Source organism: Paroedura picta, chromosome 3, assembly GCF_049243985.1.
Source record: "Paroedura picta isolate Pp20150507F chromosome 3, Ppicta_v3.0, whole genome shotgun sequence".
Classification (NCBI taxonomy): Eukaryota; Metazoa; Chordata; class Lepidosauria; order Squamata; family Gekkonidae; genus Paroedura; species Paroedura picta.
This window is the reverse complement of record NC_135371.1, coordinates 113,315,908-113,387,996: the sequence shown is the minus strand read 5'-3', so window position 1 is coordinate 113,387,996 and position 72,089 is coordinate 113,315,908. Positions and strand designations below refer to the sequence as shown.

The 72,089-nt window shown below is 42.3% G+C and overlaps 1 long non-coding RNA gene across 1 annotated transcript; it reads left to right on the top strand.

Annotated features, from left to right (window-relative positions):
- The first annotated feature begins 39,847 nt into the window (after positions 1-39,847).
- Positions 39,848-53,911, top strand: LOC143831288 (uncharacterized). The gene is made up of 3 exons (XR_013228792.1): positions 39,848-39,894; positions 42,320-42,345; positions 53,540-53,911. It is a non-coding gene; the product is annotated as an uncharacterized LOC143831288 (long non-coding RNA).
- Positions 53,912-72,089: the final 18,178 nt, after the last annotated feature.

Sequence of the window (72,089 nt, the reverse complement as noted above, 5' to 3'; positions counted from 1 at the left end):
GATGATATTTACAGCAGTTTTGTGGGAGAATTAAAATTCTTAAAAAATAAACCTTTTGAAGAAATTTTTAATTAGAGAATTGTAAATACCTAACACATCAGAGACATAATTAGAACTGATTCACAAAGCATATGGTAAGCAATACAGAAACTTTCCCCTCCCTTGGGAACTCAAACCAGGCACAGTTCAAAGGAGTCAAAACAAAGAGATAACCAATTGTGCTTCAAGGGATGAGAAGGTGTAGGAAACTACATAGCACTATGGAAGCGGGGGTGAGAAATATCTGGGGAGGATGGTAAGCATAAAATATAATGGCAGGAAATCAACCTTGGGGTGTCAAACTAAGGCATCTGGGTTACATCATGGCACAAAGGCCAGGCACGCTAAGCACTCTAACATACAACAGATTATAATCTTGGCAGAAATAAACAGGGTTTCTGACAGGCTTTCACGTTGGCCTTTTTCGAGACTTACAGGAGCTGTGAGGTTTTGGCTCCTTCCAGATCTCTTGCAGGGAGATGTGACTGAGTGCTTATCATGTTGCACAAATCTAAAACGGACCAGCTAGGGCAGGGCACGACTATATAGCTAGCAGGAATGACCATGGGGCCATGCCTGGTAAAGAGCCTGTAGCTGTGTGTCCTGATATAGTGGATAACTTATTCTTGCATACAGATGGGAGGTGTCTGTCTCAATTTCAGTTCCTGGCAGTTTTGAGATCTAGCCTCTGGCAACTGGGGATCAGAGAGGACTGTTATGGGGTGCACTTCTTTCATATTGGGGCTGCCACACAAGTATATCAATGGGGGGCTTCCCCACAGCAATTAATGGAGGTGGGGAGGTGGCATTCAAAAGCGTATAAAGCATACATGTGGCCTGGTGTGATTACTAATATTTAACTCATTTCAGGAGCATCCACCACCCTGGCTTTGTGGTTTGTGGGTCACAGCTTCATCTGTTGGGCAGGACAATATGCTACATGGAGCAGCTGGGGACCAGATTTGAAGCTTGGGGATCGAGTTGCATTGGCCTGTATGGGATGGGATGGCATTCGCTGGACAGCACTTCTGGACATGATTAACAGGATGGTGCATCTGATGGAGGCCCCAGCAGCATTAGTTATCCATGTTGGAGGCAATGACCTCCCCCAGATGAAGCAGGTCTAATTGAAACATTCTAAGATGGCTGATCTGATAACTTTACAGCAGTGGATTCCTGATACTTCCATTATGTGGTCCAGCATGGTGGAACTGGGGAGTGCTAGCTCAACAGTGAAAATGAATCCGTCATTTGGGGGCTATTACCCATTCTGACATATATGAACGTAGAGGCATATTACAGGCCAGATGAGGTCCATTTATCAGAAAGGGGTTAAGATGTATGGCTCAATGGGATATGGGCCACTTTAGAAAAATGGCTGGGGTTGGTGAGGAGTGTCAGTGGAAATGGTGCTGGATGGTTCCATTCTGGTGGCAGAAAGGGGCAAGAGGGGGAGCCTGCTTTGATGGAGGAAATCAGGTCAGAGCTACCTGACATTATCACTTAGGTGCCTCCTCAGAGGTGGAAGGACTTGAAGTGGGCTGACCCCAGCTGGGGAAAGAAAAGAGGTTTGCAGGGCCATATGGCCTGGAGTGGGCCAATGGAGGTATATGCCTCCAGCAGCACCCCAGGTGGTATGTCTCCCTGGTGATGGACCCAATGGCAAGAGACGTAGGGGACAGCTGGAGGATAAAGCAGACTCTCCCAGGTGCCATCAGGGTTACAGTGTTACGTAGTTGGCTGACCACATTGTGCAGGCTCTCACCTCCCTGCCCTTCTAACACTCTCTTGGTTAAAGTGTTAATAAAAACTGTTGCATGTTGTTAAAGCCAAAGTCATGAGTCCGCATCTGTCTGTAGCCCATAATACTCAACCTGCAAGTCAACAAAAAAGGGTGGCTTACTTGCCTTAAATGTCATGAAGCCTGCTATGTAAAATAGAGGAATTCCCCTTGCTTAGACCTATGTGCATTTAAATTCTTTGCCAAGAAATACTCATAAATCATAACTTGGACAGCGGATGTATTTTGGCTGGCAGCTTATCATTAATGTGTCAAAGGCCTTACTCATAAATAACCAGTTGACCAGCCTCTTTTTCTACTGGAAAAGAAACCTTTGTTGCTTATTCTAGATATATCCAATCTGTTTCAGTGAGAACTCCGTCCACCCAACCTTCCTGCTAATAGGACTGTCATTTTGCATCTACTTTTTTTTTTAGTGTCATGCTTGTTGTTTTCTGCTGTTTTCCTTCACTCTGATAAAGGAAACTAATTCACTTTTTACTAATTATGTTGCCATGTTTATGGTTTTGTGCTGTATTATCTTGAAATATCAATTCCTTGCCATTTTTTAAAAAGAAAAACCTCCAACTTCATTCCACTCATTACTTCTCCTGTGGTGGCAGTTTATATAATGAAACAAAGGAAATGTCTGCTTCCAAACCCCCACCAAGTGTTAATTAAAGAATGAGATTGGGAGGTAAGAGATTGCTGCTAAAGTTCAATTGATTCCATTTTGGATGGTCCACAGACACCAAATGCTTATAATCCTTCATAAGCAAATGCACATTCATGCAATAAACTTGGCAGTTAGAGCACACTGAGGATAATTAAGAAATGAAAATATATTAGTGGCTAACATTTTACATAATCACCATTCAAGAGCAGCCTTTTCTTGCAGCCCACAGGAAATTCTAATTTCCAAAACAAAATGTTAATTTAACACCATTATATATGAATGTTACTCCTCAAGATATGTTTGTTCTGTCTGAGGTTCAAGAAGCAGCAGTTTTCATATAATCAATTGCTATCTATATGTTTTGTTCATTCTAATGTAAATGTATGACCTATAATGGTGGTCCCCAACCACCGGGCTATGGCCCGGTGTCAGGCCGCGAAGGCCCTGGCACCGGGCTGCAGCTCCCTCCCCCCCCCCCCGCAGTAAGAAACTTCCCAAGCTTGCGGCCTGGCAAGCTTCCTACTGTGGGAGGGGGGAGAAGGAAGCAGGGCCACGCACATGCAATGCGCATGTGTGGCTGGGCCGCGCATGTGCACATGTGCACATGCGTGTTTTTGGCCGCACATTGAGTGTTTTTGGCCGTGCATGCATGGCATGCGCGGCTGGGCAATCACCCTCCCTGCTGCCGCCAGTCCGCAGCCTGTAAAAGGTTGCGGACCACTGGCCTATAAGATACAATTTTGAGGAGATCACTATGTCTATTTCAGCATGAATAGGGACAGTGTTTTCATATTTTTATTCTAATTGACCAATTTTATTCCAGTTGACCAATGTGAAGAGCACACAATTGACCAATGTGAAGTCTGCCTGGCCTCAACCAAGGGAGGGGCTTTTTCAGTCCTGGCCCCAACATGGTGGAATGAGCTCCTTGAAGAGTTTAGGGCCCTACCGCAGCTTTCAACATTCCACATGGCTTACGAAGCAGAACTCTTCTGCCAGGTTTATGGTTTAGGCCAGGATATAGAAGATCAGATGGGCCCCCTAGAAGAGACTGCCACCACACCAGATCATCACCATTGGTAGACTGCCAGCAGTCATGGGTTTCTATGGTATACCAAGAGACAGCCTCAGAGATTGAGTGAATGACAGATAGTTATGCTGCCAGTTATGCTGAGAATTTTTGTATATTTTTTTATTGTGTAACCTGCTGTGAGACGGTTTGCTGGGAGTGGCAAGAAATAAATCAAATATTAAATAAATAATAAATAAATCAGTACAGATGCATCCTAGTAGTACTATAATGATAGCATTTTTTTCTGCAAAATGAATAGTCTTCTGGATGAGTAGAAAATAAATTATACCATATTGAATAGAGCAGGAAATTTGTTTTCTAAATTTTAAGATTTTGGGAATGATTCTAAGAGTGGCTGTTTATATTTTCAGATACAAAATTGCTGATTCTGGTTTCCTATTTGCAATATGCACACTTGACTGTTTTTCAGTTCAGGTCCTGGTCACACTGCTTAGTTCTCATCATTGAATGGCATATTCCACTGAAACATAACGAACAATAGAAGGACTTAATTGACAGCTTTAAGGAAGCATTATACCATGTTATCACCTTCCTTCACAACAATATCCATGGGAAATCTGTGGGGACAGAAGACCATCAGTTGATATAAAAGAAACAATCAAACCACTATTTTCCCTTGTTTATTGTGATGGCTGTACAGATTGGCAAAGGGATGTCTTTGTCAATCTATACTTTTAACTTCCAATATTCCCCTAGCAAAACTCTTCTTTTTACCTTGAAATGTCTCCATGGCCTTGGACCTAGCAAATACACCTAGCAAAACTCTTCTTTTTACCTTGAAATGTCTCCATGGCCTTGGACCTCCACTTTGCTGTTCTCTCATCATATAATGTCCTTGTTCAAGATATTCAGTACATCTGCTCTACCATTCTTAAGTCCTACATTTACACTAAAATAAAATGACCCTGAATTTAAGACAATCCTGCTGAGAGGGTAATAGGCAAAAAGGCTTTTTATTACTTTATATAACCGTAACTTATGTGTGAATTTAAAACAGCCCCCTCTTTTTCTTGATGGCACACATGGGGGATAAAACTAATCTGGTATCTTTTGCACTGAAACTACCAATTTTCCTTTCCTGCCTATGCAGTACCTCTGTTTTTGAATGTCTTCTTAGGATCCATCTTTTGAAAAGACCCTGGCTTAATTCCTTAACTTTTGAGTCTTCATGTGCAGTTAAAAATAAAGCCTAAATATATGTCATTGCTTGCTCAAATTCATCCCTGTTGCTCTTCCTCATTCTTTCTTCTCTGCTGTCTATCTCCCCCAAATATGTGATAATAGGTTCGTGGGAGAGGGGTAGGTCTTTTGCTTATATGTTTTTGCTAAATCCCACAGAGGAAACAATGACCACCACCATGATGATTCTTTTAAAGTGCATCTCTTCAGTTTTCCCAAGACCTGAAGTGTGGAAACTGAAAACAAAATACCCATTTCCACTTTTTTATCAGTTCTATGCATTATGTGAACGGTAATGACTGGGGAAGGCACTGGCAAGGCCATCCTGTATTGAGTCTGCCATGAAAATGCTGGAGGGCGTCACCCCAAGGGTCAGACATGACTCAGTGCTTGCACAGGGGATACCTTTACCTTTATGCATTATGTGAAGCAGTTCCAGGACTACATCTCCTTCAAGCTCATTGTTTCCTCAATGACTTCCATGTTGTTAAGGCAGCCATTTTTGCTCTAGGAGAATATTCCTCTATCATTAACACCAGTCTGGTCTCACAGAAATTAGTAACTTAGGATGGTTGAAACTCCAGAGTACTGCCTGTTACACAATCACATAAAATGTATTCTGCATTTCCATTTGAGGTTGCCAGCACTTGCAGGTGTTTACATGAATATTTAGTTCAAGGTAACAAAATGTGATTCAATGTGCTTAAAAATGCCAGGCACATTTTTATTTGGATTGGCTTCTTTGGGTTTAAATAATTAATTCTCTCTCTCTCTCTCTCTCTCTCTCTCTCTCTCTCTCTCTCTCTCTCTCTCTCTCTCTCTTGGTAGTATTCATGAGCAGCACTGAAACACAATTCACAATGCAGTGTTTATCCTATAACCTCTGTCTAGAAAAACAGTAGAAGATAGCTCCAAAGCATGCAGTGCAATGCACAGATTTGTGAGATAGGAAAAGTTGGCAGATTTTTGTTTTATTATTTTGGTTTCTTTGCCAGCTGATTTTCAGAAATGTTCCCAGTTGATAAAGAACATATTAAATCCTAAAGGGCCCTCTTCCAGGACTGGGATGGTGGTGGTGTTATGTGAGTATTTTCTACAGTGGCATCATGGATGTCACGTGTGTTGATATGCCCACTTAGAGTTCCCAGACATTTATTCAACAGATAAAGTGTACACGTCACATATATACATGACTATCCAATAATGGTTTCCATAAATATATGTACTTGGGTGTTTAAGGATGTTTGCACAGGTTTATTCATATTTAAGTGTTTATATGTAGAACGGATGGTAGTTGCTTGCAGCAGTTGTAATGTATAGAGCTGTTTATGAGGCATGAACACTTTACTTGGATCCTTACTTGATGCCAGTTCATTCCTTACTAGTTTAGTTTGAAGAAGGCGGTTGATGGTGATAGAACTTTTTTTTAATGTTATGAATACATATGCCCTTGAGTTCCAAGTGCCAGGTTCAAAGTCTGGGATAATGTTCATAAACTTAAAATGTAAACCCAATTTATTTAAATATCACAGAATGCAACTGTGAAAAACATCCCCAAAGGTATCAATACTGGTTCACTAACTATGGTCTTAGAGAATAGTCCTACTCACAATCTACTTTCTAGAAGGCACAGATAGCATGGTGTGTTCTGCCTAAGTCCCAATGTGAAGAAGACCTTGCAACTTCAGGAACTATTCCTATGAAAATGCCGGATGAATCTTCAAGCTTGTTCATTGCTCTACAAGCAGTTCCCCTTTCCTCCTGGGAAGACAAAGTGAGGTGGCTCTGTACTAAGGTTATGATTTCAGTGCAGTCATCTGTTAGCAATTCCTGCTTTTCAGCTTTTCCCAGTCACTGCAGCCCTCCCAGGAAGGATTGTTCAATTCTTCCCCGCTAGAAATTTCAGCTCCATCTTCGCTGTCCCTTTTTAGATCCAAAGCTTATAAAACAAGCGTTGCCCTTTAGAGAGGACTACCTTCAGCAGCAGCACATCTCAATCTACCCTTTTTGTACTTTCAGCTAACTCAGTCCTGCTTTATACTCCCTCTCATTGTCATGGTGGCTCTTTCAAAAGCATGCTAAACATGCAAATCAACACAAGTCTATGTACACATCAGCTAGTCTGGTGTGGCCTAAGATCTATCTAAGTATCAGTGGTCTATTAATCAGACCTAGGTCTCAATCCCATTTTTGCCAGTACAAGCTTATAGATATCATTAGGAAGTGATAGAGGAAGTGTGCGAGAGAGAGAGAGAGAGAGAGAGAGAGAGAGAGATCTGTTTTGAGTTGTTTTTTTTTCAATACAGAGAATGATGATGCAGGCAGGTGTTCTGACAGCACTTTTCTTTCTGTAGGAGAAACTGGAGCACCCAATTCTCTGATCAAGTATCAGTTTGAAACATACCTCCAGCTTTGGGGTTACCAATGGGCTCAAACTTTGTTCTTGCATCTGTTCATTAACACTTGTATTTTTGTGCCATTCACAAATCTTGACAACCACCTTAATCTAATCTCAGCTACAATTGTCCATTAACTATGCATCTTATTTATGTATTTATTTATTATTATATGTATATACCGCCCTCCCCGAGAGCTCAGGGTGGTTTACAGAAAGCAGGGAGGATACAATTAACAATTATCTTGATGCTAGCTAGTACTTCCTGGCAATTAGCACCCCCACCCACCCACATACCCTCTCTCTACCTATATTTAAGGGTTGAGAAAATCCTATTTCACCGCATCTGACAATGCACACAAAAACGTATACCCTTAAATAAAACCTTGTTGATCTTAAAGGTGCCACTGGACTAAAACTTCATTCTTGGAAATGATGATAACTCCCAGTTCATCTTGAGATCATCTGTTTGTACTGCTACATGTCAAGCTGTTTTTTGATAAGGCATGGGTCTCCACACACCTGACATTTTCACCCTTGTTCAGGAGTTGTCTATGACTTGCAAGATTAGGTCAAAATGGTGTTGACAGACTGCAATATGATCAGATGGTATTTGCTGTATCTGTACCACCTGTAAATAGGGAAAGCAACATTTTGTGAATGATGCCACTAAACAAAGACAGAGCAGGCTGTTCTATTCAAGTCAGGTTTCCAAAGCAAATAAATTCTTCTTCTCTGTTTCTACTTAAATGAACAGAATGCAGGCAAGGTTGAATAATTTGTTAAGAGTTTCAAAAATGGCAGCTTGGAGGGAAAAGTAATCCCTGAGAGGTTTGAGTCCCTGTTCCACTCACCAAAATAGCATTCCCATTATGAACTGTAATGATTCCACAGCCAGCTATTGCAAACATGCAAAATTAGATAGAAAAATTGTGCAACAAAAATATAATTAAGAATTATTCACCCATACAATATAAGTGAATAAGTAACTATGGAAATTGCAAAATTAATGATCTAAAGCTCGCTGAACCCTCCTGTTGAGAAATCTCCTTTTGTAGAAGTGTTCTAAAAGTGTGTGGGGGGGGGGAAGGGGAGAAAATAAAACAAACAGAAGCTAACCAACAAAAGAACAGCAAAATTAATAAAATCAAATGCACTCTGGCACCTGAAATCTGTGAACACTGGTATTTCGGGGTGGGGGTGGGGGAGTGATAAAAATGGTTTCAAACATTTTCTGTCTTTGAGATGTTTCTTTTTGGATGATGTTCATAACCCTTTTTCTGAAAGGTCATGCAAATATTCTGTGTTGGTGGGGTGCGGTGGAGGGAAGGAAATGCATTACTGTTGCTATGGCAACTAGACTAACCTTGCCCTTATCCAGTCATCTCTTTCCTGGTTCCAGGCCGATGACACAGTTCTCCCCTGCCCTGCCTTACTCAGATTCAATGTTGGAGCCGGATTTCTGCTTCTCAGTAAAAATAAATAGAATCCCCAGAAGCTGCCACTGTCCCTTGGGGTGCCCAATAATTCCAGATAATATTTAGATGTTAGATAGTCATAAAATAATGGTCCATAATAAGTGTACTTAGCATTTCATGCATGTGAAGCATTCCAATGGCTCAAAGGCAAGACTGTTCTTGATTTTCTGGGGTTTTCAACACTCTAGGAATAACTAAGCTATTGCAGTGCAATGTATGAAACTGTAAAAATGTACTGGCACCATTTCCCTCCAGATAATTATTTTTAAAAAATCATTATCATCACTATCAACATCTTCTATTGAAGAAAAATTGCAAGGGCCCTGGGGTCTGTATTTTATTTATATTTATTAACTGCCACTCCCAGCTCATGGAGGTTTACAATAAGATTTAAAACTGCACATAAAATACATAACAATACCATAAAGCCATACTGGTGGCAAAAAACAAAACAAAAACAAAAACAATTCTGTGGACCTCCCCCCTTCCCACCCATCCACACCCTATAGTAACAGCCACCACCACACCCACACCAGGGGGGGCATCTTCTGGCGATGTCCAGCCTGTGGGGGCTTGTACCGGGAGAAATCTAATCTTCCTAGCCTGGTCTCAACCAAATGCCTGGCGGAAGAGCTCTGTCTTACAGGCCCTGTGGAACTGTGATGGATTTTAAAATCTATTTGCTCAGAATTGCCTTGAATCCTTAACAAGTGACATTATATTAAAAAAGTATCAACTCTTACTAAGGAGAAATGTACATAACTCAGACTAGAGCCACAGCCACTGAGATGCTGTCACTCCACGCCCTGTCTTTTCCTCTGTCTTTCCCCCTATTTCATTTGACAAAACTGTATTGTGCCTTCCCACAACCCAATCAAAATAGGAAATTATGGGAATTACTAGTAAAAAAGCCCATTATATACCAAATACAATAGGCGCTAGCAGGCGGGGGCAGAGCGAGGGACTGGCGAGGGTAGGGTGAGGAAAGGTGGCTTACCCGTGAGAGGGCTGTAGCGATGGCGGGCGGCTGCTTGGTGGTGTCTTCTGGCCGGTGGCCATGTTTTTTTCCTGGCAGTGTCTTCGTCGAGGCTTGCGGCGGCTGTCAGAAGTGACGGCTCCGCGACTGCCGGGGGTTCCCTCGGGCGGCGGCCTGACGTGGTGAGAGGCGCAAAGCGCCTCTCACCACGTTAGGCCGCCGAGCAGGGAGCCCCCGGCAGCCGTGCTCCGCGCGACTGCCGGGGACTCCCTCGGGCGGTGGCCTGATGCGACGAGAGGCGCGAAGCACCTCTCGCTGCGTCAGGCCAGGAGCAACTGCGTGTTGCTGGGGCTGGGAATCAGAGGGACCAATCCCTCTGTTTGTTCCCTCCGATTGTCTGTCATGAGGAAGGGTCCAATCCGGACCCTTCCTCATCCTGGACACATCCTGCCCCAGAATGCCTTACTCTTTTATTTAGTCCGTGGTGCCCGCGGCGCCATGGGCAGTGTACAGATGAGCTGAGCTATATGATAATGCCATGCCACATTTTGGATATTGTGGAGAAAAGACAAGAAGAGGCAATGAATGGATGATGTTCCCTGGGTCTTGTACATGCTCCTTGGGCCATGCTGAGGCCGGGGACTTGGTGGGGGGGGGGAAGGGTGAGGGGAGCTTTGGAGCAGCCATAGCTGAGGCCATAGAGTCGGGGGTTGAGGGGTGCTGGGGGGGAAGCTTCACCAGAAGCCCAGCCTGGCGGCATCATGGCCACAAGAGCCCTGCCTGGGGCAGGGGGGGCAGGAGTGGCGCCCTGAGCCCAGGCGACAACTGGCCAGGCCGGCAAACTGGTGACTCACAATGTTAGTGCATGCTCGGGCCGGGGAAGTCATCCGTTCTCCCAGCCGCCAGCCCCAAGCACACCCGGCACATTTCCACCCCCACCCTGCTTTTCTCCCCCCTTCCCCCACAGTACACTCACTTCCCGCCCCTGGCCCATTTGGGGGTTGCTTTCCTGATGGGAGGGGCAGAGCCTGTACCAGCACACCAGCCGGCACCTGCTCACGGCAGGCACCGGCTGGTATAGCTGCCAGCATTAGCACTCCACCCCTCTTTGCCATGGCGCTGGCCACTCCAGTCGCTCTCACCCCCCACAAACACCAGTAAGCTGCTATTCCCCAGCACTGTCCAGCAACAGTCTGTGGGTCTCTCTCACCCCACACAAACACCTTTGTTGATGGCACTGACATTTCTAAATAAGACACCCCCTGAAAATAAGCCATAGTGTGTCTTCTTGAGGAAAAATAAATATAAGACAGTGTCTTATTTTCGGGGAAACATGGTACAAGATTTCCTTGGAGCAGTGTGTGGGGGGGGGGGACGACAGTTAATGGAATGGGACAAAATAAGAACAAACCAACACCCAAATGGCAAAATCAATAGATTTCTGGGAAACTGACAAGTGACAACACATTAATAGCAGAATAAAATATCTGGACAGATCTGAAAAATCAGTGAACCAACTGCCTTACAAATCTAGAACACTTGAGAAACATCGCTCTCCCTTCAGCAATATATAGATGGGAGTTGTGAGTTCTGGGGAAAGGTTGCTTGACTCTGAATACAGAAAAGAGGAAGAAGCTATTTCAGACAAACCAGACTTGGATGTGTGGTGTATGAGCAAGGAATCAGGAATCTGTTGGCCTACTTTATGTAAACTGAGTACCACAGTGACAGCGTTTTTTCTGTAAATAAATTAAAAGATCCAAGAAGACGGGACCCAAACCCTTCATTTGATTTCATTTATCAACACATTTTCTACTTTGGAAGTTTAAAGTACTGTCAAGTCCATTCTGCATCAAGAATGAATCAGTAAACCACTGGTACCTGCCAGAAATCACGCAGAGTCAGTTAATTATCCTGAGTTGAAACAGAGATGGTGAAGTAGATCAGAGGCACTGAAGAACAGTTGGGGGTTCCTGAACTAGTAATAAATAGGACTTCTGTCATTCCACTCTGCACTTCACTCGCCTATTTATTTCTATTTGGAAAGTTGGATATGTTGCAGTTTACAAAAAAAGGTAAAACCCATTTGTGAAAATCATAAACTCTAAACCTAAACAAACAAAAAAGTCTAGATATAACCATAAAGCTGAGGAAGGGGAAAAATGCACAAGCAACAACAGAAGGATCAACGTTTTTGTACCCACTTTGAAGTAATAATAGACTAATCTCACAACTTAGTAGATGGTGTTTGAGCTGTCAGATAACATGGGTTGCATTAAAAAAAAATTAGGTTGGCTGGCCACATAGACCATTTATGCACTGAGAACTTCACTGCCCCAGGTCTCATGCAGAAGCACAAATCGCGGGTGGATGAGGCACACAATGGGGCCAAATGCTCCCCCATGTAGGTGCAGGAAGAGATGGGGCAATCTGCCACGACTAAAACTCCAGCCTGCAGCCTGACATGAAACCTCTAGTGCATACACAGTCATACACGAGTGGGGAGAAGATAAACATTCCTTAAGGTAAAGGTAAAGGTATCCCCTGTGCAAGCACCGGGTCATGTCTGACCCTTGGGGTGATGCCCTGTAGCGTTTACATGGCAGACTCAATACGGGGTGGTTTGCCAGTGCCGTCCCTAGTCATTACCGTTTACCCCCCAGCAAGGTGGGTACTCATTTTACTGACCTCGGAAGGATGGAAGGCTGAGTCAACCTTGAGTATAAAGCTATTGAGTGGGTTCTAGAAGTACATTACAGAATTAATGGGCTTCTCAAGAGACTTCCAACCTATTCTTCTTTGGATCAGTACTGGAAATAAGGAATTCAAGACTTTGTTCATTTTATTTTGATAGCTATAGCCCTACTTCAGGTTAACTGAAAAATGAATCTAAAGTATCAGAAACATCATAATAATATTGACAGTTTCAGTCAAAGAGAGGAGTTGCAGGACATAAGGAAACGAAAAATGTTTATGTTGATGAATAGAGGCTAAGAATTAAAATTGATCAAAAACTCTAAGGTTAAGACATCCTTAGTATTTACAGAAATAAATACAGTGAAGAAAATCCTTCTAGACTTACTGTGTTGAGACTGAAAAGTGTCCTTTTGCAGTGGCTTCAGTCCTGCTTGGAAAGACTGATCTCTTGACCCCTGGTATCATGGAAGGTTCCACCTTGCCCACATGCTTTTTTATGCATAACAAAACACTGCTGGGATAAGTTATCTGAAGATCTGTGATGGAATGTTACCAAAAAGAAGATTATAATCAACACTTATCTTGCATTTCCAGTAGATCCCCTGAGAAGCTCTGAAAGTGGTGAATTGGTAGCTGGAGGTCAGTTTTAGGATTGATGAAGACTAAAGCTGAATCTGAACAACAGGAAAGTGCTACTGGTGGGTGGACGGCTCAGACCAGGAACTGATGCCCCCTGTTCCAGAGAGGGTAGCACACCCAGTCATAGAGCAGATTGATAGCATGGAGGTGTTCCTGGACATAGATGTGAGATAAGCAAGTGGCAACTCTAAACAAGTGGCAACTCTAAACAAGTGGCAACTGTGGCTATTACAATCCCAAATGGGATTTCTAACTCTTTCCCCTTCCTTCATCACTTGTTTCAAGACAGTGAGCATCCAAGTGAGTTAAGTTGCCCAGGAGAGTACATGAGTTAAAAGGAAATTCACATTACTATTTCCCCCAAAAAACTCTTTCCTAGACTTTGGGGGTCCTGCCGTCAACCCAGTAGCTATGAATTCTTCCCCCAAATCCTGAAATCTGGGATCACAAAGAAGGGACATATGTGTAGCTTGACTAATCAGCCAGGCAGGTGAATAAGGATGCAATATATTCTTATACTCCGTTAAGAAAAAAAGGAATTAAGGAATTAATTAAGGTAAGATACATTCTATTCATATGTAGCAACACAGAAGAGTAAGGAATATATATTTTGCGATACAATTTCTAGGAAATAAAACAGAAAATAAAAATTTACTTCTTTTCTCACCCACTTCTTTGGAGAGAATGGGGTGGAATGACAGAAGGCATGATGGAGGATGCTCTCTGTTTCTCCTTTGATCTCTGTGCATCTTCTCCAAAAATGCTATTTTAACTCTTTCCCAGTTGCGTATATTGCTATGAGGCTACTCCCATCTCTGGGGGTATCTCTAAAAAGCCTTCTAATGTACAATTCCATAATTCCAGTTTTGCCCCACTGCTCTTTATATTCAACAATTTAACAATAAATACAAATAAACGTTTCTTATCTCTTCTTATATTTTTTCTTATATTTTTATGTGTATAAGCACAACCAGAACGGCCTCTAGATTACACCGTTTTCAATTTTGTTTTCCTCAGTGGTTGTCCTTCTTTAAATTATATTATATATATGTGGCCTTTGGCTCTCTGGTTTGGGGAGGTCTGTTCAAAAGACTCATCTTTTGAACAGACCTCCCCAAACCAGAGAGCCAAAGGCCACATATATATAATATAATTTAAAGAAGGACAACCACTGAGGAAAACAAAATTGAAAACGGTGTAATCTAGAGGCCGTTCTGGTTGTGCTTATACACATAAAAATATAAGAAAAAATATAAGAAGAGATAAGAAACGTTTATTTGTATTTATTGTTAAATTGTTGAATATAGCCCGGGATAGGTTCTTCTTCTTCTGTTACAATAATTTTGAACCGTCCCTTTCTTTTCGTGGTCCACTGCTCTTTATAACAGGCATCTGGAGATCTTAAAATCTACCAGTCTCCCTCTTTCCCTGCTTTCCCATACATTAGTCACAACAAAAGTATAGCTTTCTTTCTTGAGTACATCAAACAGAGTATATATGTTCATCGATCGCTGTGTGTTTACTTCAGAGGCAGCTCCCACTCAACCATAACAGTGGGAAGGAGTTCCTTTCACCAGCTGAACTCTATCCTGGGCAAAATAAATAAAGAAAATCTTGCCATTGTGCTTCATGCCCTAATAAAATACAGATTACATCAGAAGAAAAAAGTGGATTCTTATATGCTGCTTTTCTCTACCTGAAGGAGTCGCAAAGTGGCTTACATTCACCTTCCCTTTCCTCTCCCCACTACAAACACCCTGTGAGGAAGGTGAGGCTGAGAGAGCCCTGATATTACTGCTCAGTCAGAACAGCCATATCAGTGCTGTGGCAAGCCCAAGGTCACCCAGCTGGCTGCATGTAGGGGAGCACAGAATAAAACCTCGCTTGCCAGATTAGAAGCCCGTGCTCCAAACCACTACACCAAGCTGCAATGAACTCTATGACCAATTATGCATAGGCTGGGGAAGGCAGGCTAGCGCCTGCATGCCAACAAGGCTAATATCTGCTTACACATGACAATGGCACTGTCTAGGCCCCCTCCTAGCCCTGGCCTGTGTTAGGGCCTCTGATGGTGTGCAACAAAGGAACAGGGATTCTTCTGTGTTCCTTGTCTTTCTGCAGGGCCCAGCCTTGGCACAGCCAGGGAAGGCCCGTGCACATGGGAAGAGCTAATCCTTTGAGGCCTGGTTCCTCTCCCCCCACCCACAGTGTCCCCACAGGGACACAAAATGTCCTGCTCATCTTCACAGTGCTACAGAGACAAATGGAGCATTTGTATACCCCCCACTATAGTGGGATAGTGGCATGACACTATTCGACCGTCATGCGGTGGGACCCACATGCTTCCTGCCCCCCTGCTACCACTGCTGTGAGGCATGGTGGACCCTTCCTGCCCTGGAGTTATGCATGCATATGTACAACTTCAGAGTGCACCATGTCTGCCATGGGATTTTGTCTCCCATGCATACATGTGAAGTGATGGGGCATGCTACTCCATCCCTAGAAATTGGTGGCAGCTCAGCGCACCCAGCCATGTGCATAATCGGTCTCAGTGGGGCCGCAGCTGAATGTTGATCTCAGCATGTTGACCAGAATGTTGACTTCATACCACTTTAGTCTTGTTCCACCTACGTTTGCTTTAAGTTTGTTTTGAGCCCTATTTGAGGTGCTGGTATTGGTTTTTAAAGTTCTATCTGGTTTGGGACGAGCATAATTTAAGAACCACCATTTTCCATATGACCCTGCCAAGTATTACCATCTTTTTTGTTTGATGTTCCTTCCCTTACCCTATTTCCTTTGTATGCATATATGAGCATTAGCTTGTTTATATAATTGTCTACCACAGTGAAGGTCCAAAATTGGGTGGGAAGGTAACATAAAATGATTTAACTATACAAATAAAATAGCCATATTTCTCCATTTCCCAGAAGCACTCAAAGTGGCTTTAAAATAGTGTCAAGGGCATAAATAATTTAAATATGTGATTCAAAAGTATCAGTCATCTAGATACTATGTATTCTGTAGCTATCCACAAAACTAGGACCATGACTTAAAACTAGAACATGTAATGACCGAAGACTGTACAATCTTACCAGCTACAGAAGCTGGTAAGCAAAGGATAACTGATTAACAAGTCCATACAGAACAAGATGGTCCTTCAGGTAGTGGCAGCTCAGCGCACCCAGCCTTCAGGTAGTAGTTTCCTACTGATATAGGGATGCAGATGCTAAAAGAGGATAATAACATTGGAGAATATATTTGTTCAGTGCATGACATTTATTCATTTAAAATATTTTCACCCCATGATTGGACAAGAATGCTTGCAAACTAAAACACATCAATCCATTTAATAAAAGAGATGGTTGCATTCATTTATTAATGCATTTGTATACGTCTACTGTCATAAAAGTTAAGATTGTAAAACTGATATTCAGAAGCAATGTCTCAGGATCAAGAATTTCCTTGAAACACTGAGAACTGAACTTCGACTATCGTTTGGAACACACTCATGACAGTTTCCCTGAAAACAGTTTTCAAGATCAATAGCATGCCTATAGTTATACTATTGAAACATTCCACCTTTAGCTTTGTCAAGCACATAAAGGGAATGGCTGTTTGTGTTACAGCCCCAGACCCTAAGGAGGAAGGAAAAGGATAAGGCAAAGGATCCCCTTTTGCAATTTCCCTTATAAAAAGTCACTCACAACCTTTTGGATTAAAAATAGCCATAACTTTAATTTGCTACAGCTGTGATAAGGCTTAGTGCAGCAAGGGACAATTGTATCTATGTACTATGTACTGCCCATCTGCTGGACAATCTGCCACCATCGGATGGCAGGATGTTGGATTCGACAAGGATGATTGCCACTAAGTGACCTCTCCTGCCATCTGAGCATGAGGGTCACCCATTGGTAGCCCCTGATATGGGCATGCCCCTTGAAAGCCTTCACCCCAAGATCCCTTAAGCGGATCCCCATATCTGGGGGAAATGGACACACAGGACAGTTTGCCCAAAATGGATTCAGCCCCATGAAGTTACTTTTCTTCACTGTGACAGAAAATTAAACAAGTGCAAAAAACCCATTAACAAGGAATCCCCTCAGGACAAACCAATTGTGCACATACGCACCCCATGCTGAGTTCCCTCCCTAGCAACCATCTAACCCTCACATGCATTTTTACCCTACAAATGCTATACACTCAGGCATGCTCACTAATTTTATTAGTTGATTTCCAAATGAACATTTTTGTCATCTGGTCTATTCAGTTTTTGCGCATTATAGCCCATTTGCAGTTGTTAGAAGTCGACTCTCAAGTGTTGAGAGATCAGATGGGAGTCGCCTTTTGATTTCCTGCTGTGTATCCAGAGGTGACTTCTAGTTGATCAGCTGCATATCCAGTTTTTCTTATCTTCCATTGTGGGAACTCTGCTGCCTCCCAGACTTGTTGAACTGCAACAAATGCTGAGTTGGAGAAAATGGGATATCCAGCTGGTTTCCTTTCTCTTCTCAGTCCCAACTGTTTGGGTTGTAGAAAAAAAGAGGGGAAAAAACACCTTTTTGTGTAATGCAGAAATGTAAAGCATTGCAAATCTTGGAAGGGAAACATAATTCACTATGTGGCTACTTTGCTGGGAGTGTGGGAGGATCAGAAAGGTCCCAGCTGTACTCTCAATCACCCGTGAGACAGCTTCTGACCAACAGGCAGCTGCAAATTTGTTTGGCTGCAGTTCTAGTGATCCCTGATTGGCTCAGTATGATTATGAGAACTGAATACAGTAAGTTGACTACCAAACAGGCTTGCTGAGAAATTCATGGCATCCCTAAATCAAATACGTTTGCAGTTTAGAGAATTTCTCATGCATCCTTGCATGCCTGCTTCTCTCTATACAATGGTTTTCTGCCAAAGCCCATAGTTAAGATTAAACTTGCATTGAAGTTATAAGATTTACAATGCATGCATATTGAGAGAGGAGGACAAAACCTCCACATTTGTCTACCTCTTTCATGTGTAAAATATTCCATGGACACCAAAGTTATATTAGCAAAACCAGTACAATTTTCTAATCCACATAAGAATCCTGAATGGATGAGAAACAGTGAACTGTCATTTCTTTCTTCAAGGCTGTTGGAGAATTTGGACATCTGTATAATTTTACACATTCTTAAAAGGAAAAATATAGAATGGAAGGAAGAAGAAAGGAACTGGGAGCAGACAGAGGTGGATCTAATCATATTTATATATTTGTGTGATTCTCTGTGCAATACTCAATAAGGTGAAAGATTTCTGATGGTTTCTTAACTCCAATGAAACTCAAATATTTTCATCTGATAGTTATTAGGCAGATATGGAATCAGGTCCATTTATTTATTTATTTATGCTCTTCTTATAGTCTTGAGCACGGACAATCAAGGATATACATATAATCAGTGATACAGGTATAACCGTAATACAATAACTGATCTTGGATTTCAGAAAACACAAATATCAGTAGACATACCAAAACCAATACAACAATAGCACAATCCCCAGTTTCTATATACAAAAAGAAGAAAAAGAGTTGGTTCTTATATGCTGCTTTTCTCTACCAGAAGTCTCTAGCTTACAATCGCCTTCCCTTTCCTCTTCCCACAACAGACCCCTGTGAGGTAGGTGAGGCTGAGATAGCCCTGATATTGTTGCTTGGTCAGAACAGCTTTTTCAGTGCTGTGGTGAGCCTAAGGTCACCCAGCTGGCGGCAAGTGGGGGAGCACGGAATCAAACCTGACTTGCTGGATGTGCTCCTAACCACTACACCAAAAACAGATACAGCTTTTCCTCAATGTAACCAAATATGGGTATCATGATAGAGAAATTTTGCCACAGCCATGGTAATTTTACAGTCCCTTCCCTCCTGAAGGATTTGCAATTTTCAATAGGGTGGGAAACAAACCATATCCTTTAAAAAGGGAAAGAGGAACATTACTCTGCATTTATAGAATTTTGGACAGTCCAATAAACAATGGAGTAAGGAGTCCTTGCATTCTGTATCACAACAAAAACACCTTTCAGTCAGTGGGATCTTTTCTTAGCATCCATGCAGTTCTGCCATGGGAATAGAGTTTAAACATGCCAACATAATGGCTCTTCTATATTTAGGAACTGTCAAGTAGTCCAGATAGGTTGGATAAGATTTTGAATATGGCAGGCCCAGATATAAAGGAGAACACACTCTACAGCCTTGTATATCAACACTCATTTCATCTAAAGCATAAAGTCATCCCACAATCAATTTCTTCATAGAAGACAGATCAATATCATTTGGTGAAATCCCCAGCCACTCCAGATGGGAAGTCACCAATTTCTGCCAAGTTGATTTATAGGCATCCATTTTCAATTTTAAAAGTCCACCTGTACCTGGGAATGCAAAAATCAACTTTAACCAGAATTTGAAAGCAGATGATCAAGCTCTTGCCTCTAAAGATCTCATACCAAGTTCAGCTCTCAGTACCATTCCTGCCACACAATGTGCGTGCCCTATAATTCTTTGATGGAATTGGGTCAACCAGAAGCAGGCAGAAAGGTGAGGGTGTCCTCTATCCAGGTCTGCAGGACCTGCAAAACAGAGCTCTTTCACCAAAAATTCAGTTGCAGCCAGTGAACTGACACCTATTGAGCCCTTCAGCTCCCCCACCTACTCAGATAAGCCCAGCAGACACATTGTGGGGTAATCCTGGCCAGTCTAGTCTGCAGGGTTATGGTCAAGTCATTAAATGTTGATTGATGTTATGTTGTTGTTGTTATTATTAATATTATTTATTTGATTTATTACTCACCACTTCCTGATGGCTCGTGGTAGGTTACATACGTTTGCATAAAGCCCCCATAAAACCGTAATTAAAACCCCAGACATAAAATCACAATCATTAATCAAATAAAGAAAAGAAGATCTGGCAGAAAAACAAAAACTTTCACTATTCTCAGTACTTCCAATAACAACTCATATCAGAGTGGGAGGGAGGAGGGTACCTAGCTGTACAAGACTCAACCAGAGACCTGGTGGAAGAGCTCCATTTTACTGGTTCTGCGGAATGCTGAAAGCTCCTGCAGGGCCCGCAGCAATTCTGGGAGCTCAATCCAAAAGGTAGGGGCCAGGACTGGAAAGACCCTGCCCCTGTTAGAGGCCAGTCGGACTTCTCTGGGGCTGGGAATAACCAACATATTGGTGTCCGCAGAATGTAAAGCCCTGCAGGGAGTGTAGAGTGACAGGCAGTCCCTCAGATATGTGGGACCCAGACCGCAAAGGTTAAAACCAAAACCTTGAACCGGATCTGGTCAGCAAGCAGTAACCAGTGCAGCTGCCTCAGCACAGGCTGGATATGAGCCCTCCAAGATGTACCTGTGAGGACCCTAGCAGCTGCATTTTCTACCAGCTGCAATGTCCGGATCAAGTCCAAGGGCAGGCCCGCGTAGAGCAAGTTACAGAAATCTGTTCTGGAGGTGACTGTTGCATGGCCAGGTGTTCAGAGGACAGATAGGGCATTTGTAACCAAGCATGGTGAAGACGGAAGAACACCTGGCTAGCTACCCTCTTGACCTGTGCCTCTAAAGTTAGGGAGGCATCCATGGTCACTCCCAAATTCCTAGCCTGGGATGCAATGGTAAGTTGCGTTCCTGCTATTATTATTATTATTATTATTATTATTATTATTATTATTATTATTATTATTATTATTATTATTATTATTATTATTATTATTATTATTATTTGTTCGATTTATTTCCCGCCACTCCCAAATGGCTCGTGGCGGGTTACAGTGTCTTAAAACCCCATTAAAACTCCCATTAAAAGACTTAAAAATGTCACAGCATGGCAGCACAATAATAAGATCCCCTTCCTACCCCCCTTCCTAAAAAAAAAGGGTGGGTGGAGGAGAAGGAGGCCAACGATGTTCAAGAAGAAGCCCGGGGGAGAGCAGTCGATGTACCACAGCAGCCCCAGCCTCCACCATAGACCTCGGGGAAGAGCTCCATCTTGCAGGCCCTGCAGAACGTTGAAAGGTCCCGCGGGGCCTGCAGCTCTCCCGGGAGCTCATTCCATCAGGTGGGGGCCAGGACTGAAAAGGCCCTGGCCCTGGTTGAGGCCAAGGTGTGCTAGTGTGGGTAAGTGCGTTTCCTGATCCACCTCCCTCCTCCCCAGCCACAGGACCTCCATCTTAGAGGGCTCCAACCATTCAGCTCCCAAACATCTGGCAAATGGTTCTGGTGGGGAGTACAAGTGGCTGTCCATGAGGAGATACAGCTGGGTGTCATCAGTGTACTGTTGACAGCCTAAAACTCCGCACCAGTTGGGCCAGAGGGTGCATAAAGATGTTAAATAGCACCATCTCCACACTGTGGCCAGGACGAAAGCCAGACTAATATGGGTTGAGGGCTGAAGTTTCTTCCAGGAACACCAGGAGCTGGTCCATCACGGCCCTTTCAACCATCTTACCCAGAAACACTAAATGCGCAACTGGTCATGTTATGTTATTGTCGATTGATGTAGTTACTGAATTAAGTTGCATTTGTCATTGGACCTCATGTTCTCTGTAAACCACTCTGAGCCGTAAGGGAGGGTGGTATAAAAATGTAAGATTTGAATTATTGTCATTGTCATTGTTATTATCCACCACTCTCGGCAAGCCAGCTCATGGTGGGTTACAAGATAAAAAAACACCAGAACAATAAAAACTCATTTAAACAACAACATATCCTTTCCTATAGTGGAACACCTGCCACTGGGTGGCAGAGAGCTATGTCAACAACATCCACAAGATTTTTGAAGGATGATATGCTTTCAGGGGGGGGGAGGGATCAGATCTTCCACCAGTACTGGCCTCAACCATAGACCTGGCAGAAGAGCTCTGTCTTGCAGCCCCTGCGGAAAGCCATCAATTTTCCGAATGAATGAACAAATGAAAAAAGAGCAAATAAATAAATAAATGCCAATCTCAGAAGATTCCCCCAAATTCCTGCTTGGCCCCAGCTAATCCCATGATATTGATGGTGGATAATGCATGTTTTAGCAGCCTACAGAAAATGCCTGTGTGGGAAGAAAAGGAAGCCTCTTGTACAGTTTGTCTTTTAGCCCACTCCATAGGCTGGGTTATGAGCTACCCAATCCTACAGTCCTGGACCTTATTTGTACTTTAGAAGGAGCCGGGCAACAACATCTACAACCTCAGTGGTTATTTATGAACTTGCACATTTAGAGGCCAATGCATAAAGATAGTATAGAACATCTTTAAACCGCTCGTGGCACCGCGGGCGGCGCCACGGACTAAATAAAACGCTAAGGGCTGGTGGGGAGGAGTTAGGGCGGGCTCTGTCCGGGATAAAATCCCTGCCCGGCGGCATGACGCGGCGAGATGCGCCCGACCCAGCAGCAAGTCGCCCGACCCAGCAGCCCACCAACGCAAACTTAGCTGAGATGTGGGCGGCGGTGACGTGATTGATGGCGGCGCCGTGATTGGTGGCGCCGGAAGAGCCGCCATCACTGGAGGAAGCGGCACCCAGCGAACGGCGGTGCCCGGGCCGCAATCTGCGGAGCGGCCATGCTTCGCCGTGCCCAGCCGCGGCAGCAACTCGCCTGCCAGCGCCACGGGCCACCGAGAAACCACCGAGGAGATGCAGCACGCCGAAAAGCCACCGAGGAGCCACGTCAGGAGCCAACGAGGAGCAGCCAGCAGAAGCCGCGGAGGTGCCACCGAGGAGACGCCGCAGCCCAGCGCGCCGAGGAGCCCAACCCGCCCAACCCACAGCCCAACCCGCCGAGTAGCTGCCGAGGAGCCGCCGCCCGCCTCCTCTTTCTGGTAGCCTTCCGTCCCTCACTCTGGCCCCCGCCTGCTAGAGCCCATTGTATTTTTTATACAATGGGCTTTTTTACTAGTCCAATAAATAATGCAGCATGATGGAAGGAACAATTAGTACATTTTTCAGAAATAGAAGTACTACCTAATTATGATGATAAAGAGTGCCCTCTCTTTAGCCCATCCTTGTTCCCTTTATAAGAATGTCCTCCTGAACAGTTCTGCTTTAGATATTCTGCAAAAAAAAACCCCACCATTCCAAACTTCTAAGAACCTGGATGCTTTTCAGCAACTTTCCCCAATAAGCTCCAAAACTCAGACCTGAAGTGTGGCTACTTGCAGAGCAGGCTGAAATAAGGTGTTGTCATAGAGAGATCCAGTGTTGAAAACTCCAGTTTGTCCAGGACTCAGTGATACTTTAAGCAAGAACTTTTTCTCAGCTGACATCACCCTATCTTCCCTCATTTTTCAGCAGGCCTTGGCTGATGGAACAAGCAGAAGGGGATATTTTTGCCTCTTCTCCCTTCCCTGTTGCAGGCTCCAAATCCATGTAGCTATGTGACCACATGGGTCTTTGTAACCCTGAGATAATCAACTTTCTAAGACACAGAAAGTGCTGTGTAGGCAAGGAATGTGCAAAGGACGGTTGGTTCCAACCCCCTGTGTTTTATGCTTTTGGCTTGACTGGTGTGCTTACATATGTTTGTTTATAGACAGGCTTTGGATTTAAAAATAGCCCCAAGGTGGTTTGCCACATTCTCAGGATTTAAAAAAATCAATAAAACCACTTCAAAATATCAACAATATCACAGCAACAATTTTAGCAGTGTCAATAGCCAGTTTCCATTTGCCTCTACAATCTATTCATTAACCAAAGTTCAAAAGCTCTCATGAAAAAAGAGTTTGTTGGATCCATTTGGAAGTCTATATTTAGTTCTGAGGGAATTTCACAAGGACCGTTTATGCACTGGAGGTTTCATGCTGGGCTGCAGGCTGGAGTTTTAGTTGTGGCAGATTGCCCCACCTCTTCCTGCATCTACATGGGGGAGCATTTGGCCTGGTGCACCTCATCCACCCCCGATCTGTGCTCCTGGCAGGGGGGTGGCGCAGTGAAGTTCCCTGTGCATAAATGATCAGGGGGGGGGGCAGTAGTAGAAAAATCTCTCTCTGTTCCCCCAGCTGAATCCCCACTCCCATCTGTTCCCCCAGCCACTTTTCTCCACTGATACAGGAGTTCTGTGAAATTAAAAAACAGGCATACTTCCATTTTTCATAGAAGCAAAGAAATGGCCCTATTTTGTATGCCTCATTCTCTGGGAGCAATATTGCAACAACTCTCTAAATTATATAATAATTAGTGGGGGGATTTGTCAGTTTTTTTTCTAAAACTAAAAATGTCTACAAATATAAACTGAAGCATTTTAAATATACTTTTGGGAATCCTTAAGTTTGTATTTTAACATTTCACATTATCCGCCCCTTGTCCACATATATGAATAAAGTATGCATTAAAAAAAAAAACCTTGTGCCTTTTAAAATACATTTGTCCATGACCTCGTGCTGTGTGAAATCCCTTGCATCATCTCAGATGTTTGTGTGCAAAGAGTTAGGATTGTGATGTACAATCCTGTAAAATATGCACAGGAACACAACCTGTGATTCCTGGAAACTTTTTAACCAGTACAGTTGAGGCCCAGTCTATATTGAACTTCCTCTCTGATCTTCCTATTTGCAACAACTTTTCCTTAGGTATAGGGGAAAGTTACTCCCTTTCATCCAACAATTAATGAAACCTTTTTAGTCCAATAAAGTTGTCAAAAACAAGCCCCAGATACAATGTCATTTTCAAAAGTATTTCGTTTCCCACTTGAAGAGTTGGGAAACAACAGGAAAAAAAGTTATTGGTAGGAGGCTGCCCTGAGGAAAGCACAATGAGTTTGTTAGGAAGGATCCCTTTAAGGCTTGTCTGCCAGCCGAAGAACAGCACAGCACATCCTTGCAGCTCTAGTCTATAGAGTGATGTGGTGCACTGGTGGAGGGGTTTTGTCTTTCTTTCACCACATATCCATTGACTTGAGCCGGGGAGGAAGCAGCACACTTGCCTGTCAGCTTGCACTTTGCTAATGTCTGCAGAATCAACTGCATGCCAAGTCAGTGCTGGAGAGGGAAAAAGGAAAAAGGGAGAGGGAAGGTGAAAGAGAGATGCTCTCCTGCCTCGCTCACTAGGTCTCTTCTTAAAGGCAGAAGGAGCTGCATCAGCAGCTTTGCAGACACTGACTGTATATGTCCCCATTAATAAAGGGAACTGAGTTACTTTGGGAATCCAGTTTTCTACCTGTGCAGAGAGCTCTTGGGCTTGGCTGATATCTGGCAGGACTAAGTCCACCTTTGCATCTGAATTACCTAAGGGATCCACATACCAACTCTTATCAAGAGAATCTCTCACCGGACAGGTAAGAGATTTCCAGTTCCTTGCCACTTGAACAGGTTAACTTTTATTAATTCTGTTTCATTTTGGTAATTTTTATTTGCCATTGGACTAATTTTCAATGACTGAAGCATGAATGGGAACCTTGCAATTTAAAATACCATTGTGAATGCTAAAGTGATTGTTTTGTGCCTTGAGACTTCTGGATAAACAGATAAAAAGAATTTTGATGAGGATATCTGATTACTTCCATTCAACATGTCTTAATAAGCCACATTTATTCCTTCATACTATACACTGATGTGCAAGGACTATGGCTTTAACTTTTGGGACTATACATAGTCTGATGCAGGCATAGCAAAGTTTGCAAAGTTTTCTCAGACAGCCCATTGGTAGCAATGTGGGTTACAATGATTTCCATGACCTATTACATATTTCTTTGTGACTTGTATTTACAGGAACACTGGGAGATGTGTAAATTGTGAAAGCATACAATTTTACAGAGAACTGAATGTGTTAATGTTCCTGCATATCATTTTTGGAACCTCAAATGCCTGCCTGGCCATTTTGGTATCTCCTATTTTCATCAGCTTGGTTTGGTAGCAACAGTACTCATTACATAAACTTGGCAGTAAAATGCTTGTTGCATTATCCTCTGCAAACAAATCAAAATGACACATGCTTGAACAGGACAACTTTCTACTGAGCCTATATTCTGGCAATGTTGATCTACATTCACTGTAATGGCCTTGATGAATCCCAGGCTCATAGAGAAGCAATGTGTCCTACTAAACAGACCAACTTTTGTTGTGTCTTCATACAGTCAATATTGTTTGTTGAGTTTTTTGTTTCTGAATCATTTTGTGTCATAGCCCAGGCCAGTCGACCTAAATGCATGTGCTTGGGTCATTGTGTTCAAGTGCTGAAAACTTTAAGACACCCATGGAGAAACAAAACTGGCAAAACAGTCAATATATTGTGGCACTGTAAATAATGGATGAGATGTTGCTATGGTAATTACTATTACTTTAAGTCACTGGTTCTAAAATATCTTTGGAAAGAAGAAAACAATATTAGTTGAGTTACTTCTGCTATGATAAGGAGAATCTTATTTAAAAAGTTGCATCAAAGTAAGATGTGGTGACTGGGAAATTTCAACGTTCCCTTTTAGAATATGTACAGATATTTTTCTTTCACTTCTAAAGGTTCTGTCTTTCATTTACTTGCTGACATGATCATTTTGTACTCTTTGTGGTTACACAGCTTCTTTTAAACTAACTGCTAATCTTTCCCACCTAATTACTTTGCTCAAAAAGTTTGATATGCTAATAATATAAAGAAGCTGTAAGAACACTTGTATAGGTTTTGGCTTTTACTTTGACATGTCATTCATTATGGGATTATTATTTAAAACATATTTGTTCAAACTTTATAAGCATGTTGAAGAGTTGACTTTTCAAAACATTACTTCTAATTAGCTGGTTTAATTAGTTTGACTGAGGTGCGGACAGCTGTCTCAGCATATATTATAAGATTTTATAAGACACAATTTGTGAAACTTTCATTACTCCAAACTCTGAATTGCCTTTCTGGAGTTCTATTTGTGTTGATTCTTTTTTCAATTCATTTTTTCCCTGAACACATAAACAAACCTGAGACTGAAGTCATGTCTTAGAGCTAATAGTGAAAACAGTCCTGAAATTTGACCTGCTTAGTTCATAACTTAATAGTCAAATGAAGTATGGACTTTTCTATAGTCTACCTCCACAAAGTATATTGTGCAAAAAAGGAAAGCTATACACTTCTCTCATAGGAGATATTTATGGGCTCTGGATTCAGAGAAGGTCCTATGAAAAACATTATTGCATTCTTTGTTTGTACATTAGCATGTATGGCAGAATGGAGAATCATGAATGCTCATGGCCTAATCATGCAAGTTACATTCATGGGACACAGGCTAAAGATCAAATGCAGTCCAAATGAAGAAACACTGTTGGTTTCTTGTAGAAATACACCCAAAAGCAAACGAAACGAATAGGCAAAAGGTTGTGTCTTCTTGAGATTTATTAAAGCCTCGATAATTTTGCAACCAGTGGTAAATCTGAAGAAGACACAACCTTTTGCCTATTGGTTTCGTTTGCTTTTGGGTCCAAAGATCAAATGCAAACAAACCATGGCTGAATCTGCACAGAGCTTTTATTCCAATCCCAGGTCGATTCAATCCTTGCTATCTACACTGAATGTGATTTCTATTTTGATTTTAGCCAATTTAAATTTTCCCTCTGCAACAAGCATGACTGATCTGGAGTGACCCTACCTTTCACCCGTGATATCCAGGAGAGGATATAACACTTGATATTTGAAAAATCAACATGAGTAAAGGTGTAGTGTTCCTGTCAAGCCTCCAACACTGTAGAAAAGCCCTGATTGGCCAGGGCATCAGTTCAAAAGCTTCCTCATTCCCAGGTTGCAAGGCAGAAGCTCAAGAAGCCCTAACTTTTCTCAGCAGCGATTTGCCTCTTGGATTTTTTCCCCCTCCTCGGCTGTCTCCAAACCTCTCCTCCATTAGATGGTCACATCATCTAATAAATTGTGTACATGTCTGGGATGCTCAGTCCTTCATCACATTTCAGGACAAAGCTATATTATTATTTCCCCATGATGTTCTGATGGATACACTGAAAGACTGCAATCTGGATTTTCAGATAGTTAGGTGGATAGGGAATTGCTAAGAGAACCACACTCATAGAGTTGTTGTCAATGGTGTTTCATCAGACTGGAGGGAGGTGAGTAGCGGGTTGCCTCAGGGCTCAGTGCTCGGTCCGGTACTTTTTAACATATTTATTGATGAGGTGGTGGAGGGACTACTCATCAAGTTTGCAGATGACACCAAATTGGGAGGACTAGATTGTAAACTAAATATGAGCAGGCAGTGTGATGCAGCGGTAAAAAAGGCAAATGCCATTTTGGGCTGTATCAACAGGGGCATCACATCAAAATCACAAGATGTCATAGTCCCATTATATACGGCACTGGTCATACCGCAGCTGGAGTACTGTGTGCAGTTCTGGAGGCCTCACTTCAAGAAGGATGTAGATAAAATTGAAAGGGTACAGAGGAGAGTGACGAGGATGATCTAGGACCAAGGGAAGATAGGTTGAAGATAGGTTGAGGGACTTGGAAATGTTCAGCTTGGAGAAAACGAGATTGAGAGGGGACATGATAGCCCTTTTTAAGTATTTGAAAGGTTGTCACTTGGAGGAGGGCAGGATGCTGTTTCCGTTGGCTGCAGAGGAAAGGATGTGCAGTAATGGGTTTAAAGTACAAGTACAACAATATAGGCTAGATATCAGGGGAAAAAATTTCAAGTCAGGGTAATTCAGCAATGGAATAGGCTGTCTAAGGAGGTGGTGAGCCCACCCTCACTGGCAGTCTTCAAGCAAAGGTTGGATACACACTTTTCTTGGATGCTTTAGGATGCTTTGGGCTGATCCTGCGTTGAGCAGGGGGTTGGATTAGATGGCCTGTATGGCCCCTTCCAACTCTATGATTCTGTGATTCTGTGATTCTGTGAATATAATCTGAAACCCAGTTTTACATAATCACCAAGTCAATCACATTTGTTATGAATGAAGAGCTTTACACAGCATTGCTAAAAGTATGTTTGGTTCTTTTTCTCCATTTCTGTCTAGGCTTTTCCACTCTGAGTCACCTTTGTTGTTTCTTCTTGCTTCCAAGGCATCAGCTAAAGCAGTCTGAAGGCGACATTGATGGTCCTCCATTACATCTATTGATCCTCAAAATTCCTCATTTACCGTGGCAGGCACCCCTTCAGAAGCAGTGCAAAGGAGCTGCAGAGAACCCTCACACATGAGCTTTTCTTTCAAGGCAAAAGGGTGTGAAAGGTCTGGAGCATTGCTGAGAAACGGCTCCTGGAGGCATTCTCTAGCCCTTCGCAAGCATTCTGCTCCAGTCATTCCTGTCTCACCTAGCAGTTTGACTGCTCCTCAAGGAGCTGTACTTCAGCATTTGGCAGCATAAAAGTGCTGTGGTAGACTGGTCACTCCTATATGAATTGACACTTATTAACTCCTGTCACCTCAAGGCTGGCACTGAGTAATGCGAGAATAGATTTTGACCAAGCTTTGCTTCCAGCTGGAGGCACTTACAGGGAGAACAGAGCGGTTTCTCTACTTTTTTTATTGACACCCAGAATAGGAAAGGAGTCTTTGCTCAATACCATCGATTTTGAATTTGGAGCCTAGTAAAATATCCAGTTCCAAATGCCTTGATTGGAAGATAGGTGTTTTTAAAAGGATATTTTTCTCCATTCATCATATTGTTAACACCTAGTAGTACAGAATTGTGCACATGCTCCTTCATTAACCCCTAGAAACTGACTTAGCAAAAACCTGTGCTATTGCACAAAACAAAGTGAGGGATAGTTTTATACTGAGGAAACATAAAGTAGTGCCAGAGTTTGGAGGCAGGATGGTTTCAGGCTTTGGGGGTCCTAGGCAGAGAGTGCCCAGGCATCCCCTCCCTTGTCTGCCCAGTACTAGCCCTCCATTGAAATCTCCCTGCATGATCACTACCATCCTAAATGTCCTTTCCCTACCTTGCAAGCACTCCCACACACTCTTTCTCTACTGAAGTACTGGGCAGTGTGTGGCTGGGGACAGCCAGTGCTGCCACTACCAAAAACACTCCCACTTTTAACCCCTGCATACCTTTCTCCAGTGACACTGGACTGTACATGTGGCAGGGAACATTAGTCCTAAGCAAATTGGGGGGGGGGGGAAGCACACTGGGAGGTGGTAGTGAAGGCACATGGGCAAGAGTTCAATTGCAGTGGGTACAACCAGAAGCCTTGGGCCTTGGCAGCTGCACCACCTCAGGGTATGCTGATGCCAGCCCTATTTAGAGAACATCGACCTCACATTCTGCCTTTGACCATCTTCCTGCCAGCTGCCTATTGGTCCCCTCACTCAGATAAGAATACAGATAAGAATACATTCCCTTGTCTCCTAAGTCCTGCCCCCCCCCCCCCGGTTTATTTAGAAATACTTTGGCTAACTGTGGATACCAGTTCCTGAACTGTTTCCCCAAGATTCCTTCCCATGGCCAAAGAAATCCAAGTTATGTCTGTCCTTTTGCAAGATGATACCATTTTAAGCATATGTGTGACTTTGCCACACTCTTTTTAAAGAGGTGCATGGCAGTAAAAGATAAGCACGGCTATATCCCCTGGGACAGCACGAACAGGGATCCTGCGGAGGCAGGTTGGAACAGCAACAATAGAGGTGGTTACCACTACCACTACTTCTTCCACTAAAAGATCTTGCACAAACATGGAGTCAGATTATTATCCTCTTCAGTGCCTTTCTAGATGGCTTTTAAGGGGGTTAAGTAAACCATCTTCCACAGATTGACTTTTTTGTGATGAACTACATATTGAGACTTTAATTGATGCTATTAATTTTATTTATTTATTTATTTGTTTATTTGTTTATTTATTGCCCGCCATTCCCGCAAGGCTCATGGCGGGCCACATTCAATAAAACCCCCATAAAACCCCTGATACAATAAAATCCCACCTAAAAGCCAACTCAGCCCAACCTAACCCAAGCCAAGTCCAAGAGGTGGTGGAACTACACACCTCAACCCATATCCCAAGGGAAGGAATAATAACTAATAACCACCAAGAATAACATGGGGGGGGGTCCCGATCTACCATTGAGGCACCGGCCTCAACCATAAACCTGGTTTAAAGGCCCTGCGGAAAGCTGGTAAATCCCGCAGGGCCCTTAGCTCTTTATGTCTATGGCTGCTTTTAAATTTTCATTGGGTTGTCAGATAGATTTTAATTTCTGTTGTTTACTTTGTTTTGTTTTTATCTTATTGTTTTACTATTTACTTAAGTCATTTACCTTTATCTTGTCAATGGCTCTTCATGTTTTTTAAGGAAGGGAGATGGGGGAAGATGGGATTGTCACCGCAAGGGGAGTGATACAGAGGTATATTGTTTTTTAGGGGATTTATGTTGATTTTATTGTTTTATTGTTGTGACCCACCACAAGCCACTGTGTTGGAATGGTGGGATATAAATTGAAACATACATAAAATAAATAATAAAGTGGAAGGACAGGTATCAATCTTTACCTTTGACATTCTTTTGCAAACTAGGCTACAGATCCTGTTACCTACAGTCCCTGCTTTGCTTTATGTGGTTTCAGCTAGTGCAAATAGATCGGTAACAGAAACCATCACACAGAACAAACAGTAATTATAAACCCCATAATAACTGGTGCTTTTCTTTTGAAGAATGTGTCTTCATGATAATGTTCTACAAATACCAGGGTGCATTTAAGAGCACCCCTAAAATTCAGTTTTTCATACTTCTTATGCTTAAGTGACTGCAAATTCAAAAAATATTTATCATTCTACATAATACTGCAAAGGAGGAGTTGGAAACATTTCCTCCAAAACATTTAGTATGAGAAGACAGAAGTGCAGCTTTCAGAAACTTTCAGAAACCAAGAAGTTGTCTTGTATGTGCAATTCACTCATGGTCAGGTGCATATATATTTCACAATGCCTAATAATAAACATTTATTAAGGAACAAGTCACTTATAGGTGCAAAGATGGAACAGGAAACAGAAAAATCTGGCAATAGTCAAGCTGAGAGATGATTACCACAGCATGAAACAGTATTTTTTCCTAGGAAGTATAGAGGAAAGGTATATTTTTGCAATCCTCCACAGGAAAATGTGATATGGCTTGACAGTAGCCAATGTAAGGAGCAAAAACGAAAGGACTCAGATAAAGCCACAGCTTTAGATGGGTCTTGAAGACTACTTACTATCTAGATCTATTTCAAACTGGATTCAAGCAGAGTTTGTGGACTGAGACAATTTCGGTTGCCTTGATTGGTCACTTTTTTTGCTCGAACAGTGATAGGTGTGTTTGTCTGTGTTCCATTCTCATAGATCTCTAGGTAGCTTCCCATAGTTATTTGCTTCCAGGCATAATTCAAAGTACTGCTTCTTACTTGTGCCCAGGATACCCTCACTTGTGCCCAGGGTACCCCATGATGTTCTGATGGATAAATTGAAGGATTGCAATCTGGATTTTCAGATAGGTGGATAGGAAGTTGGTTAGAGAACTGCACTCAAAGAGTTGTTGTCAATGGTGTTTCATCAGACTGGAGGGAGGTGAGAAGTAGGGTACCTCAGAGCTCGGTGCTCGGTCCGGGATTTATTAAAGCCTCAATAATTTTGCAACCAATTGTAAATCTGAAGAAGACACAACCTTTTGCCTATTGGTTTTGTTTGCTTTTGAGTCCAAAGATCAAATGCAAACAAACCATGGCTGAATCTGCACAGAGCTTTTATTCCAATCCCAGGTCGATTCAATCCTTGCTATCTACGCTGAATGTGATTTCTATTTTGATTTTAACCCATTTAAATTTTCCCTCTGCAACAAGCATGACTGATCTGGAGTGACCCTACCTTTCACCCGTGATATCCAAGAGAGGATATAACCCTTGATATTTGAAAAATCAACATGAGTAAAGGTGCAGTGTTCCTGTCAAGCCTCCAACACTGTAGAAAAGCCCTGATTAGCCAGGGCATCAGTTCAAAGGCTTCCTCGTTCCCAGGTTGCAAGGCAGAAGCTCAAGAAGCCCTAACGTTTTTCAGCAGCGATTTGCCTCTTAGATTTATTCCCCCTCCTCGGCTGTCTCCAAACCTCTCCTCCATTAAATGGTCACATCATCTAATAAATTGTGTACATGTCTGGGATGCTCAGTCCTTCATCACATTTCAGGACAAAGCTATATTATTATTTCCCCATGATGTTCTGATGGATAAATTGAAGCACTGCAATCTGGATTTTCAGATAGTTAGGTGGATAGGGAATTGGTTAGAGAACCGAGTTGTTGTCAATGGTGTTTCATCAGACTGGAGGGAGGTGAGTACCGGGGTACCTCAGGGCTCGGGGCTTGTTCCGGTACTTTTTAACATATTTATTAATGATCTAGATGAGGGGGTGGAGGGACTACTCATCAAGTTTGCAGATGACACCAAATTGGGAGGACTGGCAAATACTCCAGAAGATAGAGACAGAGTTCAATGAGATCTGAACACAATGGAAAAATGGGCAAATGAGAACAAGATGCAATTTAATAAATATAAGTGTAAAGTTCTGCATCTGGGTCAGAAAAATGAAAAGCATGCCTACTGGATGGGGGATACACTTCTAGGTAACACTGTGTGTGAATGAGACCTTGGGGTACTTGTGGATTGTAAACTAAACATGAGAAGGCAGTGTGATACAGTGGTAAAAAAGGCAAATGCTATTTTAGGCTGTATCAACAGGGGCATCACACCAAAATCACAAGATGTCATAGTGCCATTGTATACGGCACTGATCTGACCACACTTGGAGGTCTCACTTCAAGAAGAACTAGATAAAATTGAAAGGGTAGAGAGGAGAGTGACGAGGATGATCTGGGGCCAAGGGACCAAGCCCTATGAAGATAGGTTGAGGGACTTGGGAATGCTCAGCCTGGAGAAAAGGAGGTTAAGAGGGGACATGATAGCTCTCTAAGTATTTGAAAGGTTGTCACTTGGAGGAGGGCAGGATGCTGTTTCCGTTGGCTGCAAAGGAAAGGATGCGCAGTAATGGGTTTAAAGTACAAGTACAACAATATAGGCTAGATATCAGGAAAAAACTTTTCACAGTCAGAGTAGTTCAGCAGTGGAATAAGCTGCCTAAGGGAAGGATCCTGCCCTCATATGGTCAGAGGGCTGCAAGTAAACCAGGATTGCAGTGGTGACCCAGAGCTGGTAAGAGCATTGGCACAATTTCTAGTGTGAGCCTCTGATTTGGTTCCCCCTGCCACTCAGAAATGTGATCCTGTTTAGCCTCCCCAGCAGAGGTGATGCTGCCGCACCTCACATCCGCACAGGCTCTTACAGAAGCCCCTGTGATGGTGAGTTCAGTGCAGAGTAAGACTGGTCTCTCCATGTGCAAAACCACCAACTGCAACAAAGAAAAAACACCAAGCTCAGTACATATAACAACTACAATAATGATCATCAAACTTAATACATAGAAACATAGATAAATTAAACAATCTAAAGACAGGGATGGTGGGTGGGAAACTTCCCAGGCTAGTGCAGGAGGAGAAAGAGGCCAGGTGCCACATGCATGATCCCAATAAGGCATGCAGTGTGTGGCTTTCCCAACCCCTCCATTCCCAGGGCAACCCCACCATGCTGGGCACCCCTGAGCAACCCCAGCATGCCATGTGCGCCTCCTCTCATAAGCCCTCCATCCTCTTTTGTGGCCTTGAGTCCCTCCACTGCCACAATCTGGCAGCCTATAATGTGGGCATGGCTGTGTTTGCCAACTTTCAACTCAAGCTTTGCTCTCTGTGCCCCATTTGTTGAAAGCAGACAATGGTGGGGGTGAAGTTTCAGCTTTGGAACATCCTCTCCATTAAGACTCACATGATGCCTACTTTACTATCATTTAGGTATCAGGCCAAAACATTCCTTATTATTCCCAGAGCTTTAATTAATAGATATAACCATGTTTAAAAATCATTTTTATGTCATGCATGTTTTTAAAGTGGTGTTGTATGATCATGGTTATAAGATTTCTTTTGCAATGGCTTTTTGTTGCCTTCATGATATTTATGCTGTTTTATGGCTCTTTCTGGGATTTTAGCAATAATTTTATAGATGTTTTTAATTGGATGGATTGAATGCTTTCATATTTATCTTGTAAACTGCCTCAAGATCTCTGGGGAGGTGGCCTATATATTTGCTTAAACAAACAAACAAAACCCAGAATTTTTGCCTTGGAGGAAAGAGAAAGACAGTATTTATACAATACTGCAAAGACAAAAAGACATGCCTCAGCAACATTGAACAGCAGAAGCCAGAAGAAAAAGGAAGGATTCAAAGACAAAGCCAAGGCTTATAAAAAGAGAAGTAACATATTTAATTGACCTTGGCCTGATGCAAACCTTATCTGCAACTGTATAGAGTTTTTTTGCTGAATTGAGGGCTAAATAAATATGTTGTTGCAAATATGTTTGCTGAATTGAGAATGAACTATGGGAGCAACATAATGGATTCCCATATTATCACAGAATGGACCATAGAATATCTCATAATGGGTTCTCTTATCATCATCATCATCATCACCAGTGTGACCTAGGGTTGACAACTTGCAGGTGATGGCTGGAGATCTCCTGGAATTACAACTTATCTCTAGACAACAGAGTTCAGTTCACCTGGAGAAAATAGTTGCTTTGGAAGGTGGACTCTGTAGCATCATACTGCATTGAAGTCCCTCCACTTCCAAAACCCTGCCCTCCTTAGGCTTTACCCTACACACATCCAGATATTTCCCAACATAGAGCTAGCCACCCTAGTGTAATTTCAGCAAACAGTATAATCATAGTTCTGGGAACTCTATAATTTCCCATTTTAAGTCATTTGGGAAATAGGACAGGAAATGAGAGAATGTTGCAGTCTCATAAACCAGCATTTTAACCAACATTTTAATTTCAAAATTAATACAGAACAATTTTGGTAAATGCTAATGGTACATATGCACTGATTTGTTTCCAAGCTGACTGTCAAAGGCATTGTCAGAAAAACAGATTTAGAACGGGTGGTTTCTGCTCTTGTTAATAGGCATTTTCTTTATATGCTGAAAACCCTTTTGTAACAAATGTAGTGGATTTATGCAAGACATTTATTACAAGTTTTCCTTCAGCAGTGAATTATGAACCTTGTTCTCCTGACCAGGTATCAAAAACACATTTTATATGTCCCTTTCAAATGTCACTGTGTTTTATAAATATTATAAACTCATAATATTAATGGGTCTCAGCAGGAGGGCATTTGGCAAACCAAATAGGACAGGTGAGACAGGTAAGAAGTTAAAATAAGTGTGGGACATCTCACACTGTTATAAGCAATTAAAGATGCAGTCACAGAGTGCTAGCTTGTAAGCCTCTCAGGTGTGTTCCATTGAAGAGGCTGGTGAGGTGGTTATGCTAATATACCAGCTATCATTAAGCTCACAAAGTACTTGTAAGAATCTAGAGTGCTCAGTAGGCTGTCCATATGTTTCTATCATTATATCAAGTACCACATGACAAGAACTGGATTCTGCAGCTGCAGAATTCTCTCGGTGGAAAGGAGAAACCAATATGAGAGCATTCAGACCACTACAGTCAGCAATATGTTCATATCAAACCCTTTGTCATCCCATAGCCCCATTCTCTGCTATTGATTATTTTTGCCTCTCCCAAGGGGGTTGGACTAGATGACCCATGAGGTCCCTTCCAACTCTATTATTCTATGATTTTATAATTCCCTTTGCTCCTCCTCCTTTTCTCATTCCGGATTGTCATAACTGAGTTTCTAAGCTCCTTCAAGTCAATTGCTATAATCATATGTGAGTATACTGCACCATTCCATCTAACTATTGTTCTGAAATTAATAATAATAATATTCTATTTCTAACCTGCCCTTCCCTGAAGGCTGAGGGTAGGTAACAATAAAAACATTAATAAATAACAACGACTGATATTTTAAAACATTCTATTTCCAATTTGGTTCAAACCCACTCTCTAATTTCCCAGTGGGGGCAGTACAATGTCAAATATGATGAAGTCTTGGCTAAGGCCAGAATTCTGGTGTCATTGTTTTCTACTGAATTATGACTTACTAGATATTAAGCCCGCTGTGGCCAAAATACAGCGGGCCCTAGCATGATGGGTGGGTGAAGGGATGGGGCAAAGGAAGGAGGAAAAGGAGAAAGAGAGACAGAAAGACAGAAAGAAAGGGAGGAAGATAGAGACAGAAGAAGAGGCAGAGAAACAGGTAGGCAGAAAGAGGCAGATGGAAGAGAGGGAGGAAGGGAGGGACAAAGGGAATGCTGGGAGGAAGGGAAGGACAAAGGGAATGCTGAGAGGAAGGGAAGGACAAAGGGAATGCTGGGAGGAAGGGAGGAACAGAGGAAGGTAGGTGGCCTTGGGACCTTCTGCTGGGGCCAGGGGCAGTCTCGGCTGCTCCAGGGCCTGGCAGAAGGCTCCGGATGGGGGCGGCAGGCTTTGAGGCCTACTGCCGGGCCGAGGAGCAGTCTCGGCTGCTCCAGGGCCTGGCAGAAGGCTCCGGACGGGGGCGGCAGGCTTTGAGGCCTACTGCCGGGCCGAGGAGCAGTCTCGGCTGCTCCAGGGCCTGGCAGAAGGCTCCGGACGGGGGCGGCAGGCTTTGAGGCCTACTGCCGGGCCGAGGAGCAGTCTCGGCTGCTCCAGGGCCGGGCAGAAGGCTCCGGACGGGGCGGCAGGCTTTGTGGCCTTCTGGTAGGGCCAAGGGCAGGGAAGCCTGCCTCAGGGCCCGGCAGAAGGCTCCATGGGCGAGGGGAAGCCGGTCGGAGGACTTACCACTGGGGAAGGCTTCTTCTTCTGAGCGGTGACTCTCCGGCCGGGCCAGGCGAGGCTGGGCCAACCAGCCAATGGGGAGCCGCGCTTTGCGCGGCTCCCCATTGGCTGCTTGGCCCCCGAGTGACACTCGGAGGGCCCAATCAGGAGACGCTTCGCGGCTCCTGATTGGGCCATCCGAGTTTTTATCATGGACAGGGCCCGCCCTAACTCCTCCCCACCGGCCCTTACTCCTTTATTCCTCCCGCTCCTCCGGAGCGGGGGGGGGGGAGGTTTAAAGATTGTTTGCATTCCCTCTATTCTTCCATATTGCTTCTTCTCTTTAATCATGATTTAGCTAAAATAATTTCTAAAATTTATTTCAGAATTGGACCATGTACAGTTTGCTACTTTTTATGTTCCTGCTATAAGCATTGAGAAACCAAAGTGCTGTTGAGTATGAGTGTACTATGATTCAATTCTGTGTAGTGTGTTCAGTGAATCGCAGTGAGACATGGAACAATTATAAATATGCAGTTTTTCAGATGAATTTGGTGCATTGTGTCTTTTTTCTCCTGTTGATTTGTTTTTTGGCGTCACAGAGCACCTTTACCAGTGTGATCAGTGATAACGTATGCACAAACAATTTGCTACATGGAAACTGCTGCTGTACGGAGAAAAGGTACAAAGTAGAGTCATGTGAACCTCGGATTTTCAGGCCTTCTAAATGGAGTTGTGTGAACTTAGGATGTTCAGAGCTCCATTGTTGGTAAAGACTTTCAAGATCAGTGTCAGGATCTGTCTTTTAAGCCTTGCTTAAACATTGCCCATGGAATTAGGAGAGGTGCTGAAGCAAGTAGTAATGCACCCTCCTTCATGACAGGATAGCAAAGTACAAAAGAAGAGGTATTCCCTTACTTCTGGATCAAAAAGTCAGGTAACTAAATCAGAATTGTGACCACCACCGCTTATATGTTATATGCAACTTGTTGTTGAAGTTAATTGGGGGTTTTATGGGGATTTTATTGTGTTTTAACTGTTTATGTTGTACACCGCCCTGAGACCTATTTGGAGAAGGGCGGTCTAAAAATTAAATAATAATAATAACAATAATAATACAAAAATGTTATCAGCATGTAACTGCATGGGGAGTCTGACTAATACACTCCCTGTTTGGTAATGTTACTGGAATGTGGCAAATATGTTGACATTTGATCTGATGTCACTGGCCAAAAATGACACTGAGGTCACCTTCATTCTATTACCGGTCAATCAGACTGAAGGCAAAATAACTGGCCTTATTTTTGCCTTCACTGGCTCCATCCTATCCATTTTCCTGGATGTGCACAGAACATGCCATCAAATAAGAATAGATTTTGTTTAATGGTGACAAAGACTGGTAATGAACCTCTATGAGCAAATGGGCAAATTACCATAAATGAAGCAATTTGATCTTCAAAAGCAATATTTTGCTTTTTAAAGTTCTGACCTCAAGACTTAGTTTTGACTAACTGAAAGTGGGGGTAAACAGTCCCTTTAATCAAGGTTTAATGAGTGGCAATTGACAGTTGAAACCTTTCCTGTTAACTTAAGCAATTGCTTGCAGATCAGACTGATAACAATAGCATGGCTTTAAAAGCTGGTAGTATTAGGCTCACCACTAATGTCCATATAATTAGAGGCTCTTATACAAGGTGAAAACTGGACATAATGGGGTCGGGGAGATCAATACTGCACATAATAGAGAGACAACCAAGATCCCTGCTTCTCTCCATAAGTACTAATAAGTACTAATAAGCAAGGGATTCCCAGCCCCAGAGAAGCCCATCTGGTCTCAACTAGGGCCAGGACCTTTTTGGTTCTGGCCCCTACCTGGTGGAATGAGCTCCTGGAAGAGCTACAGGCTCTGCGGGAGCTTCTAGCATTCTGCAAAGGTTTGTAAGATAGAGCTATTCCTCCAGGTCTACAGATGAGGCCAGATTTCAAGGCATAGATCTGGTGCCCTCCCCCAAGGAAAATACTTGCTATGAATTCTTTGACATCACTGGTTGCATCAGTATTGCATTACTGATGCCCTCTAAGCAGGCATATCACCATAGGATGGGGTTATTTTTACCGCCATGTTGTTATTATATTGTCTATTTTAATTGGGTTTTAATTGGGTTTTATTGGTGGTTTATTTGTATAAGAACCTGTTTTGTAACCCACCACGAGCCGGTTCACCAGGAGTGGCAGGTAATTAGTCCAATAATAAATAAATAAATAAAATAAATCTCCAAACGTACTGACATATAGTGAAAGGAACAGTAGGAATTTGGGAAGTTCTTGGGGGCCAATTCTACACAGGCAGAAAAGGACAGTATGGACTGGGGCTAATACCTATGCTCATATGATGTTGCCACCAGGCTGCTGCCCTCCTGGACCTGGCACAGATCAAGCCTCAAAAGCCCCATGTTATAGGAATGCAAATTCTTCCACATTCCCTTTTGGTGCTGTAGGGCCCCTAAAGAGGCTAGCAGAAGGCAAAAAATGTGGACAGCTTCACAGTGCTTCGCAACACCACGGGATGAACCAGAGCTATTTTCTTTTTTTGCAGGAAGGTGGGATTGCATTCCCATGCGATCCCACCTTCCTGCAAAATAAACTTCCTACCTCATGGTGGAACCTTCCTACCACAGCTGTGTCCCCTGCAGGACACATTTCAGCACCAGACCAGATATGGTGCTGAAATGTGTCTCCCATGAGTACACAGAATGCTGCAAAGCATGTAGCTCTTCAGCAATGCACTGGTGGCATCTCGACATGGCTGCAGCTGTGTGGAGTGTTCCTGGGTGTGGCATTCCATAATTGAACAATCCATAGGCAAGCTTTCAATTTAATGTAATAATAAGTTGATTTGCTACTCCCATTTCCCAAAATTTAACATTAAACGGGGCTAAAGAAAGATATTGAGAACATACAAAGTTCTCAAGGCAGTGTTTACTGCTACATCTAAAACTTTAGAAGAAAAAGCAATTCACTGACAGGCAGAAGCAATTATACCACCAATTGTTTTAATAGTTCTGAGGCAAATTATGTCAGGAAAATATATGAGTAATAACTACAACCAGAGACGAGTTGCTCTCCTGAAAAGCTCTAAAGTATTTTTGGTGTGCTTGAGGTCCCTGGAGGTCTCTATCAGGCATTTAAGAACAGAGAAATCATTTGGAAATACTTCTACAAAGCCACCTGTTGTGATTCAACCAATCAAAGATCAGGAGTTTAAAGAGCCAGTTTTGTTTTTAATTTAATGTTATAGGAGAAGAGTATTTTACATTAACCATTGTTGGGACATTAAATTGCTGGGAGTATTACTAACTTCAAGGTCATTTTTAAAGTTCTTACAGCTGTCAGTTAATATGTTGCTTCTGTTATGATACGATATGATATGAAAATGTTTATTGTATATAGCCAAAGGCCATTACAAAGCATAATTAAAACAATATGGTACAAATACTAATAAAGCAATATTTCTCCAATATTGTGTACATAAAATTGTAAACATGGGCCACTGAGTTGCAATAAGAAAAAAATGGTGTATCAAGGTGGAGACTCCTGTAAAAATGCTTTGGCTCGGATCTTCCTGGTGGCCTGAGCAAAAAGTGCCACCCTATATGAAATATAGGGGTCGACATCAGATAACAGGTGATTTTGTCAGAATCAGAAATGGGGTGTGAGTTCGGTAATAACTTGGTGAGGAATTTGCCCTTGGGTTCAGAGTACAGGGGACAAGGCAAAACATAGTGGGGCAGGTCCTCCACAGATGAATCGCCACATATACACAGGCGTTGGGCTATGGGTATTTGGAGATATCGCCCAGAAAGCATGGCTGATGGCATCATTTCAAACCGCAAAGATGTTAAGGCCATTCTAAGACTATGTGTTGTTCTGTTTACTAAATATGATGCTCTAGAATGGTCTTTTTTAATTGCTTTATACCGTGGGGCTGATTGTGATAGCAGAATTGAAGAGTGATCAATCAGTGAATCAGTTTTGAGCACCCAGTCACGTACAACAGAGATATTGGCTGATGTGTGCAGTAAGTCATCTGGTATGGTATAGTGTGAAAGAATGGAGCTAAAAAAATCAGACTGAGTCCTGTCTTTGCTCAATGAGAGCTTAAAAATTTGATGGAGTAAAGATTCTGATTTGGTTGTGATGTCTTTCTTCCAAGATTTCAAAATAGCTAAGTGGGCCTGGGCTTTGAGTGAGGGGAAACCAAGCTCTGCCCTCATCAAGGCTGCAGGAGACCCTTTTGGAAGAGCCAGGATATGTCTAAAGAAAAAGTTCTGAATGGGCTCCAATCTGTTGATTATTTGTTCTTTCCAGCCTCAGATGTCGATGCCATATAGTAGGTGAAGAATGACCATGGCTGCAAAGAGCTTTAGAGCTGGATCAACTAGAAACCCTCCCCTGGTGTAGTAAAATCTCAGAATGGCTCCAATGATTTTTAGACCAGAGGCCTTTATAGTTGCAAGGTGGGCATTCCAGTTTAGGGTCTCACTGTAAGTTATTCCAAGATATTTAAATGTAATACACTGTTCTATAGGAATATTGTGTATGCTCCAAAGAAATTTCTTAGGTCTTTTCCTAAAAAAACATAACTTTTGTTTTTGCACAGTTGATGGAGAGGGACTCTTCCTTACAGTAAGTACACAAGTTGTTAAGTAGCTTTTTCAGACCAATTCTTGTAAGGGAAACCAGGACCATGCTTCTGTTATATAAATTGTAAATTAAAAACCTGACAGGATTACTTTAAATTGTGCTAGTCCACTATTTGGCAGATTAATAGGACCACCTCCTCCTGCATACATGAGACAGACAAAGCAAAAGTTTGTGGGTTTTAAAACTGTTTTCTTTAGGTGCTATGTAGACTGCTATGTAGACTTCTTTAGGTATTATGAGACTGCAAAAGGCAGTCTCATAATACACATTATGATAAACAATATTTTGAACATTGTAGTTTTAAAGTTGCAGTTATAGAGAACAATTCTCTCCTGGTCTGCTCAGAATCAGTCTTCCATCCCTAAATTCTGGAATTTGTAGACTGGGATGATTTTTTAGCCATTTCACTTACTTTGGTTACATACAGGTTATGTCTGTAGCTTAGGCATTCAGCAAGTGTAGCTTCTTCATTTTACTTTTTAGTTGTTTCAGATATTTGATCAGTGGTGTAAATGCTCCTGGAAATCCCTGTTGCACATCATTGCCTCTTGATCCTTTGAAAACCTTCAATAAATTATCTGTGTGGAACTTCTAGACTTATTCAGCAGTACTTACCTCTCGTACATGAAGATGAGGCATGACACTGCCAATATCACACAAAGTTGGCCTGGGGGAGATGAAATTTCATGTGTAGCCAGAAAAATATCTATACTTACCCAATGAATGCTTGCTTTCTATTGGTCTATAAACTTAGGATGATTTATGTCAATCATTAAACATATGGCATCACATCTCCAATTCCAATCCCACGCTAAATAGAAGTCATAAATGATTTTTTTTAAATTTCATCAGCAAATATAGTGAGAGCAGATGTTCACATACAATGAGTCCCCGTAGACACATAAAATAGCTGAATTCAAGAACAGTCATGTAAAAAATTATTTTCTATAGTGTAGCTTAAAATATAAAAGTAGGTATTAAATGCAGTAAAAAAAAAACTTGTATTCCATAAGGAGCTGGTATATGCTTTAAATGTATTTAAAAGTTCTGGATATTTCACTTTATCATGCTAGTATATAAATAAAATAGTTTGCATAATGCTATTTGGATAATAAATAATGTGTAATAGGTCCAATAAGGAATTTTCTGTTGTTTCCTACTGTAGTTTTTGCACGTAGTTCCTGAGGGTCAGCAGTCATAGGAGATGACATAGGAGGCTGAAACTTGAAGGGAAAAGTATGAAACCTTTCCTTTGCATAAGTGGAAATGGTCAGGGATTCAAAAGGAAACTGAACCAAGTGAAATTACAATCCTCAGATGCTCAACCTGAGCATCTAAACATACGGTTCTTATATGGCCAAAACTGAGGGGAAAAAGAGGTGAAGACTTAACTGAAGCCCCATTGACATGGTGGAGTAGCGGGTGGTCAGAAGATTGTCACAGTAGCTGTGGGAGGAGCCCTGTCATTGTGTAGGAAGGACACCACATTGATGCAGCGCAACCTGTTGGCAGCAGTAGGCATGGTTTCGGGGTGTTTAAAAAGCACCACGAGTGAGGGGCCAAGCCTCTTTGGCTGATATGTTTATGTCTGAATGGCTACTGTAAAATTTCTTTATATTGCATTTCATCACAGCTGGTGGTTTTGGCATGGGATGGAGCCTGTTTGGGGGGAGTTCGGTCTGCTCATCAGAATTCCCAGGTTAGGGACCTCCTTATGAGGTGGCAGGTCTGTGGGCAGGGCCATTCTGGCTGAGGGGGCATGGGCTTGCAGTGCCATGTAGCCTGGGGTGGGACCAAGAAGGAGGTGGCCACCTCTCCTTGGCACCCCAGAGTGTACAGTGTTGGGTGGCCTGTGATAGTGCTAAGGAAAGTGTATCCTTCCTCTTGGGACCCCAAGTGGACACTTTCCTTTGGTGGAAATCTAGAGGCAAGGGGATCCATATTTCTGGTGGGGGAACTGGGCCTGTTGTATTCCTAGATACAGTGGGCTTTGCCCCTAGTTCCATCTATAAATCTGAACTGATTATTTTCATTCCATGATATTGTATCTGAGGAAGTGTACGTGCACACAAAAGCTCATATACCTTGAATAAAATTTTGTTGGATTTAAAAGTCCAACTGGACTCCAGCTTGGTGTAGTGGTTAAGAGTGCATGTGTATAATCTGGCGAGTTGGGTTTGATTCCGCACTCCCCCACATGCAGCCAGTTGGGTGACCTTCAGCTCGCCACAGCACTGATAAAGCTGTTCTGAATGAGCAGTAATATCAGGATTCTCTCAGCCTCATCTTCCTAACAGGGTGTCTGTTGTGGGGAGAGGAAAGGGAAGGCGACTGTAAGCCGCTTTGAGCTTCCTTCGGGTAGAGAAAAGCAGCATATAAGAACCAACTCTTCTTCTTCTTCTTCTTCTTCTTCTTCTTCTTCTTCTTCTTCTTCTTCTTCTTCTTCTTCTTCTGCTGCTGCTGCTGCTGCTGCTGCTGCTGCTGCTGCTGCTGCTGCTGCTGCTGCTGCTAAGAGTTCAGTTACTGTAAATACTGCTGAAGGAGTAATTTAGCCCACTTGGGGGGGCAGGCGGTTGTGTATTCTGTAGTGGTCAGTGTTTATTAAATATTTTCTCTTGAGGTTTAACATACCACTTCTTGTTTTTCTTTTTGCTGTGTATTAGTATGTGTTAGTGCTTGTATTCTCTTGTAGTAGTGTCCTGTAGTCACTTGTCTTTTTACAAAAGTCCTGTTGCAGTAAATTCATTGAAAGGAAACTCCAGGATTATTTCCTGAACTTTGCCAACAGGATCTAGCATTTGCTTTGCAGGGGAATAAGATTGTTTAATAAGAACACTGACAGACTGATTGGCATTAAATTTTGGCCACAGCCTTTAATCAACATATTGAGTTTGACTAGTATGGGGGAGGATCTGGCCCTCTTGTGACCACAAGGCAGTTCGCTCGCAGCCTGCCCCTCAACGTGTCCTTCTGGCTATACAGCCCACATCAACCTGGACATAAAAGCAGGCCGGGAAAATGGGAGAATCATAGAATCATAGAATCATAGAATCATAGAATCATAGAATCATAGAATCATAGAATCATAGAGTTGGAAGGGGCCATACAGACCATCTAGTCCAACCCCCTGCTCAACGCAGGACTAGCCCTAAGCATCCTAAAGCATCCAAGAAAAGTGTGTATCCAACCTTTGCTTGAAGACTTCCAGTGAGGGGGAGCTCACCACCTCCTTAGGCAGCCTATTCCACTGCTGAACTACTCTGACTGTGAAAAACTTTTTCCTGATATCTAGCCTATATCGTTGTACTTGAAGTTTAAACCCATTACTGCGTGTCCTCTCCTCTGCAGCCAGCAGAAACAGCATCCTGCCCTCCTCCAAGTGACAACCTTTCAAATACTTAAAGAGGGCTATCATGTCCCCTCTCAACCTCCTTTTCTCCAGGCTGAACATTCCCAAGTCCCTCAACCTATCTTCATAGGGCTTGGTCCCTTGGCCCCAGATCATCTTCGTCGCTCTCCTCTGTACCCTTTCAATTTTATCTACCTCATTCTTGAAGTGAGGCCTCCAGAACTGCACACAGTACTCCAGGTGTGGTCTGACCAGTGCCGTATACAATGGGACTATGACATCTTGTGATTTTGATGTGATGCCCCTGTTGATACAGCCCAAAATGGCATTTGCCTTTTTTACCGCTGCATCACACTGTCTGCTCATGTTTAGTTTACAGTCCAAAAGTACCCCAAGGTCTCGTTCACACACAGTGCTACCTAGAAGCGTATCCCCCATCAAGTAGGCATGCTTTTCATTTTTCTGACCCAGATGCAGAACCTTACACTTATCTTTATTAAATTGCATCTTGTTCTCATTTGCCCATTTTTCCATTGTGTTCAGATCTCGTTGAACTCTGTCTCTATCTTCCGGAGTATTTGCCAGTCCTCCCAATTTGGTGTCATCTGCAAACTTGATGAGTAGTCCCTCCACCCCCTCATCTAGATCATTAATAAATATGTTAAAAAGTACCGGGCCGAGCACCGAGCCCTGAGGTACCCCGCTTCTCACCTCTCTCCAGTCTGATGAAACACCATTGACAACAACTCTTTGAGTGCGGTTCTCTAACCAATTCCCTATCCACCTAACTATCTGAAAATCCAGATTGCAATCCTTCAACTTATCCATCAGAACATCATGGGGAACCTTGTCAAAAGCTTTACTAAAATCCAAGTAAATGACATCAACCGAATTTCCCCGATCTAGCAAACCTGTTACTTGGTCAAAAAAGGAAACCAGGTTGGTCTGGCAGGACCTGTTGGAGACAAATCCATGCTGACTTCCTTGGATCACCAAATTGTCCAACAGATGTTTGCAGATCGCTCCCTTTAATATCTGCTCCATTATCTTCCCCACAACAGAGGTCAGACTCACTGGTCTGTAGTTTCCCGGGTCATCCTTCCTCCCTTTTTTGAAGATCAGAATAACATTTGCTCTCTTCCAGTCCTCCGGGACATCTCCAGTCCTTAAAGAGGTTCCGAAGATGATGGACAAGGGCTGTGCAAGTTCTCTGGAAAGTTCTTTGAGTACTCTCGGGTGCATTTCATCCGGACCAGGGGATTTGAACTCATCCAGTGCAGCTAAATGCCTCTCGCCAACTCTCTATCCATGTTAACCTGCCACCCAGACACTGTCCTTTGGCTATGGCCATCTCTAGATGTGCCTAAACACTTTCACCTGTGGGAAAAAAACAGATGTAAAATAGGCACTAAGCCTTTCTGCTTTCTCTGCATCTTCCGTTAGAGTTTGTCCATCCGCACTCAACAGTGGGCCTATTGCCTCCTTCACTTTACGTTTGCTCCTCACATAGCTGAAAAATCTTTTCTTGTTACAATGGGCTTCCCTGGCCAATCTTAGCTCACCTTCAGCTTTGGCCTTTCTTATGATTGATCTACAGTGCCTAGTAACCTGTAGATACTCTTCTTTAGAGCTCTATCCTTCCCTCCATTTCCTGAACATTTTCCTTTTCTTTCTTAGTTCCTCTTGAAGTTCTCTGTTCATCCAAATAGGCTTCTTAGAGCTCCTGCAGTGTTTTCGTCTTTCTGGGATAGTCATTGATTGAGCATGCAATAGCTCCTGTTTGAGTAGCGCCCACCCTTCACATGCTCCCTTCCCTTCCAGCATTGTCGTCCATGGTATGACACTCATCATGTCTCTGAGTTTATTAAAGTTTGCCCTACGAAAATCCAACATCCGCGTCTGGCTACAAGCTTCCTTGGCTCCCCATCTCAAAAGGAATTCTATGAGGACATGGTCACTTCCCCCTAGGGTCCCCACCTCCTTCACCTCATCCACCAACTCTTGCCTGTTGGTCAGTATTAAGTCCAGTATGGCTGAACCTCTTGTGGGTTCATCTACCATTTGATGAAGGCATGTGGAGGAGGCATGTGGAGTAACCCTACTGGGCATCTGCATCTGTTGGGTCCTCCTGCCCCCCGGAAATGTGAGCCTTCAAATAGGCACCACATCCACACAGCCCCTTAAGAGGACCACCAACACTAGGGGAGGCCAGTGCTCAAGCTTGGCCACCCCGCAATTGACCCTTCCCCTGTTCAAATTCTGCAGGCTGTGACAATTGATTGCAATAACAATACAATAAAACCGATTCTCAACCTTTTGAAAAAAACAGGAAGGGAGGGTGGGTTTTGTGCTCTTGGGGTCGTGTGAGCGGGAAGAGGACAAGCGGCTCCACTCCTCCTCGACTGCACCTGTGTGCAGCCCAGCCCCAAAGGATGCTCGGGCTTGTAGTTTTCCCCCAGCCCATTTCTTCTGTCCACGCTCTTCCCCGCAGCAGCAATGGCCCCTTCGAGTAAGTTTCCGGGGCTTTTTCTGCTGGAGAACCAAGTTAATTTAGCTACAAAAATACAATATGATGCAATACAACTTAGTCTAGTCTAGAATTTGACCCCCTGCCTTCAAATGGCCAATCTGTTCACCTGGATACTCTCTAAGGTAGAGTACTGAGTGGACTATTGCAATACACTCTACATAGACCTCCTCTTCAAAGATAACATGGAGAATACAGGCGCAGAATTCCAGAGCTCAATTGTTATTAGGAATCAGATCAGATGGAGAATGTGTATTAGTACCTTTTTCCAGTCACTCAATCGGCTGCCCATCCATTACTGGGCTCAATTCAAGGTACTAGCCATCACAGATAAAGCTCTTTATGGCCTGGGCCCACTGTATCTGTGGGACCTCATCTCCTCCTATTTTCCACCATGACAGCTTCGGTCATCTGAGCAGGGCCTTCGGCAGGTGCCACCAATCAAATGGGCAAAATCAACAAATGCCCATTTTTATGCATTCTCTTCTGTGGTCCCCACTTTGTGGAAGGGCTTGGAAAGGCCCTCATCCCTACCAAACAATTATACTGTAATGAAACATGTCAGGAAGATGTTTTGTTAGATAGGGACTGTAGTCTGTTCTACTCTGTCTAGTACATACTGTCTGTTGCGAGATATCATCTGTCTATGTAATTCTTGCACTGTTTAATGTTCCCTGATAATGTTTATGCTTAGTTTCAACTTGGTTTCAGCTCTGTTTTCAACTATCATGCTCATTTTCAGTTCCTGCAATCCTAGCCTTTATTGTATTGCTTATTGAATGTTCCATTCCTTTAGATTTAAATTTTCTACTGGGTAATCTTCCTTGAGTGATAAAAGTAAACTATAAATGACATAAATAACAACAACAACAATGCTAATAATACTAAGTTTACTACTACTACTACTACTACTACTACTACTACTACTACTACTACTACTACTACTAATAATAATAATAGCAGCATCAGTTATGCACTTTTGCCACAAGTGTATTCAGAATCCTAATCCAGTCTATTCTCTGGGGTTGACTCTCAGGAATGTGTTGCACTGTAAGTGCTCAATGTTTTTGGCTAGAAAAAGTATAACTATTGTACAAAATTGCTAGAATGCCATTGTTGCTTCTTCCCCCAGGACTAGTCATCAGGTTCGCCAATAGACATTGACTTGCAGTTGTGTTTTATGGGTGGGGATAAGGACATGGACACCGTGCTGGCTTAAACATGGCCACAGCTTTTATTTTAAACACAACATTGTTACCACAAAACTTGACACGGAACTGGAGCCTGTCCACTCTGTAAGCATAACTGTTGGCCACAGTGGCACCAGGGAGCCACTTGCATCCACCTTTGGGAATACAGGTCCCCCTTGCTTCTGGGCCATCCTAACAGGAGGTGTTCCAACCTAATGTGGCAGAGAGAGGTGCAAGCCTCCTCTGACCATATAGGCCACTTGACTCAGCAAGCTTCCGGCCACCCATCCAGGTGGCCTAACTCGCTCCAAGCTGCACCAGTTTTATGGGGCCCCCAGCACTCTTAGTTCAATCTCCTGATCAAACTGTCACTGATAGGCTCTCTGTCTGTGTCAAGGCCACCCACTTAAAGCTGTGACTTCATTTAACAGAGAAAACTTTGAACAATAACCATAAGCTACCTGGCAAAACAGAAAACACAATTTGCACACAGGGAGGGTGGGTGGGAGCTGACGGCTCCCTGGTGGCCGGAGGGGGAAAGCGGGTGAAGTGATGCAGCCCGCAGTTTAAACAGGCACCACGTGCTTGTGTCCGCTGCCCTCTTCCCCCACGCATGCTACCCTCTGCCCCCTCCCTTCCCACACAGCGGGACCCGTGTGTTACTCTTTCCCACCCACCCTGCCACTTCATCAATAGCAGCCTGGGAGGTTAATTCCCCAGCTGCATTTACTTGTTCGTTGTTCATCAGTTTAGTATTACAATATTTGTTCACTATGAATGTATTCTTGAAGAAAATATCCAGTTTCCTATTTGCGCTACATCCAGGAATTCCAGTGTTCCTATTTGCACTACATCTAGGAACTCCATGATATAGAGGGCAAAGATGCCTTAATTATCACAAGACAATTAACTTCCACATGCACCTAATTATGAGTACAGCTACCTGTTTATACAGGTAAATCTCCAGTGAATTTTTCAATCCAATACAGTTTTATGCTTCTTTATGTTTAAATTCCTCAACTGACAGCTCATCATGTGTCAATTTATAAAGGAGTTTTTTTTTAATTGTCACTCTCTCCACTTAAACAAAGACAAGGGTGCAGGTCTGCTAAAAACAAACAACAAACAAAACACATCAAAACCCAAGATATAAATGGCATGGGACCATGTAATGCTGGCACATTGTTAAAGCAGCTAAGCTGAAGCTTGGAGGAGTAACTAGGACATATCGTTAAAATAAATGATAGAAAGAAAGGAAGAAATAACCTATTAGGCCTGAATAGAGTAAGGAGTTCAAATAAATTGTTTTATGGCTATTGGGCTATTTTACAAGTATTAAATCAGGATTTACTTTACTTTGATTTTAGTATTTCATGGTTCTTTAAACATGAATGCTATTTTTTTAAATCTTAAAGCTGGTGGGATGAACTTAAATTAATCTTCAGTTAAGGCTGTAGGGATATACTTAGCTTTGTGAGTTTATCACTGATTTATTTAGTCTTATACCGTTAATGTTATTATCCCATTTTCTGAGTACACCCCCACAAGGAGCATTATTGGGCCTCCCCCTACATATGTCTACATGCCTCTCTATATATGTTGTATATATTGCCCTCTCTATCTCCCTGGTAGAAATCTTACCATCTTTCTCTAGTTCCCAATTATACCCACGTTGGGACCAATGAGGTGGGGGTTTGGGTGTTGATTTTATGGAGGATGTGTATGATTGTTTTTATTCTTTATTTTATAATTCTTTATTCTAATTTACAGGTTTTATTATAAATCCTACTTTGTTAGCCATTCCAAGACTCTGTGAGGGGAAGAATACAAATTAAACAAACAAACATACAAACAAACAAATATTAATTTTACTCTTGCTCTCTCCCCTTAAAGGATGGAGAGAATTAATTCTTTTTAAAATAACTGAAACAAGATATAGTCTATTCAAGGAGTGATTGATAACACCCATCACATTCTTCATAATTACTTGAACTTCTGTAGAACAAGTAACCTCTGAAGAGCAACAATGCTGCTAACTTGTAAGAGTGCCATCATTTATAATGGGGTGGTGGGGTGGTGGAGATGTTTTAGCAGCTAACAAGAAATAAAATTTGCAGAGTCACTGTTATTCCTGGGCTTACTGTAACTTACTTATTTTTTTAAAAACCCTCTATATATGTATTTTCTAATATGACTAAAATATTCAATATGGAGATGTACAGGACACTATTCATTTATATTACAAAACGTACAAAGTGTGCTCACCGATACAGCTGAAATAGATCTGGTCTAAGAGGAGTTCCCCCACCCACCCTTAGTGGGCTTCATTCCATGTCAGTACCATATTTATCTGTGCAGAAGCAGTAGCAATCAATGTGTTGGTCAATGCACTGGTCAATGACTCTGCTACGCTACACCCCTCTCTTTATAAGAATGTGACAAATGGCTTGGATTTTATGGCATTTTCACTTGTCATTGAGCTGAAGAAATATGAGCTTTAATGGATAGTTAAATGTCTGCTATTTGGTCTTTGGACAGATGCCTGGCGTTACAACACATTATTTATTCATGTATTAATTAGAGGATATATTCAGCAGTGAATAAAGCACAGAGAGGAAAATGAAAAACAAAAACCCAGAGCATTATTCAGGCAAGAGTATGGCTGAAATAAATGTTAGTATGGATTTTGTATGCATGATGTACTGAAGAAGCCAAACCAGCTCACAAACTAAAGTTCATGATGAATTTTGGATAATTTATGCAATATGAAATTCAGTGCATGGCTAGACAACTTTCACAAACTTTCAACAAGTTTTCAAGCTGTTTGTGGGGGGTTTCTGATGGTCCATGAATAGAGACATTTCAAGACAGACAATCTCCACTTGACCAAAATGTTTACAGAACCTCAAAGTAACAACTTGGGATGTGTGTAGAAGAGCATTTGGGGGGAGATCCCTTGCAACTTCGATGTTTCTAGCTTACGCATGGTCTGTTTTATAAACTCTCGAACCTTGGTCATTTTGACAGGCATAGGTTCAGGAGCATGTAGAAAATAATATGTGCAAGCTAGAGACACCAAACTCATAGTGGACCTTCCATGAATGCTCCTGTATATGGTGCCTCTAGTTTGGTGCCTCTAGCTTGCCCAGGACCCATTCTATACACTCCTGAACCTCCTGAATCTTTGGCTGTCAAAATGAGTGTATAGAACAGGAGTGTATCAAACAGATCTTATGCAAACTAGAGATTTCAAGGTTGCAGAGGATCTTCAAATGATTCTACTCTACCTGCCCTCCAAGTATGGTGGGGATTGGATTTAGAGGGTCCAAGTTTTCCCCTTCCAAGAAAATGCCACTAGGAAAGTGCTTTCTGGAGAAATGATAGGCCACGTTCATGAGATGGCTAAGAGATCACAAAGGTCCATGATTGGTGAATAGGACATGACAGAAACCACAAACTGAACTGAAGCACAGTTTTTAGTTCATGTCCATCACTGAAACATATTCCTCACAAATGATAGAAAGGATGGGGCAGGGTTTGCAGGGTTTGCAGCTGCACTCCAAATGTAATAGCTGAGCCATGCTATGCTAGACAAAATTTTTAAGCATGAATATGGCCTTGTAGTCAGGCAACAGCTCAATCAGTTTGGTATGCCAAGAAGGATTTGTCCTTCTGCTTCTCATAGAAGAAATTCATCATATCATATGCAAAAATCTTCTGAAACTAGAGGGAGACTAAGGTGATGTAACACTTACAGCAAATATCCTGCTGGATGCTTGGTAATCTTTTAGAACCTCTTAAGTGGCTCTTTGAACCCCTGCCTTTGTATAGAAACTATAGACATTAACGACAGTGATTCAGAGAAAAAATTAAGTAGGATGAGATCCTGGGACAATATTGGTAGGCTTTGGAAAACGCGCCAAATCAATAAGGAGTCCCCACCTTCCATCAGCTAGATATGTTTTCTATTTGTGTACATGGTCATATGACATTTATTTCACTGAACTGCATTATAAGACTCAGACCTGTGTCTCCTTTTACTGCTACTTTGCAGGGTCTTAGACAAATAAAGGTTGTTCTTAATATGCGTGCTTTGAAATTCTTTTACAGGACACACTGGAGACTGAACTGATATGACCTTCTCTACTCTGTGTCCCCTCAATTTAAATTACTAGAAACTGATGTGGCAATACTTGAACTTTTAAGAAGGAAACAATTCAACATTCTGTGGTGCCAAAGAACTTTTTGGCACAGCTAACAATGTGTTAGCTGACCCGGTAAATCATTGGGAATCTGTAGAAGAAGAAAAATAGCTTCATAATTTTTCAAGAATTCCTTATTTAGCACAAACACATGGGAGTATTAAAATTGTCTGACAGCAGCTATCTGTCATGTAGAGTTAATTACTTATTAATCATTAAGCAAACATGCTAGTGGTTTATTTTCATCTAAGATCAAGTCACTTGCATTTTTATCTGTTAAAATACTGGTATCTTGGTTTTTTTCTCCCTTTATGAAGAAACAAAATCTTTCCTAAGATTTATTGTTCTGTTAAACAGAATCCATATCTTGTCCCTGTGAAGGTTATGCAGTATGGAGAGCATAAAGAGCCAGTGGTTAATACTCCTCAACCAATAAATATATAAGGGAGAACATTTTTTGTTTTGTTTTGGGTCAGTTCAAGAATGTATCTTGCACTGCAGGCTTACTTGAAGTAACTTAAGCTTGCATATCTGTAGCCTTCCAGCACTCATTGTGAAGCAATAAGAAGAGGCTGTTAGTTGCCCCCGTCTTGCTGTTCCTGTTAGAGCATTTTAGTTTTGCTGTATTTTTAAATTTTCTTTGACAATCTCTTTCTCTGTAACTCACCTGTAACTCACCTTTACCTCTTGCCTGCCTATATTTTCTTTTCCCTCCTATACCTGGTCTTGATTATGACAAGTAGTAAGACCATAAAATAATTCCAGATGTTGGATGTATTCATAGGATCAAAGAGTATAAGAACCATACAAAATGAAAATTTATATAGAATTCAGTTATGTCACTTGCTGTCTGTGTTTCTTCTAACTTGGACCATTGACCATAAAACATCCTTTCTCTTCCCCTTTATAAGATCTACATTTGTCATTTAGGCAACAAGTCAAGATTTATTGTGACAAATTTTATGTAGAAGGTCCCAGCTTCAAGTTTAGATGGTCCCAAGTTGAATCTATGGCATCCCAAGTTAAAAGGATTTGGCAGAAGGTTGAAAGCTTCTACCAGTCTGAGTAGAGAATACTGATTTTGAGGGACTCATATTCTGATTCAGTATAAGTCAGCTTCATGAGTTCAGGTAGCCATGTCACCAAGTTTTGAGATTGGAGCTGCAAAATAAAGATCAAATGTCTAAACCAATTAGACAAAAGACAACATCTAGCTATTTTCTGGACATCTCCCAGTCCATGGAGGCCCATATCACAAAGGCTGCCTACCAGGCATTCTACCATTGTCACCAGGTGTGACAGCTTGTGCATTACCTATCAGCATCTGACCTAGGCACCATGAGCCACACCAGTAACCTCCAGACTAGACTTGCTCTACACAGGGCTACCCTTGAAGCCAATTTGGAAGCTCCAGCCGGCCTAGAATACAGTGGCACAAGTCCTTTGGGGACTCAATGGAGAGCCCATATCACACCAGTGCTATCTTAGCTCCATTAGCTCCAGATAAGAAACTAGATCAAATTCAAGGGTTTGGTGCTAACCTTCAAAGTGTTTTACAGTCTGGGACCCCTATATTTATGGGACCACCTCTTCTGATATACGCCCCCAAGAGCTCTTAGATTCAGTGATCAGCACTTGCTCAGGATCCCTGGCCCCAAAGAAATAAAACTGGTCTTGACCAGTTCTGGAGAGCCTACAAGACACAGCTGTTTTGCCAGGCCTACGGTTGAGGAAACAGGAAATTAACACCAAGAAATCACTACCCTTTTCACAAAATCAGTAATGCACCATCCTTAAACAGCACCCACCAAAAAGAAATGAAGTTCCCCTTTACAAACTCCTAATGTAGATGGTTTAATAATATAATTTATTTAAGAATTTAATTATAATTATAAAAGTTTGTTATCAATGCAACTTTATTATGTTTACATGCCTGTTGCTATCTGCCAACCAAGAAGGACAAGCTATAAAAATAAAGTGGCTGTTGTGTTACTGTTATTATGTGTTGTGAAATAAAAAACACCTTTCACAGCTTCATGGCCACAATAGAAAAGGTGGAAGTTTCCGAAGATCTGAATTAGCTTTCCAAAGATCTGAATTTGAAGCAGTGCTTTCTTGATAGATTATATATGAAAAAATGTTGCCTAAGATACAGAAATACTATATTAGGTACATTTTTACATTTAAAAATAACACCATGAATTAAGGCTGGAAACAAGCTGTAGACTAGAGAGAGAGACTGATCCAAAGTAATCAAACAAGCTTCATGGCAGAATGCAGATTTGAGCCATGGACTCCCAAATTTTTGTCCTAGCTCACTAGCTTTCAACATAATGTGGTCCAATTATAAATCATACTACAGTCAACAAGTGTAAAAGTCACAAAGGCATGTTGTTGTTGTTGTTATGTGCGAAGTCGTGTCCGACCCATCGCGACCCCATGGACAATGATCCTCCAGGCCTTCCTGTCCTCTACCATTCCCCGGAGTCCATTTAAGTTAGCACCTACTGCTTCAGTGACTCCATCCAGCCACCTCATTCTCTGTTGCCCCCTTCTTCTTTTGCCCTCGATCGCTTCCAGCATTAGGCTCTTCTCCAGGGAGTTCTTCCTTCTCATGAGGTGGCCAAAGTATTTGAGTTTCATCTTCAGGATCTGGCCTTCTAAAGAGCAGTCAGGGCTGATCTCCTCTAGGACTGACCGGTTTGTTCGCCTTGCAGTCCAAGGGACTCGCAAGAGTCTTCTCCAGCACCAGAGTTCAAAAGCCTCAATTCTTTGACGCTCGGCCTTCCTTATGGTCCAACTTTCGCAGCCATACATTGCAACTGGGAATACCATAGCCTTGACTAAACGCACTTTTGTTGGCAGGGTGATGTCTCTGCTTTTTAGGATGCTGTCTAGATTTGCCATAGCTTTCCTCCCCAGGAGCAAGCGTCTTTTAATTTCTTTGCTGCAGTCCCCATCTGCAGTGATTTTGGAGCCCAGGAAAATAAAATCTGTCACTATCTCCATTTCTTCCCCATCTATTTGCCATGAATTGAGAGGGCCGGATGCCATGATCTTTGTTTTCTTGATGTTGAGTTTCAAGCCAACTTTTGCACTCTCCTCCTTCACCCGCATCAACAGGCTCTTTAGTTCCTCTTCACTTTCTGCCATTAGAGTGGTATCATCTGCATATCTGAGGTTGTTGATATTTCTCCCTGCAATCTTGATTCCAATTTGTGACTCCTCTAATCCCGCATTTCTCATGATGTGCTCTGCATACAAGTTAAATAGGCAAGGCGACAGTATACAGCCTTGCCGAACTCCTTTCTCAATTTTGAACCAGTTAGTGATTCCATGTTCGGTTCTCACTGTTGCTTCCTGACCTGCATATAAATTTCTCAAGAGACAAATAAGATGCTCTGGTATTCCCATCTCTTTAAGAACTTGCCACAATTTGTTGTGCTCCACACAATCAAAGGCTTTAGCATAGTCAATGAAGCAGAAGTAGACGTTCTTCTGGTACTCCCTAGCTTTCTCCATGATCCAGCGTATGTTGGCAATTTGATCTCTAGTTCCTCTGCCTCTTCGAAATCCTGCCTGTACTTCTGGAAGTTCTCGGTCCACATATTGCTGGAGCCTAGCTTGTAGGATTTTGAGCATAACTTTGCTAGCATGAGAAATTAGTGCAATGGTGCGGTAGTTTGAACATTCTTTGGCATTGCCCTTCTTTGGGATTGGAATGTAAACTGACCTTTTCCAATCCTGTGGCCATTGTTGAGTTTTCCAAATTTGCTGGCATATTGAGTGTAGCACTTTTACTGCATCGTCCTTTAAGATTTTGAATAGTTCAACTGGAATGCTGTCACCACCACTAGCTTTATTGTTGCTCAGACTTCCTAAGGCCCATTTGACTTCACATTCCAGGATGTCTGGCTCCAGGTCAGTAACTACCACATTGTGGTCATCAGGGATGTTAAGCTCGCTCTTGTATAGCTCTTCTGTATAATTTTGCCACCTTTATTTAATCTCTTCTGCTTCTGTGAGGTCCCTACCATTTTGGTCCCTTATCATACCCATCTTTGCATGAAACGTTCTCTTCATATCTCCAATTTTCTTGAAAAGATCTCTGGTCCTCCCCATTCTATTGTTTTCTTCTATTTGTTTGCACTGTTCATTTAAGAAGGCATTCTTATCTCTTCTAGCTTTTCTCTGGAATTCTGCATTCAATTGGGTGTATCTTTCTCTTTCTCCCTTGCCTTTCACTTCCCTTCTCTCCTTAGCTATTTGTAAAGCTTCCTCAGACAGCCATTTTGATTTCTTGCATTTCTTTTCCTTTGGGATGGTTTTAGTTGCTACCTCTTGTACAATGTCACGAACCTCCGTCCATAGTTCTTCAGGCACTCTGTCTATCAGATCTAATTCCTTAAATCTATTTGTCACCTCTACTTTGTATTCGTCGGGGATATGATTTCGTTCATACCTGAGTGGCCTAGTGCTTTTCCCTACTTTCTTCAATTTAAGCCTAAATTTTGCAACAAGAACCTCATGATCTGAACCATAATCAGCTCCTGGTCTTGTTTTTATTGACTGGATAGAACTTTTCCATCTTTGGCTGCAGAGCACATAGTCAATCTGATTTCTGTGTTGACCGTCTGGTGATGTCCATGTGTAGAGTCGTCTCTTGGGTTGTTGGAAAAGAGTGTTTGCTATGACCATTGTATTCTCTTGACAAAATTCTACCAGCCTGTGCCCTGCTCCATTTTGTACTCCAAGGCCAAACTTGCCTGTTATCCCGGTTATCTTTTGGCTTCCTACTTTAGCATTCCAATCCCCCATGATGATAAGCACATCATTTTTTGGCGTTGCTTCTAGAAGGTGTTGTAAGGCTTCATAGAACTGATCAACTTCATCCTCTTCAGCAGCAGTGGTTGGGGCATAGACCTGGATCACTGTGATGTTGAATGGTTTGCCTTGGATTCGAACTGAGATCATTCTGTCATTTTGGGGATTGTATCCCAAGACTGCTTTTCCTACTCTCTTATTGATTATGAAGGCTACTCCATTTCTTCTGCGAGATTCTTGTCCACAGTAGTATACCTGATGGTCATCTGAATTAAATTCACCCATTCCTGTCCATTTTAGTTCACTGATTCCTAAAATGTCGATGTTCAGTCTTGTCATTTCTTGTTTAACCACGTCCAGCTTGCCTTGATTCATGGATCTGACGTTCCAGGTTCCTATGGAATAAAAATCTTTACAGCATCGGACTGTCTTTTCGCCACCAGTTACTTCCACAACTGAGCGTCCTTTCGGCTTTGGCCCAGTCGCTTCATTCATTCTGGCGCTACTCGTACTAGCCGTCTGCTCATCCCCAGTAGCATATTGGACACCTTCCGACCTGAGGGGCTCATCTTCCGGCGTCATAACGTTTTGCCTTTTGGAACTGTCCATAGAGTTTTCATGGCAAAGATACTGGAGTGGTTTGCCATTTCCTTCTCCAGTGGATCACCTTTTGTCAGAGCTCTCAGCTATGACCTGTCCGTCTTGGGTGGCCCTGCACGGTATAGCTCATAGCTTCACTGAACTACGCAAGCCCCCTTGCCACAACAAGGCAGCGATCCTTGAAGGGGGCACAAAGGCATAAAGTGATGTTAAGTTGGTTTTGATCTTTAGCAGTATATGCAGCTGACAAACCAAGAACATTTGGTTACAGACACTTCAGGCCACAAGCTCAGGAATACTTACAATCTACGAATGAGTGTCCTTTTTTAAAAGATCAGGTATTTCCCCAGTTAGTTTGATCCAAATGAAGGTCCTTGAGAAGGGAGTCACACCTCTCGGGAATCACATCAAATTTCTGCAGCTCTCAGGTAAGGGTAGGTGGGCCTGCTTGAAGAAAAGATATCCAAGAAATATTGAGAGAAGATTCTCAAAAGAGTTGCAAAATCTTTTTGTTTATCTGTTCCCTCTTAATAAAACAGTAAGAGGTGTTGGGGAGGGCTCAATCCAGGATGGGGCCCCGGACTGACAAGCGTAAGGGCCAGTTGGAAGGCGCAAAACGCCTTCCGATTGGCCCCTCACCACGGCAGACCAAAATTCCATTCAGTCAGCCCAGACAGTGGCTATCAGGAGACATGGCTGCCAGTCTGCCCCTTACCACTGTAGGGAGGTCAGAAGGGCTGCCAAAGGGGATGAGAACAGAGGCTTGGACAGGCTGCACCAGTCCTTTTCGCCTCAAGCCTGTCCTGTCACGTCCAACTGTAAATTGCCTCAGAACCCTGACAGAGCTGGCAGGAGGCTGGTGAGTGCTCTCCCTCCCCCTCCCTTCAGGCCTGCTGCCTCTGACAGGCCCTGACTGAGGGGAGGGAGGCATTTTCCTTCAGCGAGAAATGCAGGGGAGTCTTAAGGCATTCATTTTGAGGGTGGGGAACTTTCCCCTTCTACCAAACAGTTGGCTGACAGGGAGGCCACAGAAAAGCCCCTTCTCACTTAAAATACTGCTCTGGCCGGGGGTTAGACACAGCCAAGCCATGTGTATTTCTTCTTTGCAACTCTCTGCAGATTTGAGGCCTACTGTACCATGTTATTCTGCAGACGAAACTGGTTCTTCTGTATCCTGTTTCATCTGCACAACAACCCTGTACAGTAGGCCTCGAGTCAATTCAACAACAACCTGTGTGGGAGGCCTTAAATGTTTCTTCTCTACCACAACCCTGTACAAAGTATCCCTTTCTGCCTGGGGGGTTGATTTTTATACTCTGCAGGTGAGCTGTAATTCCAGGAGCTCTCCAGGCCACACCTGGAGGTTGGCTACCCCTGGGTTGGAAATATTTCTCGAGGTTTGGAGGTGGGACTTCAAAATCGTACAATGCCTCAGAGTCCAGCCTTCAAATGAGCCATTTTTGCCTGCAGTTGGGAGGGAGTGGTGCAGGTATGTCCCTCCTGGGCTATGGGCTATGGGCTTACCAGCAACTGTTTGTATTCTGGGGTGCAGACAGGCAGACCAGCATCAGTCCTGTGAGTCTGGAAAGTGCAGGAAGATCTAAATAAATATTTATAGCCTGAAACTGTAAATAGTGAACAAATAAATGGCTGGAGACACATGGGTATTGCAATAACTTTTTTAACCTTGGCCTGGCAAATAAAAAAAAAAACAGTATAAAAAAACCTTAGTAAGGTCAAGACTGCTGTACACAAAGAGTCTTCCTCTTAGGGTTGCCAGCTTCCCTGTAAGGCTCTCTACCCTTACCTCCCTCATGGGGAGTCTGCTATGGAGAGAGAAAGGGAAGACAAGTGGAAAATGCTTTGAGACACCTGAGGCCTGCTGGGTCACTGCGGCCCATTCCCAGTTCTCTCTGACCTCTCACAGCCCGACATACCTCACAGGTTGACTATTGTGGGGAGACGAAGGGAAAAGGTTCTTGTAAACCGCTTTGAGACTCCTTTGGGTAGTAAATAACAGGGTACAAAAATCTGTTCTTATTCTAAGGCGCAACCATGAAAGAAGCATGTGGGCATATAACATTTTATCAACAGTGAAAAAATGGAAAAGAAGGAACAGAGTTGACACCTGTGTACTGTGACTACCCCATGTGTATTAGGGCAGAGGGGCATTTCGGTGTCTGTGGCCTAATTCACACAAAAAGGGAAATGACACAGAACTGGGGGGAATTGGTCGCCATGAAATCTTCGCCTAAGAAGAGTCTCCAGTCTGATTTTCCCTTCATATATCTGATGGCTCTGGAAAGCTCATCTGTAACTACTATGCCACAATTCCCAAGGGTCATTCCTCTCCCACAATCAACGAACATTCCACACCACAGGTTCTTGACACCCATCTCTCCACACCCATGCCCTCATTTGCCACCGCGCCACCACAACCTCCCACACAACACACATATTCAACCCCACACCCTTACAGACTGGACAACTCCTCCCCTTCCTCTTCCCACTGCCAAGCTCTAGCACCCGTTGTATTCTTGGATACAATGGGCTTTGCCCCTAGTTACATATAAAAAGGGAATTAACACACTTATTCCATTATTTTTTTTCACCAAATGAGAACTCTGAGTGAGTTATTTTCCATATATGTAAGAAACTATGAGTTGCATCAAACAGAGAACTTTCATAGAAAAATATACCTGCTTTTCTGGATCAGAGGGGGGGGGGGGTTGTGGGTTGCAATAGGAAGGGGAAGTAAGAAGGTCATGATCTGTGATCAGAAATACTTCTTTCCATAGAAATATCTTGGACTATTCAAGCCAGATTGCAAGTTCTGTACTGTGTCATATGTGCCATTGTTTTTCACCATGTACACATATTTGAAAGGTGCTACAGAAGGGCCAATATCAGCATTTCTCAACTTTTTCAGCATTGAGAATCCCCTGAAGCATTATCCAGGCTTTTGGAAATCCCAGAATTAGCAAAATCATGCAGAATATGGTTGGAATGTATAGCTGTGTACATGTCCACCCAGGGCTCCAGCCCTTCCCACCCCCTCCAGGACCATCATTGGCCATTGGGGGTAGGAATAAGTCAACATGATCATATATGCTCATATCACCTGATAAATGTTTAGCATGTTTGAAAAATATATAACAAATTAAACCTTGGTTGAGAAAGCCTGCAATCGATTGTCTATCCCCTCAGACAAATCTTTAAAATGTCAGTTTTTATTTGAACTTAAATTTCTTTGACCAGAATAATATCAGTGTTTTATTCTATCTACTTTATAAAGATAAGTTCATTTTAGTGTCATCCCTATCAGAACTGACTCTGTTTAAGATTTTTCTGTCTTCTGTTCCTTAAAAAGCCTATTCCACCTCCACCCCCACACTTTCTCTTATATTCTACTTCAATCTTTTCAGTGGGTTCTTCAGTTTTTATGGGTTCCTTCATGGGAATTGTTTTAAGGATTGTTTCTAAATTATTCCTGGAATACATCACCACAGTCCAATTCATCCATAGTACAGAACATAATTCCACAGCTGTTTGTGTCCATTTCCTCACTAGTGTCTGCCACATTTGTGGTGGGAGAGCAGAATGCCTTGTACTGTATAAGCATAAATATTGAAATGTATAGAACATGAATGAAACGGATATCCTTAAGTATACTGTTGCTCACAGTGGATCATTGGAAGACTGCAACATGAAATGCTTGACACAAAAACCTAGGGGTTACAAGCAATGACATGTATCCTCCAGCCAAAGGAGTTTTGCTTCTATTTAATTTCTGTCTACTACTGGAGGGGAAATCATTTATGTTTGAGAAAGATGCCTTAGGAAGACTTCAAACTTTACTCAGTGGTGATACAGAATGCATGTCAATGGCATTAGTCCCACACTACTGAAGAGGATTAATTTACATTTCACTTTAAGATTCCACAGTCATTGAAACAAGAAAATAAGCAACTTGCCTTTCAAGTAAAGCTGCCTTTCACACCTCCCTTCACCACCACCCCCTTTTGAAATACTGTAAGTACAGTTGACAGAACTCATCACATCAATTGTTGAATCCTATGTGGTGCAGAAAACAGAATACAGAGTTAAACCCAAATTCAAATCTTTCTTAAATCATGAGGCTCATTCGATAGCCCTGGGCAGGTCACTCACAGCTCCTTGGGAGAATGCTGCCTGGAGCTCCCTGGAGGAATACCAAAGTAATGAATAACTAACTAACCTGCAAAGTGCATCCAGCTCAGAGGGTGAGCTCTAATGCATATTTTAGAACACAGTGGTTTTGTGCCTGGGCTCTTTAAAGCCTCAGTCTAAAGCACAGCCTTGCTACAGTCCCCTTTGCAAAAATTGGCTTGACTATATTGCTAGACCAAGTGACTAGAGAAAGCTGTCTGTACAAAGAGCTGATGCAGCTAAACAAAATTTCTGAAATGTTTTATTCTTTCTGCTCAAACCTTATGTATCTCTAACTAGAAATTCAGTTTGTCAGGGGGAAAACACAACATTCTTGAACAGATACTCAGCTTATATCTCACTTTGTTTCATGATGACCTCATTTATTGTAGGAAGTTGCTTACCCTCTCTTAGGAACACAGGAAATAGAAAACTTACATCAGGGTGAGATCCCTCACTGGTGATACCATGATGCCACTGGCAATGCAGTGATATCCCTCATAGCATGATCCCACAGTGTCATAATTGTAGGGATTCCCAGCCAGTGGTCCTGGCTGAAATAGGCTGCATATTTTCATTGGAGAAATGCTCTAGCATTCTACGATAGCTCTATCACTTACCCATAAAGTTTTGACTGAATGCTAGAGTGTTGCCCAAAGTCATGATGTCACTGCCATGTTGCACCAGGACCGTTTACACACTGGGAACTTCACTGCCCCAGCTCTCATGCAGGAGAACAAATCGGGGGCGGATGAGGTACACCAGACCAAATGCTCCCCCGTGTGGGTGCAGGAAGAGGTGGGGCAACCTGCCAGGACTAAAATTCCAACCTGCAGCCCGGCATGAAACCTCCAGTGCATAAACGGTCCAGAAGTGACTTAACAGTGTCAGCACAATTCCATTCACTCTCCCCCGTTTCCCACAGTATTCCCTCCTTCTACTAAGCTGTGAGGCAGTGGGTGAGTCAGCAGGTAGGGCGGGAGATACCTATCAAAGCAGGAGACCTAACATCCCTACTTAAGGAACTAATAACAGAAAAAGTATGCATAATTCAATAGATGCATCTTCGCACACTATTCAACTCCTGATGGTTCTCTTGAAAGATACATGAACATGCATTTTCCCATTTCTTTTTGTTTCTTTCTGCTATCATTGGGAACATTATTTTGTTTTAAGTATGGTTGCTGGTATTCCCAATTCATTTGTCTCTTTTGTGACATTTTTAAATCCCATTTTATCCCATTTTAAATCCTTTACAAAACATTTTTGTCCTTAAATAAATCTATGCAACTTTAAACATTATTTATTAGAAACAATTTTGGCATGAGAAAGCTATAGCAAACCCATGGGCTCAGTTCACACAAGCAAAAAACCAAAGATTGTGGGCTCCTCAGCACTGCAGTAGAGAAATTCAGTTGCAGCCCTACTTTTGATCTTCAACATGTGACTAGTCTATATGGTGCTGGTATTCCCAATTCATTTGTCTCTTTTGTGACATTTTTAAACCAGTTAACCATATGTTTCTGCATTGGGATCTGAAGGAGGCAGCCCCCGATAATGTTTTCCTACCTTCCCCACCAAAAGGCTTTCCCCCCCCCTGCAAAACAGTGCCAGCTTATACCTTTATTTTAATTGTGCTCCTTCATTCCAGGTCCCCTCACATCCCCTCTTCCCCCCATAAGGTAGAGGTTTTTTGTTTTTTTTAATAAGGTTGTTGTGTTACAATGCTGCAATATTGTAACAAGCAAGATTTTTATTTGTCACATTCAGGTTTCAAGAATGCAGGGAGCATCTGGAGAGGGGATGTAGGAAAGCACTCCTTCATCTCGGATGGCAATGGCAGGCCAGTCACTCTAGGAGTCTGTGTATGATCAGTCATTCCCATGGGAGGGGGAAGAAGAGGGGGTGTGGCAGGATGTTAACAAGGAAAGAGGCATGCCCAAATAATCAAAATGGCGGGTGCCATGAAAAATCAAATGCACGTAATTCCACACTGAACAGCAGTGAAATAGACCCCATTAGACCCTGCTTCAAAAAGTGAAAACCGGAATTCTAAGAATTTCTTTTCTGCGGGACCAGCGAGGGTGCAATTCTAGTCTGTGCCTGGTCTGCACCTGAAAAGGTGAATTTCACTGTGGAAATGGTCAAAAGACTCTTTAAAAATCCAAATCCAAACAATAACCCTAGTGTGGAAACAGTCCCAGTGTCATTTCATGGTTAGAGACTATGATTTGGTAGACCAAAGCTCAGATCCCCACTCTGTCATAGAAGTTTGTTGAGTGACCTTGAACCTGTTTATTTCCCTCAATCCACTCTACATTGTAGAGATGTTGTGAGGATAAAATGGAAAACTTGAGCATGGTGGTATAAGTTGCTTTTGCTCCCACTGTTGAGAAATGTAGGGAATAAAAATGTAAACAAGTAAAGAACAATGAAATGTTCACTGGGACTTGCTGCTTTCATAACAACGTATGGGAACAAAACAACATTGAAACATCACAAATCTGACAAAGTTGAGGTCAATAACAATTATGCTACAATTGTCTGTAAGGTCATAGAATCATAGAATCATAGAGTTGGAAGGGGCCATACAGGCCATCTAGTCCAACCCCCTGCTCAACGCAGGATCAGCCCAAAGCATCCTAAAGCATCCAAGAAAAGTGTGTATCCAACCTTTGCTTGAAGACTGCCAGTGAGTAGGAGCTCACCACCTCCTTAGGCAGCCTATTCCACTGCTGAACTACTCTGACTGTGAATTTTTCCCCCCTGATATCTAACCTATATCGTTGTACTTGTACTTTAAACCCATTACTACGCATCCTTTCCTCTGCAGCCAACGTAAACAGCATCCTGCCCTCCTCCAAATGACAACCTTTCAGATACTTAAAGAGGGCTATCATGTCCCCTCTCAACCTCCTTTTCTCCAGGCTGAACATTCCCAAGTTCCTCAACCTATCTTCATAGGGCTTGGCCCCTTGACCCTAAATCATACTCGTCACTCTCCTCTGTACCCTTTCAATTTTATCTATGTTCTTCTTGAAGTGAGGCCTCCAGAATTGCACATAGTACTCCAGGTGAGGTCTGACTAGTGCCGTATACAATGGTACTATGACATCTTGTGATTTTGATGTGATGCCCCTGTTGATACAGCCCAAAATGGCATTTGCCTTTTTTACCGCTGCATCACACTGCCTGCTCATATGTTTAGTTTACAATCCACAAGTACCCCAAGGTCTTGTTCACACACAGTGTTACCTAGAAGCATATCCCCCATCCAGTAATTATGCTTTTCATTTTTCTGACCCAGATGTAGAACATTACACTTATCTTTATTAAATTGCATCTTATTCTCATTTGCCCATTTTTCTATTGTGTTCAGATCTCGTTGAACTCTGTCTCTATCTTCTGGAGTATTTGCCAGTCCTCCCAATTTGGTGTCATCTGCAAACTTGATGAGTAGTCCCTCCACCCCCTCATCTAGATCATTAATAAATATGTTAAAAAGTACCGGACCGAGCCCCGAGCCCTGAGGTACCCTGGTACTCACCTCCCTCCAGTCTGATGAAACACCATTGACAACAACTCTTTGAGTGTGGTTCTCTAACCAATTCCCTATCCACCTAAATATCTGAAAATCCAGATTGCAGTACTTCAACATCCATCAGAACATCATGGGGAACCTTATCAAAAGCTTTACTAAAATCCAAGTAAACGACATCAACCGAATTTCCACGATCCAGCAAACCGGTCACTTGGTCAAAAAAGGAAACCAGGTTGGTCTGAAATTTCTGGTTCAACTTTGGTCTCGCATGTGACACCAGATGAAGGGGGTAATCAGGGCCCTTCCCTGGCACCAGAAAATTCCCTCCAATTCTCCTATTTCAAGCCAAATAGAGAAATTTAGAGATTTTAAAAGGTGTAAAAGGTAAAGGTAAAAGGTAAAGGTGCAAGCACCGAGTCATGTCTGACCCTTGGGGTGACGCCCCCCAGCGTTTTCTTGGCAGACTCAATACGGGGTGGTTTGCCAGTGCCTTCCCCAGTCATTACCGTTTACCCCCCAGCAAGCAAGCTGGGTACTCATTTTACCGACCTCAGAAGGATGGAAGGCTGAGTCAACCTTGATCCGGCTGCTGGGATTGAACTCCCAACCTCATGGGCAGACAGCTTCAGACAGCATTTCTGTTGCCTTACCACTCTGCACCACAAGAGGCTCTTTTTAAAAGGTGAGTCTCTAATAAAATGTATAACTATAAGTTGGGGTTAGAACTTGTGTCCTGACACAGATATTTTGCATCATATATTTTGGCCCTAAGAGCCAGAATTATGAACCATTAAAGGGATGGGGGGGGGGGAGGCGGGAATCACCTGAAGTGAAATTGAAGAGTGGCTAAGATTTGTTCATTAAGCACAGATTAGTTGAAAGTGTCTTGGATGATCCTATAATCAAACCTTGATACACAAGCTCTTCGAAATGTTGAGTGCTTTAAAGAAATATACTTTTTTCTTTTTTCACAAAGTGTTGTGCTTCAGTGAGAAATTGTATTTCTGGTAGAAACTAATTTCCTTATTATGGGTGGATCTCATTTCATTTGCCACCTGCACAGTGCATTGTAAGTAGGCAAAAATTAATTACATTAAAATATAGCTCATCCCCAAAGAAAGGCAAGAAGATTTACAGCATTATACTTAATAGCAGAGATGTCCCAGATTGGGAGATGCTGCTACTACTGGCAGAAACATTTTCTTATTTCTAAATGATTAAAGCCTAACTGGGGAATGGTGGAATGAAATAGAATAATTGGATGACCATCCTGAATAAAGTGACATTTTATTTCTAACCAGGGATCTTTATCTTGTCTCCATAGTGCATTTGACTTACCTTTTTGAAATGATCACTTAAAGAAAAACAAAATAGTAGAAGGGAGATTATATTTACCTGAGATTCATTACAAGGGATTTTAGGTAATGAACTACATTCTGAGCATAATGCTACATGGTAGGGGTGCTTAATATGTACAAATTAAATCTTCTCCTGGAAATATACCTCTCAAAACAATGAATTAAACATCAGGTCTTAGAGATTTTAGGCTTATTAATACAGTGTAACCCTATTCAGTGAACTCCAATTTGCTGAACACAGATGTTGCCAGCAAAATAATTAGTAGAGAAAATGTGTATCCAGCAGAATATCAAATGTATCATGTATTAAATTTTAATGTCTTGTAAAAACTTGGGGAAAGTGATTTGTGATGGGAAATCGTAACCAATTTTATGGCTTAAACTCCAGAAAATGAAATAGTTTTTATAGAAACAGCACAGTGAAAAGTGAATATTAAAGAAAATCCCCCTGGGACACCATGGCTCCTGTTTTCAGAGGGAAGCTTAAACAGAACATATTGACAGCATTAACACACACAAACACCAGGAGAAGAACTTCAAGTAGGCACCCTGCAAAAATTTAAGTCAGCATTCTGTACCCTGTTGAATGTCGTGGATAAGACAGAATAGTTATTTTGAAACTATATATGTAAAAGTCATAATGAGCTCATTATTATTATTGTGCTGTTGAGTCACAACCAACATATGATTATCACAGAAGGTTTTCAAGGCAACAGACGTTCAGAGGTGGTTTGCCATTGCCTGTCTCTGCATCACAGCCCTGGTATTACTTGCTGGTCCCCCATTCAAATACCGACCAGAGCTTAGCTTCTGAGATCTGAGAAGATTGGGCTAGCCTGGGCTATCCAGGGCAAGGCTAGTATATTCAGTATAAAAGTAAGTGCCCAAGCTAATGAGTGAAAACAAATGAGTATTTTTTATCAGTTTTGGTATACATAAAACTACTTGTGTCCTCCCATTTTTTTCTCCTAAAGTAACAGATAGGAAGGGGTTTAATTCAATGGTTAAAGCATGTGCTTGGCATGCAAAAAAGTTCTTTCCTTGTAAACTCCAGATATACACTTATAACTTCTTCAACCAGGGGGAGGAGACTGAGTCGGGCAGAGTTTGAGATGCCAATGAAACCCAGCTCATTCTCTACCATATCCATAATCGCACCAATTTGATAACAGACTGATACTGCCACCATGCTGGAACAAACAGGCTTCAATGTACCTGCTGCTAGAATATGCAAGATCTGTAGTGTGCATTATTGAATAGAATATGCGGAATGTCCTGCAGGGGATATTGGAAGAGATGTGTAGTTAGTATATTTAAGGTCAAGAACTTCCTGTGTCCTGATTGACTCAGTGGGGGAATTCTTGTACCTTTCAACATGCTCTCTTCCTGCTTGCCTCCAGAACAGAGCAGTTTGACTGTTAATTAGGTTGGCCTTTCCTCTTTCTATACAAGTTATTTTTCTTCATAATAAAACTATTTTATTCTTCTAAGCATCCCAGTGGTTTGTATATCTCTGAATATTTAAACTCTGCCAACATCTTCATATATACTGGCATGTCTTTGGAATAGCTTCCCTACAAGCTGGTATAGGGCTTAATCATCACCCTAAGGCATTCGGAAGTGTGGCTTAGAATGGGATTGTAAATTACTTGTAGGAATGTTTAAAATCCTGGCTCTTTGTTCTTAAATGACTCATGTATGAAGTTGGGTTGATTTCTACCACTCCCCCCTCTGGACTTGTGAGAGACCTGAGAAAAGGTGCCTGTAAGCAATAAAAGTTAGTACTATTAAAAACAAAATAATTTCTCTGTGTGAGGGAGGGCAACAGTGAAGCAATTGTCGCTGAAAATTCACAGGGCTATTCAGTTTTTTAAAAGAATCTATTTTAATCTGAATATCTTTATATACTGGAGCTATAAAGAGAAGGCATAAATGATGACACATTTTTAAAAACTGCTGTCTCAGCTCCAGTGAGATATTCCAGTTTATCAGATAAGTGCTAAGAATGTCTGAGTAAATATTCAGTGTTGAGCAGATTTTGTGAGTATAATTAGAGGTCTGATTTAATCGTGGGCAGAATTAATTGAGTAATAATTATACTCTAATACTGATATCATAATAACCTATTCTCAATTTTTTTCAAATTCTCTAAAAAAATCACAAACTGAAATTTGTATTTCTTTAAATCTGTTAAATTTTCAAAACGAAATAAATACACATGAAGTGCATGGTGTACCAGGTTTCAAATATACTCTGCAAAGAGTATCCATATGCTTTCAGTCAGTGTGAACTGTAAAGATTGTGTCTGTTCTAATTATATATATACATTTGAATTAAAAACAATCATACTGGTAGTGAGAAGGAATTTTAGCAGTGGTCTAATTGAATAATGAATGCGAGGATCATTTGTTTCCACAAGAGCTATCCACGCCCCCTTTCCTTTATCTGTAATTTTCTAATAGCACTGATTAGACAAATGTGAGGCAAAAATTCTCCACAGGCTTGCCTGAAATATGACAGGTGTTTTGTTTGTGTGTTTGTTTGGAAAACATAGTGTTCAACTCAAAGATTTTTGGGCCATCACAAACATATACGTAATGGGGGTTTCCAATTGGCAAAGCTTTTAGGCTTAGTGAACAGCAGGGGAACCTCTCTTTTATTTATCCTCCATATATCAGTATTGGTGTTTTTAAGTGTGGCATGGCCCCCTGCCTCATTGACAGGCACACTGTCTTCTATAATCAATGGCACCCCATAATAGTCTAGGCTTAAGCTAAAGCCAAGACAACACTGCTAGGATCGGCCAAGCCAGGCCAGACTCCATCTCTGCCTTAGGTTTGGAATGACAGCCTTTGCCTGGCCCAGAGGTGCCTCTGGACTCAAGCTTGCATCAGCTCACCTCCCCCCCCCCATTGTATTTCTAAGTGAGTGGACTGGCTTCCTCCTGTTTGCCTAAGGGCTCCTAGGAAAATCCTTTGTCTTGCAACATTTTTCACACTTGGCCCCTCTGCCAGGGGATATTTCCTCCCCACACCCTGCCAGCTAGACCTGATGGCTCTCTTCCTCAGAGCCATTAATACCTTTATCCAAATCCATTTACGGCCATCACCCCCCACTTGGCCAGGTATTGTCCTAATCTCTGGGGACCCTGGAAACTTCCAGCACATGCTTACCTGAGCCTTGTCACATAGCCCCCTTCCCAAAATCCTATAAAAACTGTGGCTTCACACAGCCACTCTGAGTGTCTTCCAACCCGGGACCTCCCACGCTGGTTCGTGCTTCTTCCTCTGACCCACCACTCCTCGGACAGGTAACTATCAAGCCTTCCACTCTTCCTCCCCCTTCTCTATATGACTGCTTGTATGTGTGTTAGCTATTAGTGTGTCTTTTTGTTATTTTCCTTTCAATAAAAGCTTATATTACTATTTTACCATTTAAATCTGTGTTTGCCTTGAGTTCCTACGGGTGGAATCGACCCTCGTATACAAAGGTAACGATCCGATAACGCTAAGTTACCCCCCTCTCGCAGCATTTGAGCTAATATTCCCCACAAGCTCAAAGATACGTGTTTTAGGACACGTGTTCAGCAATTTGGGTAACAGTGTAGAACACTAAGGAAAACAGAAAGGAAGGTGCTTGCAAGAGGGTAGGGAAGAAGGAAACCAGATGCATGTAAGGCTGGAGGCAATACTTGCAGGAATGCATTTGATATGGGTCTGATGTTTCCAAGATTTCATAGAACTCATTCTGATACGAAATGGAATGGAGCACACTCATTTAAAATTATTATTCCTGTTTAATGCTTCTAGTTGTTTCAGTCCAATAGTTAAGTCTAACATTAGGGCATTAGTTTCCCAGTTTGATTTTCATGGAAAAAGACAGGAACAAATTGGAATTATGGTTGTATGAGCTTATTAGAACACATAAGTGAGAGCTCTGAATTTTAC